The 72,089-nt window shown below is 43.4% G+C and overlaps 1 long non-coding RNA gene across 1 annotated transcript; it reads left to right on the top strand.

The window, feature by feature from the left end:
• Positions 1–43,300: 43,300 nt before the first annotated feature.
• LOC135322437 (uncharacterized) lies at positions 43,301–51,303 on the top strand. Its single transcript, XR_010383015.1, has 3 exons — positions 43,301–43,452; positions 46,010–46,124; positions 51,064–51,303. It is a non-coding gene; the product is annotated as an uncharacterized LOC135322437 (long non-coding RNA).
• Positions 51,304–72,089: the final 20,786 nt, after the last annotated feature.

Genomic DNA, 72,089 nt, shown 5'->3' with positions numbered 1-72,089 from the left:
TTGGGCTTTATTAGTCAACAAAATAGACACGACTCCCCATCACTGGGGGCTCAGAGATTTAGCAGAGGAAACAGGCAACATGATGGGGGTAGCAAGAGCTTGGGGAAAAATAAGAGTGATATGAGCAAACTCAGATGATGGTGGTGGGGTGGGAGGCAGGCAGGAGGGAATAAGGCAATCCTGGCAGATCTCACGGTGTAATGAACTTGAAGCAGAATAGATCCGGAGGAAGAAGGAAGAGCCGGAGCCAGAGGCTCCCAGAGTGATGGGGAGAGTGTGGGCGGAGAGGCAGAGCAGGCCGTGTCCTGGAAGACTTTGGGACGACTTTGGCTCCTAATGGAATGGTGACCCTTTTAGTGAGTTTTGATGGGATGGGTGATGTCCAATTTATGCTTTTGTTTTGGGTTTTCTTGGGAGGAGGTTAATTTATTTATTTTAGTGAAGGTGCTGTGGTTTGAACCCAGGATCTCATGCATGCTAAGCATGCACTGTATCACTGAGCTACACCCACCCCCTCAATGTATGCTTTTATAGGCTCCCTCTGACTCTGTGTGGATGAGATTGTAGAAAAGCAAAGATGGAAGAAGGAGGCTATTTGGTGTCCAAGAAGGGGTTGAAGGTGGCTCCTAGGAGGGTGGGGAACAGGGAGTAGTTGGTTAATGAATTCAGAGTAGCCAGGATTTTCTAACAAGCTGTATTTACTCTGTGTGTGTGTGTGTGTGTGTGTGTGTGTGTGTGTGTGTGTGTGTGTCTAAGTGAAAGAGAGAGAAAGAACATGGTTCCAATATCTGGACCTGGAAAATGGGATGGATGTCCTCTCCATCCACAGGGGATGGGACAAGATGGGGCTGAGCAGGTGGAAAGGGGTAGGAATAAGCTCAGTTCTTCAATGTCATGGTTAAGGAGTCTACTAGATATTGCCACAGAAATGCCTAATAAGTAGAGGAGTTTTGGTTTCTTTTTCTTTCTTATTAACATTAAAAAATATAATTTAAATGTATTGATTTTATTATGTGAATGATTTTGGAATTTTATTTCATGCCAATGTATATGTTATAATAGCCAAATGGAAAATATATCAGAAAAGAGGAGAAATGAGGGCTTTCACATAAACTGACTGTCCATAACTTAGGTAAAATTTCAATAAAACCAGTCTTCATGCAAAAACCTCATCTTGGTGTTACATAAAATTAAATGAAAAAGGACTATGTTGATGTATCATTATTTCATGTTACATAATAGCCCCAAACAAACACACTGTTTAACTATGAGGCTTGTAGAAATTCTATTCACTTTATTGACATAAATACAGAAATGCAGAACGGTTCTAAGGTAGAATAAGCATCTTAGTGGAAATAATAGAGATCTGAGCATTTTACATGATATGTATGGACTGATTCAAAATTTGGAAAAGTAATTTACACAGTAGAACATATGTATGAATGTGAAAGCAAGATGAATGAAAGAAAAAGAATATGAGTATCAGGGAGAGAGTTCCAAATGGAAAGGGCAAATCAGGGAGTTTGGACAAATCGAGAAATTGATGGCATGTCAATTTCCAAGTCTGGTTGCTTCCACCAAAGTTATAGCAGAGAGATTGAGGAGAGACCCAGGACCCAACTCCGGGGCACATTCGCAGTAAATGTTGGGAAAAAGAGGAGACGTTGGCAAAAGACCAGCCAGAAGATCGAAAGCAGAGCGATAGGCTGGAGGTCAAGTAAAGCAGGAACACGGGGGAGGAGGGATGGAAGAGCTGGGTCAAATGCTGCCAAAGGGCCAAGCATGATGAAGACTAAAAACTGACCACTATATTTAGCAACATGGGGTCACTGATGGCCTTGACAGAGAAGTTTCCATAGAGCGAGGGATCAGGGGAAAAGCCAGAGTGGGTGCAAAAGGGGATGGCTCAAGAAAATATGTAGACAGTGAGTTTTAACTACTCATTAAATATTTGCTGCAAAGACATGGGGTGGCAATTGGTGGGGGCGAATTAGGGTCAAGGAGTGCTGTTTGTTTCTTTTAAGAGGATGGACTTTTATATACTGATGGGAGCCAACTAGCAGGAGAACAAAATAGATGAGGTAGTGACAGAGAGGATGGATGTGGGAGAGACAGCCCGGAGAAGATTGGATGGATGGGCACCCTGGCGACTTTTGAATGATATGGCTTTTGATGTCACCTGTAATAAGAGGTGGGGAAGCGAGAGTGAGGTCACAGACATCAGAAGGTGAGCGGATGTGCTAGGAGTTGCTGGTGAATGTTCTCTTCTGTTGGCTTCAGTTTGCTTGGTTAAAGTAGAAAAGTAAACTTACCAGCTGAGGAAAGAGGAGGAAAAGTTACTGGAGTCATGAGCAGAAGATACGAAAGAGCCTTCAGGGACAATGGGACAGTGAAAAGAACAGAGGGAGACGGGGGGAGTGTGCTCTCAGAAAGTTACATTTTATCTTTGAGGTCCCCAATTGTTGAATGTGTGATTGTCCTTCCTGCTGTCTACGAAATAATAATTGAGTATGGTTCAGGGAAAATGCTTTTTCATTCTAAGAGGCTGCCTGTTTCTCAGGAACGGTCATCTTAAACTGCAAACATTACAAAAATGTTGAAAAGAAGAACTTGTGTACCCAATGACCCACTATTTTCTATAAAATTGGTTGCTATTTAGTTCCCCTATCAATACCACAGAACCGATACTGCCTAGGATGGAGATACATCGATGCTTAAATGGAAATGAAATCTGTATCTTTTTCCTAAACTCCATGGCTTCCTTAACATCCCATTCCCCTTGGAATTTAGGGGTGTCTGGTATAAGAAATGAGAAACAGTTTGAGAAAATCCTGGCTCAGAATTACACAGCACAACCACAGTTAAGTATACAGCCGTAAAAATGTTTAGAAGCAAAACTCCATAACTACTCTTAAAGAATTTTGCAAACCTGGGCCTGCCCAGATGTTTCCAAACTGGAAAGGTACTCCTATCACTTGACCGGTACGGGAACCAGAGGCTGGTCAGCCTTTTCTGTAAAAGCCAGAGAGTAAATATTTTCAGTTTTGCAGATCATTTTGTTGTAACCATGCAGGTCTGCAATAAGAAAGCGAAGAGCACTGGGAGACACGAAACAAATGGGCATGCCCACACCCTCCCTTCCACTCAGGGCAGCTTCTCTGTGGTGGGGAGCTTTGCCACAATGACTTGTTTCTTTGTTTCCATTGGTTTCTTTGGTTCCACCTTACTGCTCAATCTCAGAACTTCAAGTGAGCCTGGTCCTTCATCATCCATGCAGAGAGAAGGCTGAGTGGGGGTGGGGACCCCACCTGACAGAGGAGAGATGGCTTGTCACCATGACATGGGACAATCACACCTTCCGGGATGAAAGGGAACAAAGATAAAGGAGGGGAACAGCAGTGGGACCCCTGGGTCACCTGCCAGGCTTGCTCTCCCTCCACGGCCACCCTGGGGGCCTGGGTGGTGTTGGAACTGAGCTACAGTGATTAGGCTGAAGGGACTCAGGATAAACGACCCTCCGTCTCCACACCGGGTTCCAAACGCAGCCTCTCTAAATCTACCCTCTGAGTTTCTGGAACTCAGCTGGAAGAATACATGATCAGGCCAGATCCAGAGCCCAAGCCAAACACGACAGGGGTCATGTGGGGTTGTAACCCCGTGCTCAGTGGTCGGGGTCTCCTTGCAAATCTGCAGAAATCCCTGTTCTGCCTCATTCCTGGGAGAAACCCCATATGTCCTCCTGCTCTGTTCTTCTCTTGAGGCTATTGTCCTGGAGGGATGCAGAGTCCTTGAACCTGGCCCTTCAAACGTACATAAGCAGCCTGTTCAATAAAACAAATTATGCACTTCTTCACATTTGCCAGTTTTTTGATTCCAGAAAGGCTGCGGGACTCTTTCTCACTGTCTCCTGTGCCCCCACCACTTGGTGGCCCTCTCCTCATGGAAACACGATTTCCCACAACTGCACCCTGCCTCCCAGCTTGTCAGAGGGGAGTGACCCACAAAGACACACGTGTTTGTGAGGATCCTGTCGCCCAACAGAAAGCCTACTCCTGGAGCCACGGACAGAGATCTGGCCTCCTGAGCAGCTCAGCTCTAGTTGAAAACGTAAACTGGGGACCCCAAACATTGCTGAATGAATTTCTGAGTCACCTGGACTGGAGGGGCCTGATTTTTCTTTCCAGGAATGGATGTAGCGCAGCCTCCATTTTCAGGGCTGACATTCATGATGGATCTATTTCCCCCAACTGCACCCAAGGAAGGAAAGGCCCTTCCATCCCACTGGTTAGAAACCCAGCCCAGGGGAGTTCCGAAGCACCACATCGCTGTCAGGTCCAGCATCCCTGCAGAGTGGCCCCTGCCCCTGAATGAGCCCCTTGCCTGGGCCTTCCCTGCCCCGACATTACCACACCCCAGATGGTGCTGGGGAAGGCAGGGAGTGCAGTGAGGGGTGGGGGGAGCAGAGCCCCTTGCTCTGGAGTGAGGGTTCTTGGGGAGAACACAGAGCAAGGCACACACCACCCCCACCCTATGCCCCAAACTCTTAGCCCCGCCTACACAGGGGCCGCTCTGCGTCCTCTCACCATGGCTCTCCTGTCAGACTGCACCGAACCCGGCATCTGGCACCCCAGCCCTACCTCCCCTCTTATGACAGATCCCGTCTTCTTGGAAACTGCCTAGCAGCGAGTATTCAAGGCCGGCAGCGGGCCTGGCAGATCTGCACTTCAGGTGCCCTACCTGGCCAGCCGTGCGTGCCTGGGCTCAGTCCTCTATCTTGCCCACTGGTAGACTGGGTCCACGTCCGGTGCAAGCGGAGGCCACGGAGCCCAGGCTGATCCCCACACAGGGACAGGTGAGGGTGTCCCCGTCTCGCTGCCCCGCTGCCCCACTGCCCCGCCCTCTGGTGGCAGCACCGCCCCAGCCTCCGCCCGGCGCCACCTGCAGGTCAGGACTTCCGAGCGGCTAAGCGCGGCTGCCCCATAAGCCTCCACCACCTCCGTCCTGGCCGCGCCCTGGCTCCCATTGGCTCCGCAAGTTCTGCCCTAGCACATCTAGACTTGGGAAGACACACGACGCAAGCGCTAGAGGATGGCCCTGCGGCGTTGCCATGGTTACAGGCGCCGCGCTCCGCGCGGGCCGGCCTGAGCTTCTGGGGCGGGCAGCGGGCTCCGGAAGTGTGCAGCTGCCCGGGAACATGGCGGTGTTTGCTGCTGCGGATGGCGGCTTGCTCGGCCAGGCGACTAGTTCTGGCCTGGTCAGTAGGCGGCCGACATCTTGTCTGGGGCGGCGTCTCACAGATGGTAAACGTACATCCGCGCCGTCGGCGGGGCCGGTGGACATGAACCAGGGTGGGATCGGTGTTGGGGTGGTGGCCGGGGAGGGCTGTGTTGCCGGGGAGCGTGTTGGGGCGGGGCGGGGCAGGGCTTGGGCACAGCCTCAAGCTTTCCTCCCCCTCAGGCCCTGGGGCTGGGGCCGTGAGTCTGGGTAGCCCTTGGTGGCCGCGGCCTCCCAGAACCCACCGGGACGGGCAGGCGGAGGACCCCTCTTAGATGAAGCGGGTCCTTACCCGGGTTTTGAAGAGCCCCAGAGTCAGATGTTGGAATGAGGTGGTTTATCAGCCTTGTTTATCTGCAGGGAAATTTCAGTTCCATCCAGATGTTGGTTCCTTCAGTCAACCTCAGGAATAAGACACAAGGGTCTGTGCCGATAAGTAGTTATCTAGGGCTTGACTCAAAATAAACTATGCGGGGTGTAGGGATGGTAGATGGGACCCTCTCTCTTGAAGTTAGCAGCCTTCTGGGATTAGAGGCCCCAGCTGAGGATTACATCCTCATCTGCAGTAATGGAGGTTGTGAGAAACACACAGAAAAGGGAGGGGTGTGGTGGCGGTAACTCATTACAGAATCCAGGACCCTTGCCTGGCTCTTGTGTAGAAGAGTCTCGCCTTGGATAGGGCAGCAGTTATATAAGTGTATCCAAGGCCCCTGAGGTGCAAAACCATTTTCATAGAAACGCCGGGATGTCACCTGCCTTTTGCACACTCTTGCTCTCCCGAGTTCCTGTGGGGTTTTCCAGGGAAAACCTGGCCTGTGATATCACAAAACAGGGAACGCAGAGGCAGATAGGAGAATTCAGCTCTCACCAGTCCAAAAGAGATTTGCAGAAATTAAAATCACTGCTATTCTTCTCACTAATGATTTTTCTTTTGAAAAATAGAATTATATTTTGTTTAAGAGTATTAATGGTAACATACACTAGATTGTTAATATTTTTAAGTGAATTCATACACTTTTTCTAACTTCTTATTTAACTTCTAACACAGGAAATATTGATAGATTTAACTCACATAAATAGCAGCCTTTTGGAGTTCTCAGTAATTGTTAAGAGTGTATAGGGTTCTGTAGAACAAGAAGTTTGAGAGCCCCTGGAGAACGGGTGCTCAGGTGCTAGTCAGGTGCTTGGTGTTAGACGGATGCCAAGATGTCTTCCACAACTGCTCCCGGACTTGAAGTAATTGGCCACATGGAGATGGGTGGGCAGTGCCTCCACTTTACAAACCAGAAGCTGCTGAATGTGTCTGGATTGTAGGCCATGGGCTGTGCAGGGATTCCCGTTGTATCTGTTCTATCTAAGCCGGGATTCCTGTGCAGAGGCCTGGCCCTGATGACCCTCTCTCCTTTGCTCCCTGCCAGGTACCTTCTGTGTGACGTCAACCCTCCAGAGGGATTCAGCCTCCGTAGGAACGTCTGCATCCACATTGCCTTCCTCCTGAAGACCCTGCTGAAGATGGAGGAGCCGGTACTGGTGCTATTCCCTTGGGGCCACCTCTACCACTGGCAGAGCCCCGATCCCTGGTCCGACTCCTTTGACCGCCCAAGTCTCAACAGAAACATCCCTGACATTGAGTACGAGCAGTTCATTGCAGGTGAGGTAGTAATTTAACTGGGGCCAGGTGGTCGTTGTTGTGGTTCCGATTTGAACAACGGGCCATCTTACTTTGGGTTTATCGGTCTGCTTAGGGGCCCTGATCATGTTTCCCACACTGCAGGTGAATTTGGTTTTTCCATAGTTTTTTCGGGAAATCAATTTGAAGTGTATGAGCTCTATGTCCGCTCACCTCTGAAAACCCTGGCCTCCTGGTGAGATGGAGCGGTGACAAGGAGGCCACTGCCACAGAGGCCTTGTCCCAGAAGGACTCACTCCCTGTGCTGTTTTGTTAGTTTCAGGTATACAGCATAGTGATTAAGTTGTAAATATACATAGTCTATTCTTTTTCAGGTTCTTTTCCATTATAGGTTGCAAGATACTGAATACTGTTCCCTGTGTTCTACAGTGAATCCTTGTCGTTTGTCTGTTTTACATATAGTAATTTGTATCTGTTAATCCCAAACTCCTAAGTTTGTTTTACAAGTCTGTGAGTCTGTTTTTGTTTTATAAATAAGTTCATTTGTATCATTTTTTTTAAAATTGCACATATAAATGATATCATATGATATTTGACTTTGACTTATTTCACTTAGTGAGATAATCTCCAGTTCCATCCAAGTTGCTGTAAATGGCTTTATTTCCTTCTTTGTTATGACTGAGTAATATTCTGTTATATCTAAATACCACATCTTTATCCAGTCATCTGTCAGTGGACGTTTAGTTTGCTTCTATGTCTTGGCCATTGTAAAGAGTGCTCCTGTGAACATTGGGGTGAAGGTATCTTTTGGAATGAAGGTTCCCTCTGGATATATGCCCAGGAGCAGGATTGCTGGACTAGGTGATAAGTCTTTTTTTTTTTTTTTTTTTTTTTTTTGTCTTTTGAGGAATCTCCATACTGTTTTCCACAGTGGCTGCACCAAACTACATTCCCACCAACAATGTAGGAGGGTTTCCTTTTCTCCACAGCCTCTCCGGCATTTATGGTTTGTGGACTTTTGAATGATGGCCATTCTGACTGGTGTGAGATGATAACATTGTAGTTTTGAGCTGCAATTCTCTGATAATTGAGCGATACTGAGCATTTTTTTATATGCCTATTGGCCATTTGTGTGTCTTCATTGGAGAATTGCTTGTTTAGCTGTTCTGCCCATTTTTGGATTTGGTTGTTTATTTTTTTCTTATTAAGTTGTATGAACAATTTATATAGTCTAGAAATTAAGCCAATGTCAGTCTCATCTTTTGCAAATATTTTCTCCCATTCCATAAGTTGTCTTTTTGTTTTACTTATGGTTTCTATTGCTGTGCAAAAGTTTATAAGTTTAATTAGGTCTCATTTATTTATTTTGGCTTTTATTTCTGTTGCTTGGGTTGCTTAGATTGCCCTAGGAAACCATTGCTGAGATGTATGTCAAATAATGTTTTGCCTATGTTTTCTTGAGAGAAGTTTGTAGTGTCTTGTCTAATATTTAAGTCTTTAAGCCATTTTGAGTTTGTTTCTTTTTGGTTTTTTTGTGACTGTATTGTATGCTTTTGATTTGTGGTTACCTTATTCTTCAAATATATCAACCCATTACTATATCTATTTTCTTTAGACTGATAATCGCTTAGGCTCCAACACATCCTAAGAATAATGAAGAAAAAAAAGAAAGAAAAAAATCTATATTTTCTTGTTCCCCTCTCCCATTCCCACCTTTTTTTATTTTGATGTCCTTTTTCATTTTTACATCTTTATGTTTATTCTCTTGTAACTCGTTATTGCATTTCCAACTATGGTTTTCCTGTTTCTACAGAACCCTGCTTCCTTTCTGTTTAGAATAGAACATTGTAATGCCTCTGTTAGGTTCAATATTGCTGAGTTATCTCCCCTCCCCCCTCCCCTTCCCACCCCAGGCCTCTGAATACTCAGTCCAGGAAAGCTAAGTCCATTCTAGCCTTCATCGGTTCTGGGAAAGCAATCTTCAGAGTGGGAAAAAACATTGAAAAATAATATTCTGTGAGTTGCTTTCTACCCTAGTCCAGAGACGAGAAACATCTGAAGGTGGAGGAAAAAAGTTGGAGGTGGGGAACAAAGTCTTTTCTCCTTTTGCTACTGAAGAAATGATTGCTTTTGTAATTAGTGATGGTGCCCTTTAAATTGGTGAGATCGAGATTCCACAGCTTCAGTGCCTGTGAATAACCAGCCGGGAGAAAGCTCTCTAGGGTCCCTGCAGTGGGAAAGGCAGCCCCTCTGAGCACCTGTTGTTCTGTATTCTTCCTGCCTCCACACGGGTTCGCTAGGCACTGTGCAGGACAATGCAGTTACCCAAGGTGGAGGACTGGGAGACCCCTGCTGTGTCGCGAGCCACAGGAGCCCACACTTGTAGGACAAAATGAAGAGTAGTGGGGCGGTCATATGAACAGAGGATGGTTGAGACCCAGGATAGTGTCCTGGATTCCAGCAGGCGAGGCTGGCGGGGCAGATGGGGCCCTGGGGCATGGGCAGTCCTTGAGGGATCTGAAACAAAGATAGGAACAAAGAGACTGGATTCGTGTGGGGGTACGGCGCCCCCGGAGGCTGAGGGGCAGCTCAGCGAGCCCAGGGGGAGCGGGCACTTCCCCAAAGCTGGGTTGACAGGTCACAACCAACTCACTGGGGACCGAGAGGCACTGAGACATTTTAACCTTTTGTCCCTCTTCCTGGAAAAGAAACTGCTGCCTGTTAAATAGCCTGTGTCATTAGTGAGAATTAAAGACATGAAGCAAGAGTGCCTCAAAAGTCATCCATTGTGTAGTTGTTAATAAGTGTCAAATGCAAACTTGAATAGATGAAATGAAGCATTCATCAGAGGATGTTAAAATCCTTTAAAATAAAAATTCTTGCTGCCTTTGTTCTTCATTTCAGGGTTCAATTGGTGATAATAATAGTAACCAAAGCAATAGCAAACCCTTACAGAACTCTGTCCTGCTGTTCCATGAACGCTGTGTTCCTGACAACCCAATGAGTTCGCACCACTATGAGTTCCACTTTAAAGGTAAGGACATTAATTAATCACACGGCTAATAAATGGCAGAGCTGGGAATTGAACCCAAGATGTCTGGCCCCAGAGCCCCCTCTCAGCCCCTTCACTGCAGCACATCACTTGGCATGCCCGACACAGGCCAGCATTTAAGAGCAGCGTGACCTTGGCCAAGGCTGCTTCACCGCTTGGTCTCTGATTCCTCATCTGTAGAATGGGGGTGTGGGCAGTGAACTCTGTGGGCTCAGTGATCACTTCCTCTGGCTCTGCTATTCTACTGCTTTGAGTTAGTTTGGTAAGTATCCGAGGCCCTACATGGCCCACACATGGGCTGGCGCTTTGCTAGGCTCTGGGTTACGGAGAAAAGTAAGATCAGCCTGCTTCTCCGAGGAGCCTGTGTCCCTCCACGGGAAGCAGCTTCGAGGCCCAGGCTCCCTCGCTGGCAGTCGGGGGCTGGGCAGGAAAGTCTGATAAGAAAAGATGGAGGCAGAGCCCCTCCGGGAACAGTGGTGGCCACACAGACCTCAGGAGCGGGAGCGTCTGTCCAGGCTGCTGAGAGGGGATCCTCATGAGGCCAGTAGTCCCCCCAACCTAAGCCCTCAGGACAAAGATCCAGCCATCCCTTCAGTGTCACCATAGAGCCAGTCCATCCTCATCACTGTGCCCCTGTGCTCCTTTGTCCTGGGGCCTCTCTTCCCCCTACACCCAGAAGACTCTTCTCCCTCTCTTCTCTGAGTGTCCCCTCACTTCACCCGTGGTCCCTGCTTCCTGGGTAACCATCTCTGGAGTTGAAACTTTGCCCCCTCACAACCCCAGTTTGACCAGGAGCCTGGGTTGGCCTCCTTGTGCTCACTTTCCACCTTCAGATGATTGCTCCTCCCCTCGTGGGAGCACCTGGAAAACACGGATCCTTTCCTAGCAGTGCCTGCCACCCTGGCCTCCCTGCTCATCTGCCTCAGTCAGGAGCACCTGGACCACCAGCTTTGTATTGCCTCGCCTCCTACCATCAAGACGTCAAAGTTCATTCTCCCTCCTCCACCCAGTGTGGTCATTTTAGGGTCTTCTTCTCCGTCAGCCTGAGCCAGCCACCCCCCATTCACCCTACCCCCGGGCTCATACCCGGGCGTGTCTCCACCCAAGTTCCATGCTCTCTCCTTTAAGTGCCCACCTCTAGCCGTCAAGCTGCTTCTCCACCAGCCTCCCTGGCACTCCTTCACCCTCACTGGGGCATCATGCACTGACTCTGCTTTCCTGCCTGTCCACGTTCCTCTAACTTACACTTCCCCACTTTCCAGCTCTGCATCCACAGTCAGCACTCTCTTTATGAGAGACAAAACCCCCTTGAGCCTTGACTTTTTCAGTTCCTCACCAGGCCGACTTCCATCTCGGTTCACCCAGCTCTACTTGTTCTGAGCCTGCAGGCAGCAGGTTCTCCCAGCACAGGTTTCTAAGACTACAAATCAATGCCCACCATGTTGCCGCTGCCAGGCAATCCTCCAGGATTTCTCTAGTGAGCACATTTCCCCACTTATCACTCAGTGGTGTTAACGTTCTCTGCTCTCTGCACACCTTGAAGCTTCCCTCTGTCTCTTCCCTGACTCCCAGCAGATGGCCTTGCCTCCTGCTTCAGAGAGAATGACATGTTACTGGAAAGGATCTCGCTCACCTGCAGCAAACCTGCTCACCTCAAATTTTATCTGTCTCTCTCCCACCTGGACTCTAGCTGTAGTTGTTCTTAATTTAGTGAGTTTAGTTGTCATATATATACACAGTTAAAAGCATAGCACACTATAGGCCACCATCTAGGGCTTACTTTTTCAATTTAACATAGAGTGTATGATTCATCCATTTCATTGCATGTACCTGCAGTTCATTTGTTTTAACTGATCTTAAATATTGTGTGTGTGAAAATAACACAAGAGAAGGGTAAGCCAGGAGTCAGGATGATGGTTATTTCCTATGAGAAGAGGCCAAGAGCAGGATAGGGAAAGAGGACACAGTATGTCTCTGTCAATATTCCTGTTATGATGCTGGGTGATATGTTCATAACTGTGTCTTTTAATATTAATTTTAATACATAAATACCTCTGACAGGCATCTATGATGAGAATGTGTCATGAACCAAGACATATAATGGGTAATATTACATCATTATTGTTATGTAATCTTGTTATATTATATATTAATGATAATCTTACATTATTTGTTATGGGTTATATATTACATAGATGCATGAATTATATTTTATGTATATAAACACCTACATATATATTATATACTATCTGCTAATAAATAAACAGAACATAATATGCTAGTATATCTTCTATTATGTATTATTTAATAAATAATAACATACTATATCTTGTTATATGACATGGCACATAATCTTTAATAAAATAAGAAATCTGTCAATATATATTGTTAATTAATAAAATTTTAAAAAAAAGCCCTCAGCTTTTAACACCAACACCGCTCCAGCTGTCACTGTCTTTTCTCTTCCCTTTCATGGTCGAGGTACTCACGGTGCTATCCATTCCCCCTTTCATCTCCTTATCCTGAACCTTCATCCTCCTCCCTTCCCATGCTGGCTTCTGCCGCGTGGTCCCTCTAGTCACCAGCGGCCTCTGGGGCACTGATTTGTGGGCACTGTCTCAGGCCCCATCTCACCTGCCTGTCCGCCGCCTCTGCCACCGCTGGTGGGGGCGGGGTTGGGGGCAGAGTGCACCTCTTGTCCTGGAAGAGAACACAGCACAGACTCAGTGACCAGCAGCAGGTGTGGCCGGGAACTGCAGGACTGGGTGGAGAGCCAGACTGTCTGCATCCAGACCGGGGGCACTTGGAGTGTGAAGAAGCCCCGTCTTCACTGCCCCTGAAGTGAGGAAAACACCCTCAGGTGAGTTAAAGTGCTTATGACCTAGGTCTGTTGGCTGGAAAGGACATACGGGCCCCTAAGGGGAGGGTAGTTGATGTTCCAGGCCCCACAAAATCCCTAAGGGCTGGCGGGGAACCAGGCTGGACGCTCCACTGGACCCAGTGCCCCCTCGGGGGTGGGGCTTTCGGGAACAAGCAGAAAGCCCTCGGTCTCTGGGGGGAATGGGGCAGTTTGGGAGCATCCCTGCAGTGAGTCAAGTGAAGTCAGGGCCTGTGGGATCCGTTTCTATGGCCACATCGAGCCTCAGTAGAAGCCACAGCAGGAGTGGATTCCTATCTCTCCAGCTGTCATCCTCGTGTCTGAGTGCCAGGCTTCAGACCCGATCCCCTGGGGCGCTAGGACAGTTACAGAGAGAGGCGGTTCTGGGAGACCTCAAGAGGGCGGTACTGGCCTTCCTGCCGACACGATTACACAAAGATCAAACAATCCATCGATGGGAAGAAAAGAAGAACCATGGTCACATCTGGACGCGAAGCTTAGACGTGGTGCATGGGGGACATTTATCGACAATTCAGCGAGGTTCTGGCCAGAGCTAGAGGCCAGGGCAGCAAGCCGGGAGTGACACTGAGGAGCATCATTGTGCAGAGGCTGGACTGGTGGTCTGCAGGCTCCTCCCAGGAGAAGCCTCAGTGTTTGGGAGGTGGCTAACATGTCTCCTTCGTGTCACCAGCAAGTGATGCCACCTGCAGAAAATCAGCTGTGATCGTGAGATGGATCAGCCCTGGGTGATGTGATAAAGCCTCCTACAAGAGGGGGCACCAGATGGACAGTGAACCAACCAACAGGCTGATGAGATTCCCACCTGTGTTTATCGTGCTTTCGTAGCCAAGAATGAGGAGAGAGTTGCATGGCTCACCATGAATATTTTAACAACTTGAGACGGTTCCATGTCTCACTGCATTTAAGTGTCACCTGGAGGAATACAGGCAGTGTTTAGACCCAGTGGAGAATAACGGCCTCTCGGTTCCTCGTCAACCTGGCAAGCCCACCAGCCCTCTATGGCCAGACCTTGGCAAGTGCCTTCCCTTGTTAGAACAAAACCCTTCCCACGCACGCCTGTGGTAAGCTTTTGTTTTTTTTTAATTAATGGGAATGATGATACATTACAGCCTCCTCAGAACTTTCCTTAGGGCTTCTCGCCTTAGACCCCTGCAAGGGGACACGCTGCCCTCGGTCCTGCACTGTAGACTGTCCCCCTGGCCTTGACACTTCCTCTGGCCACCCCCTCCATCGGGTGGCGTCAGCAGGACCAAGGGGACATGGTCATTGGCTCCACCCCGTGCTCTAGAAACCCAGGACCCCGAATGCCCTGCCTCAGCAGCCCCTGACCCATTTCTAGTGCCTGCACTGGCTCTCCCCGGATTTCAGATACCCAGGACTCACAGAGAGACTAAAGGGGAGCTGTTTGCATGGAGGTTATAGGCAGAGCCCGGACGTGAAATCTGAGTGTCCCCCTGTGCACATCCAAGGCCACTTATGGCAAGCGATGGACCCAGCATTGGGAAGAAAAGGGTCAGGCTAGTGATCAGAGTCTGGGAATCAGCTCTCCCAACACGCTCACTTTCTTTGCAGGACTCCCCTGTGTCTGGGAATTCTAATTTTGAACCTGGCCTTCCTGCTTATAATAAATATATATTTGTAAAGGCAGGACTTTAGAACCTACTGCACTTAAAATGTTTAGATATATAGGATGTGAGCTCCCAGGTATGCTCTGGAACTGCACTTCCAAAGGTCCAGAGCATTTATGTTGGCTCTACTGAGACTGTAAGTGGCAAAGACCATCTCCAGCGACGAAGGGCTCCTGCTTCACGCTCCGAAGTCAGGATCTTCTGAGAGAATAAAACAATGGACACTGAGACCCTCAATTGTAAATTGATTTAGAATAATGCCAGAGGTGGTTATGACGTGTGTGTGCGCACGAACGCACCTGGGGAATTTTGTGGTACATGACTGTGAGTGTGTGTGTGGCTGTGCACAGGCGCCCCTGGGGATATATGTGGTTGTGTGCATGCTATGTGTGTGTGTGGTACATGAGTCCATGTACGTGTGTGTGTAGGGATGTATGTGGATCAGAGTCAGTGTGTCTGCACGTGTGTTTGTGTGTACGTTCATGCATTAGTTTTAACAGTAGAAGCTGTCCTTTAGAATTCTGAAGTAGTAAAATTTGTATGATGTCTTTTGCTGTATAATTCAAAATTTAAAAAATCTTCAGTCATCAGAAATTTATTCCGCCCCGATTCTGATTTTTTTTTTTTTTACCATATTGATATGTCTTCATTTTACTGATGAGGAAACTTAGCTTAGAGATGTTAACTGACTCAACCAAGGGCATGGAACTCGTGCGCCAAGGGCCAGGACGCAGTCCAAGCCACGCTGCTCCAGAGGCCTGGAGCCCTGCTCACGATCACGCGTGGCCTCATGGCGGGGGAACAGATTTTGATGGGCTGTGGCCAGCGTGCAGGCTGCCCAATCCGGGGACTCGGGAAGCCGGGCAGAGAGTACCAGACAGCAGACAAGAGTGAAGCCTTGCTCAGAAATCAGATAGGTTCCTAGGTCTTGGATGAGTAAGGAGGCTTACTGCTCATCCTTGATCCCTTTGCTGGTGGCCAAAAGGGACCAAGACCCAAGAGAGCACTTCTGGGAGCTGTCTGCCAAAATCTGGAAAAGGACTGCTCAGGACTGGCTCTGCAGTAGGAGCAGAGGAAGGAAATGCCGCTTCTTGGTGGACATTATTGGTGATGGCAGTAGGAGGCCTAGCAGCCTTGTTATGGGGGTGGCAGGACAGGGTCCTAGTGGATGATCGTTTCACCTCTCTTAAAAATCATTGCTTCATATATTGTATCCATTTTGTGGTTTATTTTAGGGTGGTAAATATGGTCTCTGTTACTCCATATTAGCTGGATTGATTAATTTTTTTATTGTTAATTTTCTCTTCAATGATTTGGAAGCTATATTGCCTTTTAATGAAAATTCTCTCTAAATTTTTATAAATATCTCTAAGTTCATAACTTTCTATGTAATTGGACCAGTATTCCTATAACACTATCAAAAATGAAATAATTATTAGATCCTGTTCCACAATAATGAAAAATTTAGCATATTTTACCTCTCTGCTGTTCCAGATTGTGTGTGTGTGCGTTTGTGTGTGTGTGTGTGTGTGTAAGTGTCCTCCAGTTACTACTTTTTGACAGTTGCTTTCAGTTTGTTATATTAACAATGAAAATATAGGTATAAACTTCTTGGATTTCATTGCTCACTATCACTATTTAATACCATGTCTTTCCCACTTTTGAGTTATTTACTTATCGGGATTTTCAAATCAACTGGACACATGATTGGCTAAGTTTTTCCGAGCGGTGGACTTGGAAACCATTCATGTGTATATGCAGCTTTATGTTCTCCTCCTCAACAACTCTCAGCGTGTTGTTGATGGCCCAAGCCTTGTTTTAAATTATGGCATTGTTTTTCATCACCAAAAAAAAAAACACTTTTCTTGATTTAAAGTGCTGTCTTTTTATGACTGGCTAGTCTTGTCTGCTGGATAGAGATTTCCTTAACCTTCCTCCTTCTTTTCGCCATAACTCGGATTCATTGAGATGCATGTTTTTAACATTTCTCAGATGGGCTTCCACTTTGACTTCCGCTTTAAACCATCACCCCACTCTTTTTCTCCATGCTTATTCCTGAAAAAGTGAGCTCTCTATTGGATTAAAGATGGTTCCCATCCGAGATGTGTGGCTCCCTGTCCAAAGGTCCAAATGAAGACAAAAGGAAAGATTCCTGTTTCCATTGGTTACATTTTGTCAGCTTAGAGATCTAGTTATCCGTGTGGATGCGGTGGAATCTGCAATATCTTGGCTCAGAGTTTCCTTTTTCTGGCTTACTAGGGGAGCTGCATTACCTGGGGTCACGGCGCTGTGGCCGTTGTCAGGATCCCGGGGCTGAGGCAGCCCCTCTCCCCCCTTGTTATTTTAATCTTGCAAACTGGGTCCCAGCTATGTGAACCCTGCACATGGTGGCCAGGATCGCCCCCCATGTGACGTGCCTCCAGTTCCTCGGCGTCCCTCACTGCTATCAGCTAGCTCCAGTAAGGGTGCGAGCTGGCTTCCACTGCGGTCTTTCCTCCTTCCTCTCCAGGCAGGCCGTCCTTTCCGACTAGTTGTCCCTATACATTCTCTCCTGTGCTACATAAGCTGAAGGAATTCCTCAGGGTTTCCAGCAGGTAGATGGTGCTCTTCTATGTTTGGACCCCTTAAGTGCTTGCAGTGGAAATTTAGGGGGTGGAAAGGAAGAGCTTGGGGGTTCTCCATATCTAGGGGCTCCCTATCCAGCAGATTCAATTAACAGTTATTTGAAAATATTCGTGGAAAAACAGAAAGTTTCAAAAAGCATCACTTGAATTTGCCATACACTGACAACTACTTACATAGCTTTCATGTTGTATTAGATCCCGTGAGTAATCTAGAGATGATTTAAAGTGCACAGGAGGACACAGCAAAAGAGAATGTGACAACGAATGTACGTGTATATTCATGTATAACTGAAAAATTGTACTCTAAGCTGGAATTTGATGCAACATTGTTAAATGATTATAACTCAATAAAAAATGTTTGTGTATATATATATATATATATATATATATAAAGTACATGGGAGGGTGCACATAAGTTCCATGCAAGTCCTATGCCATTTTATACAAGAGGCGTCAGCATCCATGGATGTTGACATCGGGGGAGTCCTGGAAACAGTGCCCCATGATTACCAAGAGATGACTGGAAGTCCAGGCTCCTTATCCCAGCCTGTCATGTCCCCACGTGGTCTGAATCCTACCTGTACCACACTTCCCTTGTCACTCTCCTCCAGACCTGGCAGACTGCCCTCTTATTCTTGAACAGGCCACACTCACTGCGCTTCATGTCTGGCCCCTAGAAATACCAGTTACTTTCTGAGCATGGTCTGATTTCAAAAAATGGGCTGCATTTTCACTAGAGAAGACAGTGTGGAATTTCCTTTAAAAGCTGAAAATAGACTTAACTCATGATCCAGCCTTCCCACTCCCGGGCATATGTCAGAAGAAAACTCTAATTCAAAAAGTCACATGCACCTCAATGCTTACTGCAGCACTATTTATAATAGCCAGGACATGGCAACAACCCAAATGTCCATCGACAGCTGACTGGATAAAGATATAGTAGTATATTTATACAATGGTATACTGCTCAGCCATTAAAAAGAACAAAATAATGCCATTTGCAGCAACATGGATGGACGTAGAGATAGTCATTCTAAGTGAAGTAAGCCAGAAAAAGAGAAAAATGCCATATGATTTCAATTATATGTGGAATCAAAAAAGACACAAATGAACTTAACTACAAAAGAGAAACAGACCCACAGACATAGAGAAACAAACTTACGGTTACCAGGGAGAGAAGTGGATGGGAAGGGATAATTATGGGAATTGGAAAAATGTCCCTCTTGGGGAGTTACGGAAATGTTAGCTATCTTGATTGTGGTGATGGTTTTCTGGGTGTAGACATCTACCAAATTCATCAAATAGTACATGTGAAATATGTGTAATTTACTTTACAAGAATCATACCACAATAAAGGTGCCTGTAAAAAAAAAAATAAATAAATAAATAAATAAAAGATTGGCGGCATTGTGTCCTACTTTTTTATGTGTCTTTAGTGAGTGGGTCTTCAAGTTTCCGGTCTGCCATATTTTCTGAACCAGAAGTGCCCTCCTTCCCTTTTCTTTGATAAAATGTCAGTGGGTGGCATTTATTCCCGTGGCTTCAACTGCTCTCTGTCCACTGATTAACTGTCAAATCTTTTCCAGCAAGGACATCTCAGTTCAGTCCCAGAAATATACTTATAATTGACAAGTAGACATTCCCAATTGATTAGCCCATAAAAATCTCAAGCTCTGTGTGTTTGAATTTACACTCGCTCAGTAGTAGGTTTACTTCTTCAAACAATGGCATCACTATCCCATCTGTTTTCCGTGCCATACATCTGGGAGTTTTCCTTTACTTTTCCACTCCCTCACCCCCGTCAGTACTACAATTCTATTCCTTAATATCCCCCAACTAAGTCCACGCCCCTCACTCCCCAGTGCATTAATTCCCACCCCTTGCTAGTCTCCCCAGTGCTGTTCTTTAGAGTGAACAATCCACTTTGCTCACTTTTAATGGCTAATCTGTGTCACTCTCCACCTTAAAACCCCAAAGAATTCCCCGCTGCATAAGTGAGGAAGTCCAAGCTCCCTGATTTAACGTCACACCTTCTCATAACCTAGTTGCTGCTTTTTTTCAGCCTCAGCTTCCGTTAGTTCCTCACAGCCTCTAGCCTCACTGACCTTCCTTCCCTAATTGCAAAGTGCTGTTAGACACGACCAGACCTCTGCACGAGACACGCAAGCTGCTGAGAATCCCGTCCCCACCACGCACTCTCCTGGTCTACAGATTTGCTGGAATCCTTCAGATGTCAGTGCAGAAAGCATTTCCTCTCTGACACCTTCCCTACCTTCTAGAACCCTGCCCCAGGCAGTGCAAGAGCCCCTCTGAACATACAGTATACATGATGCCAAGTGAATCTTAACACATTGTTTTGAAAACCTATTTAAATTTGTCTCTTCCATGACACACTGTGATCTCCTTGAGGGATGGGGGCTGTGTGGTATTTGTCTAGACAGCTAATGTCTGGCACAGACCCCGGGCCATCGGAAACAGTCTGCTGACTCATCAAGAAGAATTGTTGCCTTTGCGACGTAAGAAAGACTACATGATCTCTGATCTTACACCATTCGGCAAGGGTCAAAATAATTTCACATAGAGCTACACAGGAAAAATATGTGTATTCTTTTTCTCTCTGTGAGCCCAAGATCATAGGCAGCCTGGAACGGAGGTGTCACTCTAAGTTGTCTGTCCCCTAGGCTGTCACGTCCAACTTCAACATATTTTTTAGAAGTTGTAGGGATACGTGTACATCACCCCGTCATAGATTAAATGGCGCTTCATCCTGACCCAGTTTAATGTCCATATGAAAATCAGAAATCTTCCAAACTGAAGCCTGAGGAAATAGTTCCCGTCTCTCCTTCCAGTCTGTCTGCCATCTTCATCCCACATCCCCACTGCTCACCTGCGTCAGACCACCTTCCATCTATAAACATTTTCAGTGGGACAATTGGATGAGAACTAATTACAGCAGTAATGAAAATGGTCCCATGAACGTAGGCTCTGCACAACAAGGATGCTTTGACCGGAGGCCTCAGCTGTGGCCTGCAGGGTCTGTTCAAGTTTTCTGCCTGGCTTCCCTGCAGAAGTTGTGCAGAAAATCAAGCCTGCAGTCAAAGTCATAGAATGCCCAAGAAATCCAGAAAAATAGAGTGAGAGTCATCTCCTTGGGAATATTTTTGAAAACCATCCACTAATAGGAAGAAGAGCTTTAAGAGGGTCATTTCAGATCAGATGATGTCCAACTGCAGGTGGGTCAGTTTTGTCATTGTTGCTCGCTAGTTGGCTTTCTGCTGCTTCTAACACGTCTCTGTTTAGAGAAGTGGCCTGAGTCTACCCTCAGAGCAGAAAGGTGAGCTGGGCCTGGCGACAGCCTAGCTTCTGTGCTGTGTAGTACCCCACTGAGAATGAAGGGATGGCCCAGGGCTTCCTCTGACTCTCTCCCTCAGTTATAAACTCTCTGAAGGGAAAATGGAGTAAAAAATTCTTAATTCAGTATGGTATTGTCAAAGTATAAAAATAATTGTCTTTGGAGGGGAGGGTATAGTTCAAGGGGTAGAGTACGTGCTGGGTTCAATTCCCAGTACCTCAATGTAAAAAAATAATAAGGAAAATTCTGTTTTAACAAAAGAAAAAGAACAAAGAAGAAAAGAGATTTCAAACAATCCAACTTTAAAAGAAAAAAACATTTTTTACATAGTAATCAGCTCAGTCTTTTGCTAGATTAGGAGTTTGGGATTAACAGATACACACTACAATGAATAAAATAAATAACCAACTCCCACGTCCTTAATAACCTAGTTCAACCTGAATTCTTTCTCTTTTTTCCCCTAAGCAACCCGTGGAAACCTCTGAAATTCTCACCTTATAAAGAATTCATTTAAAGGTGGCATGAAAGTTACTGGTTAAAACAGTTATTTGTGGTTCCATGAATATAAGTCTAGTAAGAAAGATAGACAATAAGCCAGTAAGCAAATAAATATATTATGAACTGCCAGGTGCTTATAATTGCCACAAAGAAACATAAAACTTATTAGGAGAGAAAATGATTGAATAAGAAATATGTGTGTGCTATTTTAAATAATGTGGTCAGATAAGTTCTTTCTGTGGGTAAAATAATTTGAACAAAGTCCTGAATGAAGCAAAAGAATAAGCCACGTATGTAACAGACAAGGAAAGCCTCCCAGGCCGGGAGAAGTGTAGGTACGAGACTTGGAGTTACAAACACAGCTGTCCCAGTGGGGACCATCTGGGCGGTGAAGATGGGCTGGAGCAGAACGGTGAGACCTGAGGCTGCAGAGACTGGTGAGGGACCGGATCACACAGGGCCTTGGTAGGGACTCCGGATATCCTTCTGAATACAACAGAAAATCACGAGAGTATTTTGCAAAGCAGAACAACTTGATCTGATTCATACTTTAATAAGACCGCTGTGGGTAACATATGGGGAATAAGCAATGGAAGCAGGGCAAGGTAAGCTGATGGGAAGGCACTGGGAAGAGTGCTGCTGACCTGGAGAGAGACACCGAGGTTGGGCTGGGATGATGGTGGGAGAAGGGCTGAAATGGGGACACGATTTGACAGTAACGGTCACAGGCCTTAATGCTCGAGTTGGACACAGACACAGAGTGGTTCAGGGTGATGGGTATGTGATATTTGGGGCTGAGCCACAGTTTTTGTACAGAGACCTGACAGGAGAATAAAGTGGGGACGTTGACGTTGGTAAGAAGGGTTGGTGGGTGTTTAATTCCCCCTAGAGCCGCGTCTCTGTTTCTCTGTAGATGAAGTCAGCAGAGCAGGGATGGGTGTTCCTACTTCTGCAGAGAATTGCGTGTCTCCCTCATCGACAAATTCGAGAGGCCGACCTGCCCATCCAATTGCAACATGTTGAATCTGCTTCTTTCTATCCAGGAGGAGATTTCCAACTAAGATGCCTATCAAAAATTCCCGTGTCCACAGTTAGAGCTGTGTGCCTTTGGAATGATCTCAGAGATGCCTACACAGAGGCTCGGTGTGCCCTCTCTCACTCAGAGCACACAGTTCCCTTCAGTCCATGGGGTCTCAGCAGAGAAGATTTCACAAATAGCCCCTCTCAGGCCCTGGGGACCAACCTCCCGCTTGGCCGAGCTCTGAAAATGAGCACGAGTTCCGGGCAAAGGGCCTTCTCCAGGGCGCCATCTGGCAGATTACATGAGGACAGTGTACAAAAGAGTGGGAGGGTTGATGGTATAAATGGATTTTAATTTTTGCTCTGAATCTGATTCTGTCCTTCCGTTTTATTAAGGAAGTGTTCTTAGGCCAGACATGATTCTCCTTTTTTCTTTCTATTTGATCATCCAAGAGGTTTAGATAGGGTATTTGTTTTAGGGTAAGAATCTTTAAAAAAAAAAAAAAACCTTGCATATAGCATCTTGTTAGGCATTTGGACAAGACAACCAGTAAATTCTCCCAGCAGTATTGAACCCCATTGTTCCTCCAGGGGGTCTCCAAAGGTATACATGTTCCAAATCTGGCCCAAAAGCAATGAGCTTTTCTTTTTTTTTTAATCACTTCACCATGGACAAAAGATATCACTAAAGAAGGTTAGAAAAGAGCAGGTCCCCAACATCCAGGGTCCCTCCCAAAGAGCCCACAGAAGTAAAGAGGAGATGAACGAGAGAAACGGTTTATTTATACACATGTAGGAGCCAACCAGAAAAGTAACTACCATGTTAAATGGTGAAATTTGAAGGCTTTTTTTATCAACCTAACTTAATAGGGCAAAGGGAGAGGAGAAAATTGGTTTCCATGACAGGTTTTCTTCTACATCTATTGAATCTCAGGTATCTTCAGCTAAAGTGCTTTTGTATTAACCGTGGGTTCCATCTGACTTTCCATTCCTCGAACTTTGTTCTTCTTTTTTAAGATTCACTCATGTATTCTGAGCCCCTGGCTTTTCCACGTGAATTTTATATTGATTGTCAATTCCTGGAAAACACCACCTGGGATTTGGGTAGGCATACTTTGAATCCTTACATCTATTCATGGACTACTGTCATCTTAGTAGAATGAAGCCTTCTGCTCCATGAATATGGGATTATTCTCTGTGAATGTAGGTCTTAATTTCTCTTGACAGAATCTCTCATCTTTTGTAATCTTCAGTGTCCATGTCTGGTACTTCTTCCTCACCTCTATTGGATGCTGATTCAGAAGAGACACGACCTCCTGGAGAACCTCTACTGCCACGGAGCTGACATGGAACTGAGTCCTGAGAAGGCTTTATATTCTTTTAAAAATAGGATTAATGTACTTTAATTACTCCATAGATGAGCAATGAATGGGTCACATTAACATAGGATTTTAATCCTTTTAGGATTAGTAGAGTAATAAAGACACAGTATGAAAAATTGAAATACTGCCTAAAAGAGAAGAGATTTGTAATTCCCACCCACAAAGGTGACTGTCATGAATGATTTGGTGCTTATGTCTCAGTCTCTGTGTCTCTCAGTATGTCTTTCTCCATCTCTGTCTCTCGCACACTCACAATCAGATCAGTTTACATCTATACTGATTTCACACATATGTGGTCATGCAGATGGGACCCTGGATGCAGACAGTGGGTCTGCATACTTCCACCCTGAGGCCTCCCTTGACATTGGGTTGAGACCAGACACCCACTTTTCCAACTGCACAGCATTCACTCATCCACATGAACCAGAACGAGTGGACCCAATCCCCTCTCCATCAACATTAGTGTTGCTTTATTTCCGACTGTTGCAACCAGTGCTGTGATGAACACCCTTGAAAAGGCATCTTTGAATAGGTGTGTAAGGATTTTAGTGGGATGAACTGTAAGGATCAGAACTTCTGGGGAAGAGATGCGTCTGTGGCCCTTTGATGCATCCTGCACCCTGTTCTCCTGAAGAGGAGCGTCCCTTCACTCTTCCCTCCAGGGGATCTGCTGGAGCCTCTGCCTGCTTACATTGTCACCAGGGCTGGTTGTCACCTGACTAAAGACCCGCCAGCGTTATGGTGACCGGTGTTGTCTCTGCAGTGTTTCCGTCTGCCTGTGTTCTCACCTGAGAGGTCAAGCATCTCTAACACACACTGGCCACCTGCATTGCCTCTCATTGGAACTGACCATGTCTGTTCTGTTTCTGTTTAGAACACTGCGTTTTGAAAGATTTTTGGACTACAGGGATGGGAAACCTTTCTCCAAACTTGAGTTATGAGCAATGCTTTTTCCAGGTTGTGGTTTGTCTTTCAAGCAGTTTTTCTGGGCTTTTGCTAATTTTTTGATTTGTTTCGTTTTGTTTTTGCCACAGGAAGAGCTAAGCATCTCCCTTATGTCTTCTGGCTGTGGTGTCACAGGGGGAACAGCAGTGTCTACCCTGAGATTATGCACAGAGTTACTAAAAGGGCTTCATTTTGTACATCACATCTTTAATCCCCCTGTATATCCCCTTAAAATAATAAAAATGCTGTTTCAAGTGAAAACTGAAAAACCAGCAGCCCCTGCTGAAAACATGTGGGAAGGCACAAAAAGCCAACTATCATAAAGTTTCATTGAAAGGGAACACCCAGCAGAGGTAAAGACACGCAGAAGGAAAGAGGACTTGGGGTTGTCAGGGGCTGGGCGAGGAGGGAGGGTAGTGCGCTCTCTGGATCCATGGTTTCACTTTGAGGAAAGAAATAGTGTGGAACTAGATGTTAGTGATGGTCTCACAACATTGTCAATGCCCATAATGCTCATGAATTGCACAATTTAAAAGGGGAAAAGTCTATATTTTATTACATGAAACTCTAAAAAGAAAAATAAAGGATGCCATAAATGATGTGAAACAAAGAAAGGAAACTAAAGAAAACCAAACAAAAACATCTCCAGTGGAAGGGACGGCAAGTTTGGGGGGGGGAACTGACGGTGGGATTTTGGAGTACATTTTGGAGAAGAAGGTGTGGGTGGGTGCAGAGGGGGCTCTGCCCCAGGGGGTGGTGATGTCTGAACTGGTTCTCCGTTGCCCAGCAGTCCAGGTGCAGATGCAAGTTCAGGATGAGCTGCAGGAGTGGCAGGAGGGAGCTCGGGGTCTCCTGCTGGATCCAGATTGTCCTTTTTTTGGTCTCTGACATCTTCCCCTGCCCCTGCCTCCTCTGTAACTATTGGATGTGGAGAGTGTTTTAAGTCTTGTGGAAGAGCTTATGCTGTGAGAGGAAAAATTTATCCACCTGCCTCATTTTCCATATGCCTCTTTAAAGACAGAAACCTTCCCAGAGCTTTCCAGACAGCTCCCACCCAGAAAGTGCCCACACGATGTGTTCTGTGACTGAATTCTTCCAGACAGGTGGTCTGAGGCCATTTTTTGCTCTGGTCCCAACGGTAGCCTCTGGGGACACCTCCCTGTGTGGCCCAGCCCTCTCCCCTCCCCCACCTGCACACATGCACCAGCCCTGCCTTTCTGACCTTCGGGCTCTGCTTCGGGGGCTCCTGGTCCTCCACCTTACTTGCAGCGAGGTGGGCACGGTGCTCCAGGTCAGAGCCGGGTGTGCTGAGTAACCCGTCTGCCCCGGACAGGTCCCTGGGGGGAGCCCTGGGTGTTGTCTGGGTCGGAGGCCTGCCCCACTGATTACTGGGCCATGGTGGTGGGGACCCCTCATTATTCACACCCACCTGGATCATGCGCTGGCCCTCAGAAGAGTGGCACATCAGCCCTTCATTTGGGGAGGGGGCGTTGGTATTCTTATTCATCAGCTGCTGTTCAATATATGGTATCTAGTTCTGCAATGACAGTGACCAGCAGCTGACCCGGCCTGGAAGTCTCAGAGCCCTGCCCGGCCAGGAACACTCCTGCTTCTGTCCACTCGATCCTCTGCTGCCAGATCAGACCGAGACTTTGTTCAGCTCAGACACCCGGGAGGGAAAAGACATACCCAGAATGCATGGGCTCCACCTTGGGCAGCAGGACCCTTCCCTGGCTCTCCACATCCCAGCCAGCCAGCTTTGCCCTGGGCTGTGGATGTGACCGGCCCACCAGGCCTCTGAACTGCTCTTGCTTGAGGCAGAAACCCATCCCCAGCATGACTGCTCCACCTCCACCAGCCAGGACGGGGCCGTGGGGATACCTGGGTGGGATCTGAGTGGTGGCCCGGCCTGGGCGGGCCTGCTCTGGGCCTCCCTGTGTTACCTTTGGGTCTCTCTGGCCAAAAGTCCAGAGGAATCTTGGGTGAGACATGACCCAGCGCCGGCAGCGTTGGTACAGCCCCTCGCTGCGGGCTTTCCGGGAGCTGCGGCCTCGGGATAATGGGATGCAGCAGAACATGCCTCTGTCTCCAATCAAGTGAGCTGAGTAGGGACTTCTCTACAGAGTGGGTGCCTGGTGACTTTTGTTCCAAGTTCTGTTGGGCTCTATTGCCAGGGAAGTGAGGTCACTTCCTGGGGTCCACTTACCCAAGCTTCCTCCTGACACATAGCTCCCCAAGGGCCTTTCTGGGCTGCCAATCTCTCATTTCTCACTCCATGCCATGTCCACACACAGTGACACCAACTCAGCCCCCCTCATAGCCCTGGGGAGGCCTGGATGCAACCAAGGCTGCAGCTCTGAAGACACAGCTGGGTTCAGACATGGCTCCCCCCACTCAGCAGTGCTATCAACATGGAAAAGCCGTGTACCTCTCAGGGTCTCCCCAATCTCCCATCAGCACACTGGGGATCATTCTGGCCCCTGTTTCCTAGAGAAGCCATCCTGTCTCTAGACCTAGAAACACCTACTGCATCTGTCACCCACACGGGCTGGCATCACAGGGAGCTCATGAACAGACTCAGCAAATGAAGGACCCCACAGAGGGCTGGCGGAGCGCAGAGCAAATGCCACACAGGCCTGGGTCTGCCCTGAGGTCTGGAGAAAGTCTCTTTCCTTATTGCTTGCTTCCCAGCTCTCAGTCGTGCGACTAAATTTAAATACAACTCTGACATCGTCCGCTCTGGCATACAACCTCCTAGGTCATTCTGTCATGTTGACATACAGGCCCAGTGTCCCATCTCGGCCTCTGTGGTGGGCTGCCCCACAATGGCTTCATATTTTTTGCCTTCTGTTCCCACGCCCTTGTGTGATCCCCACACCCTCTTCTGGAGGGTGGATGCACTTTGAGTCCAGGTTCTGACATGCAGACTGACTTGTGAAAATGTGCGTGAGTTCCACTCCTTCACAGCTCCAGTGTTCCTTCTCTCTGTCTCTGTTTCTCAGTGCCTCTCTCTCTGTTTTGTCTCTCTCTCTGTTTCTCTGTCCCCCTGCTTCTCTGTGTTTCAGTCTGTCTGTCTCTTTTCCTGTATGTATGTGTGTATATATTTATGTGTATATGTGTGTATTTATGTTTGTGTATTTTTCGGGCCCAGGGCAGGTCACTTCTGAAAATCCCTTGATGACATATTGATTATTTTGAATTCATGTTACTAAAGAAAAATTATCTTTGAAAATTGTGCAAACACTTTGGTGGGATCTTATCTAAGGACCAGCACTGCTAGGGAAGGGATGTTCCTGTGGCACTTTGATGTATCCTGTACCTTGTTCTGCTGGAGAGGAGCGTCCATTTGCTCTTCCCTCCAGGGGACCTCCTGGGGCCTCTGCCTGCTCACGTTGTCACCAGGGCTGGTTGTCACCGGGCTAAAGACCTGCCAGTGTGATGGTGGCCAATGCTATCTCTGCAGTCTGTCCATCTGCCTATGTCCTCACCTTACAGGTCGAGCATCTCTAGCACACACTGGCCACCTGCACTGCCTCTCGTTGGAACTGCCTTTGTGTGTTTTGTTTCTTTTCAGAACACTGGGCTTCAAGAGGTTTTTGCACCACAGCGATGTGAAGCTTTACTCCGACCTTAGGTCTTGAGGAAAGCTTTTTCCAGGTTGTGTTTTTTCTTTCCAGCTGTCTTTCTTGGCCTTTGTTTTCTGCTTTAGTTTGGTTTTATTTTGCCACAAGAAGAGCTAAGCATCTCCCTTCTGGCTCTGGTTTCACACTTAGAACAGCAGTGCCTACCACGAGATTATGCACAGAGTTACCAAAAGGGCGTCATTTGGTACGTCTCATCTTTAATCCATCTGGATTTTCCTCTCAAAATACAAAAATGCTAATTAACATGAAAACAAATAAACAAAATATTCACCCGTCCCTACTTAAGATATATGGGCAGCGAGAAAAAAAAAGCCACATTTTATATGATTTCATTGATAGGGAACCTCCAGGATAGGTAAAGAAATAGAGAGAGAAAGGGGATTAGTGCTTCTCATGGGCTGGGGGAGGTAGGATGTGGGGTGCGCTTTGTATACAAGCTTTTAGTTTGAGAAGGCAATTGTCTAAACCAGTGGTATTGGTCTCACAGCATTGTGAATGCACTTAATGCTCCTTAAAATTGCACAATTTAAAATGGGAAAGGCTAAACTTTATTCTTATAAACTTAAAACAAAAATAGAATATAGTATAATAAAAAAGAAAAAAATCTGACTCCATAGAAGATCGGTCATTTTGGCTTTAACCCTGTGCCCTCTTTTCTAGGCTTAATCTTACTAGCTCTGCACCTTTTGTAAAACAATGTTGCCTTTAGCCTGAAATATACAGGAGAGCCTGTTTTCAAGGCTCTGATCTTTAAGGATATTAACACTTTTGCACTTATATAAAGATGACAAGTTGCAGAATAGGAAATAACTTTTGTTTTGTTAGAGGTTTTACAGAGGCACTATGACCTGGTCTACGTAGACAGCTTCAGACCAAGATAATGGCAGACTAATATCTTGGAGAACCATCTTCCCCAAGTCAGACTTTAGGCTCCTTTTCAAGTAAATAGGGGAGAGGCTGTGATTGGTTGTTGCAAACTTGTTGGTGTAGGATTACTTTGTTCTTTGGAATCCTTTGCAGCTGTCCACGTGGGTCAGATCATGGTGTTCCTGTAAAACCTGCAACAAAACAAACTTTTTCTATTCTGCAACTTGTTATCTTTATAGGAGTGCAAAAGTGTTAATATCCTTAAAGGTCAGAGTTTTGAGAATAGGATCTTCTGTTTATTTCAGGCTAAAGGCAACATTGTTTTACAAAAGGTGCAGAGCTAGCAAGAGTAAGCCTAGAAAACACGGCAGAGGGTTAAAGGAAAAGGCACAGATCCAATATGGAGTCAGATTTGTTCTTCTTTATTACAGTGCCTTTGGGTGAGAGCTAAGAGTATGATTCCTGGGTGGGTCCTCTACTGTCCCAGGATGGAGTTCAGGCAGGAACCCTGCCAGATTCACCATGACTTTGGACCTGATCTCCCGCAGAGAAAGTGACAATTATTGGATTAAAATTACCTGTCAAAATCCCTTCAATTGCCTGTAAACTATACCACAGCAGGGGATGTCCCATTGGCCAGTCAACTGCCAGTCTTCCCTGATGCAAGGGACCAGCGTCGCCGGCGGGCTCCATGGTGGCCAGGCCAGTGCACCTTCCTACTTTTCTCTCCAGCCTTAGCTTCCTAACTTTGACGCTTTAAAATCTCCCGTCCCTCTTCCCTCTGGCCTGGTGTGAATGAACAATATCCCTGCACCCACCTGGGCTGAGGCCAGGCCACACACACAGCCCCATGCACACAGCCCACCATCTGCTGTCTACCCCTGGGCTCAAGTGCACCCTCTGAACTCCCCCACCCCAAAGGTCCGCCTGCCCAGTGCCTCCGCCCTAGGGGTCCAGACCACCATCAGGACCATCAACCACCCAAGGCCCACAGGCCATTGGCTGGCAGCCTGGGATCACCCTGACCCATCGGGTCAGATGAGACACAGAGTGCGGGGATCAGGGTGCCAGGGCAGGAATTGGAACCGCCTTCAGCCCAGCCTGCCTCGCCCTGTAGCCTCAGACATTAAATATGAAGGTGCACACTAGGCTGGATCCCCCGCTGGTGGCAGTAGTCATCATTACTGGAGCTCAGATTTCCCCACCCCAACCACAGGGTGAGGGGTGAGGGAATGAGCTCAGGTTAGGGGTGCGCTCAGAGTGAAGGGGATCCCATGGTGAGGGGGTACAGGTTGTGGGGTGTGGGGCCCACTTAGAATGGAACTGACCTGGCTGAGAGGTGAGGGTGACAATTTCAGGATGTTGGGCCTCCTGTGGTGAGGCATGAGGGGTAAGCTTGTGGGTGTAGGGGCCATAGTTTAGGACCTAGCAGGTTGGAGTGTCAGGGCAGGGACCTCGGTGTGAGGAGAAGGAGCCCTGTCTTCAAGTTCTGGTGGGAGACTGGGCCTGGCCAGGGGTGGGAGGGTAGTAACAGGGAGGGGAAGGTGAGCAGGGGAAGTGGGGCTGGCGGGGTGTGGCCTGGCTCAGGGCAGTCATGGTTCTATTTCAGTGCCAGGACCCAGTCGGTGGCGGGGTGAAGGCTCTGGGGATGGAGACCCGGCGGGACGAGCAGGAGGGGCCCCACCTGGCTCCTCCCGGCCCCAGTGGCCTGGTCCGGTAAAGCAGGAGACCCACCCGAGCAGTTTGCGCTGCAGGCGGGAGGAGGAGGCGCGCGCACGTGCAGACGCACAGATGCGCGGACGCCGGAACCCGCCCAGAACGCGTGGAAGCTGGCGGGAGCCTGTTTTTCCTGGACCAGCTCCTGGAAGAGGAACACCGCCTGGGGTCTGGGCCGCCGCTTGCCCTCGGTTCGGCTGCCGCTGCTGGGCAGTTAAGGGGGCGCTGGTGGGGGCGCGCTGCTCGGGGAGCCGGTGGGTGACACCTGGGCTGTGCGGCTGGGGAGGCGTACAGGGAGGGGTGCGGAGGTGAAGTCCAGGCCGCGCGTCCCGTTAGGACCCTGAGGCGGGTCCCAGCCGCCGCTGTAGTTCGTGGTAATCCCGCTATTAGTAGTTCCTGAACCCCGCGTTTTTGCCGCCGCTTATGTCCGGGTTTAGGAGAGCAGGCACAGCCCCGGGAGGTGGGAGGGCACCGGACGGCTCTGGAGCATCTCCGACTGGCCCTCAGACCATGACCTGCTCCCGGGAGGCCGGTGCGGTGCGGTCGCGGGGCCTTGGATGGAATGGGGTCTGCCCCATGTGAGCCCCTGGATTTGCTCCCATCTTCCCCGCGGCCTGACCTTGGGGGCGGCCTCTAAATCCCCAGGATCTTGTGACTCAGGTTACAGGTCAGGCTGCTCCTGGGAGGTGGGCTCGGTGCGATCAGTGTGCTGGAATGGCTGCAGCAGCAGCGGGAAGTGGTTGCAACCCCTGCGCTCTCACAAGGCAGCCCCAATCCCGCCATCGCAGCCGTCGCCTTTCCCTGACAGCACAGCACCCGCCTTCCAGCAGCAGGCTGACCTGTAACCTGAGTTCCACTAACCTGGGGCAGCAGAGGCCAAGCTCAGGCCATGTGCTGGGGAGTTTGAAGCAAATCCACTGGCACACATGGGCGGACCCCATAACCAGCCACTGCCTTTGACCACACCGCGCCCTCCTCCTGGGAGCAGGCTGACCTGGGGACCGTGCCTGGAGCAGCAGAGGCCGAGCACTGGACAGGCCGTGGGGGAGATGGGGGCAAATCGACCAGCTTGCCAGGTCGCTGCCCATCTCCCTGCCGCTACCCCAGGTTCGTGGACCACTTGTTTTCAAGTCAGTGGGTTCCTGAGAGACAGGAGCGGTGCAGTCAGGAGGCAGGGTCTGCGGGGAGGGGTGCTGCCCGAGGGGGAGCAGGTGGACTTGCTCCCATCTCCCCCAGGGCCAGACCTGGATACGGCCTCTGCTGCCTCAGGTTTGCAGGACATATGTCATGTCAGCCTGTCCCTGGGAGGAGGGTTCAGGTTACTCGGGGCAGCCTCAGTGGCTGAGAAGGATTTTAGAAGTGGGCTCTAGCCCAGCATAACTAACTCCTTTCTTCTCTTGCTTCCTCAGTTGGTGGCTGTATCGGCTTTTTCATTATAGGTTATTGCTGGATAATGAACATAGTTTTCTGTGCTATACAGAAGAAACTTTATTTAAAATCTATTTTTATATATAGTGGCTAACATTTGTAAATCTCCCAGATTTATCCCTTCCCATCCCCTTTCCCTGGTAACCTTAAGATTGTTTACTAAGTCTGCAAGTCTGTTTCTGTTTTGTAAATGTGTTCACAGTGTCTTTTTCTCTCTTTTTTTAGATTGCACATCTGAGTGGTATCATTTGGTATTTTTCTGTTTCTGGTTGCTTTCACTTAGAATGACGATCTCTAGATACATCCATGTTGCTGCAAATGGTTTTATTTTGTCCTTTTCATGGTAGAGTAGTATTCCAGTATATAAATATACCACTTCTTTATCCAGTCATCTGTTGCTACATTTAGCTTGCCTCCATGTCTCAGCTATTGTATACAGTGGTGCTATGAATACTGGGGTGCAGGTATCTTTTCACATTGGAGTTCCTTCCAGTTATATACCCAGAAGTGGGATTGCTGGGTCATAGGGTAAGTCTACTTTTAGTTTTTTGAGGGATTTCCATGCTTTCCATAATGAGTACACCAAACTGGATTCCCACCAGCAGTGTAAGAGGGTACCCTACACTCTTCTGCCTCTCTAGCATTTATCATTCATGAAATTCTGAGTGATGGCCATTCTGACTGGTGTGGGCTGATACCTCATTGTAGTTTTGATTTGCATTTCTCAGTTTATTAGTGATACTGAGCATTTTTTCATGTATCTATTGGACATTTGTGTCTTCATTGGAGAAATGCTGGTTTAGGTCTTCTGCCTATTTTTGGATTGAGTTTTTTTTGTTGTTGTTGTTGTTAAGTTGTATGAGCTGTTTATATATTCTGAAAATTAAGCCTTTGTTAGTCGTATCATTTGCAAATATTTTCTCCCATTCATAGGTTTATGTTTTCTTTTACTTATGGTTGCCTTTGCTGTGAAGGAAATTATAAGTTTAATTACGTCCCATTTGTTTGTTTTTTTCTCTTATTTCCATTGCCTGGGTAGATTGCCCTAGGAGAACGTTGCTAAGATTTATGTCAGATAATATTTTGCCTATGTTTTCTTTTAGGAGATTTATCAAGTCTTGTCCATCTGCAGCTTAAGCCTGTACTCTAGATCTGTGCTTCAGTTTTGAATTTTGAGCTTCTTAGAGAACACCTACTCTTAGCTCATATGTCAGATTCAACATGTCTAAAGCTGATTTCATAATCTTTTTTCTTGCAGCGTCTCCACTTATTCAGTGGGATAATCATTCTTCTGGTCTTGAATAGCCAAAGGCTTGGAATGGACTTTGATTCATCTTTCTCTCACCACCCTCCACATTTTGTCAGCTTCTGGAACTGTATGTTTTTGGTTTCAAGTGTCTATTCTGATTGCTGATACTCTGATGAAGAGCTTTCATCCCTGATACATGAATTTTTCCTTCTGTAGAATTCTTGGATATTCTCTCACCTCCCCTTTTCAGTCAACCTACCATTTTGACCTTCCAACATCTAGAGTCAAGTCAAAGACTTACCACAACCAGTTCTCAGACAGGTAGGCTTGAACCTTCATCACTTTGGCCTTACCTTATGTGTTCCAATCATTATGTGACTTAGCCTCCGAGGGTAACCTGTGCCTTATTAAAAACCAGGAGTCACCAGTATTTTCCTCTCCAGTCCTCAGTTAAAACAGCTTAGAATTGCCCTGAGAACTAGTTGAATCCCTATCCCCTTCATAGAATCTTCCCTATTTACTCCAAATACTTCTAGCTCCTCTTTGTATTCCTGCACTGTTTATGATCGGTAGCCTGTTATCTTGGCTTTGAGTACTGACTTGGTACCATTCCTGGGTGGTTTCCAATGTGTCTCCTCACTGAGCTGGTAACTGGAGAAGACTCCATTGTTCAGCCTCCTTTATACCCTCACCCTGCTTAGCATCGGGCAATAGCAGGCATCCAGGCAGTGCTAAACTACTTTAGTTATTCGCAGGGGTGGTGGTGTGGAGTATAGCTAATAACTATTAATTCAGTGTTGCAATTAAAAAAGAAAGCCAAGAAAATCCATGGAGAAAAACTTTATCTCCATGTTCAGTTTAGCGCTTTACCTCAACAGTTTTCTTAACTCTGTGTTTACATTCACATAGTGTTCAGTGCTTGTACAGTTCCCTGAGGCAAGCAGGTGAGATGTCATTATGTTTGACTTTAACGTTACATTTCATATTGGATATATTTGTGCAATGACAAAACCTTCTTTTATAAGTAAACAGCCGGAAGCCCAGAGAGACTAACAGCCTAACCCAGGGTCACCTGTTTAGTGTTTGGCACAGGCCAGGACCGCGGTTCACATCTTCCAGCTGCTCCTCTTCCAGTGCCTTTTCATTCCAGTGCTGGGAAATGTAGCCCCATCAGCCAAACGGCCAAGTCTCATTGCTGCCCCTTTACCTGCCAGTGATGGCAGTGCTACAAAACGTGGCAAAGGAAAGGTCAGAAATAAGAGTGATAAAAGACATGGAAGTGCTGGAAATGGATCCTCAGCCTCTTCCTCCTTATTTGAGCGCCTCACAAGTGTCCCACTCTGACACTGCTGTTCATTGATTATAACACAGTCTTTAAAATCAGACTGATCTTTTGTAGGACATGCTTTTATCCTGGTCCCTTTCCTGCTAGTAGTCACCGTCATGGGCAGAAAGTGCCTGACTGTGCTCTGTTTGTCACGTAGGTGGGAGGGGAAGTGGGAGAGGAAGCGGGTTGAACTGAAGCCGAGCTTTTTACAGCTCTGTTGTTCTAGGACCAGAGCAGTTCCACTCCTGCTTTCATCACCTCTCCACCTCTGAGTCCCAGCCACCCACTTCTGCCTGCTTCCCCACATGCCACGTCCTGGGGAAGGACAGTGTGGTTGGCAATGCCCCCTCCACCCTCCGCCTTCCGCCCTGGGAGGTGCAGGAGTCTGCTTCAACTTTTGAGCTGTTTTGGTAGTTGGGCTTTTCCAGCCTTTCTAGGCATCTGCTTTCCAGCTCTGGGAAATTGGAGATGTAACTTAACCATACAAGTTCTATACTAATGTATTCAGTGTCATTAATGTGATGTTGTCTTTAAGGTGTTCTGGGACTGGATAGGAGGTTTTTAACACAGGATGCTTCACATCCAATTCTAAAGGCCTACAGGATGCAGGTGTAATTCAAGTTCTTACATGGCTGTAAGGCAGACATGGACATTATTTTATAATATGACCATATGTTCATAGATTACGGTTAGTCCGCCGGCTCTGTATCTAATAAAAGTTTAAATTCCAAACGCTTGAAGAAAATTTGCGGACCATGTCTTTTTGCCTGTAACTAGTTGCAAAAACTGAAATCAAGACTCTACCACAAGCCAGTGTTTCCCAGTAGAGAAACCCTCTACTTTTACAACATCTAAGTAATGCGGTGGTTCTTTGGGTGAGATGAGGGATGCCAGAGTATTTTGTTGGGACACTAGAGTGGCATGACAAGTATTCTGGGACTGGTTACAGTTGAATCTCTGCTTCCTATATCCTGGACTGATTACAGAGTCAATGTTAGTGCGTTAACCAGCTTCTGAATGCAAGGGTAGCTAGGAAGACAACAGAGAAAATAGAAGGATATAAAGTAATGGAGAGACTTCAGAGCAGTACAAATGTTGACTTTGACACCATCAGCTGCTGACGTGAACTTGGCAGGAATTTGTGAGAAATGGTGGGTGTCACTGCAAGAAGGAGAGTCCTGCAGCTTTTGGGGTGAACAGGCAAAGGGGAGAACAGTTATTGTGACCATTCGGGGGCTGATTATTTGTGTCCTGAATGTGAAAATGTCTGGTCTCCTGTTCAATTTTGCAGCCACAACTTCACGTGACTCAGGGCATTATTTCCACCAGAAAACCATAAAAACATAAACAACCTCTGTTTCCCAAAGTGTTTGTTTTCGATCTGAGATGATTGTCCTGTGGTGGGAGGTAAGTGGGCGGTGGGTCCTATTACATCACTCCCTTTCACTAAAAGTCTACCTCGCTGTTTTTCACCCTACTGAAGAGGTGCTGCCATTCTGTTACACCTAGACCTGTAAGACGGGCTTGCCTGAATCCTCAGGTGAATAGGGATAGTTATGTGAAATTTTAAATAATTGCTTGGGTCATGTGGTCCTTTGTTCCCTCCATTGGAAATCACTATTCCAGAGCAAATAGTATGAATCTATATAAACTATATTGTTTGTAAGATGTCTTCAGAAGTTTTGCAGCAGGTTTAAATATTTGCTTGGTGATGGCATCTTGATTATTTGAAGGAGGCAACACTCACTAGGGGCTTTGTTGGCTCCCTTAGATTTCCCTTACTGGCAGTAGAGTGTTTGTAGGCAGAGTTAGAAAGTTAACTGTGCTGAGAAGCCAAATTTGCCCTCAGCTGGGAATTGGCAGAAGAGTCAGTTATGGAAGGAAGGCTTTAGGATTATCTGGTAGCAGAGTTGTGGGATCTAAGCCCTGGGAAACCTCAGCTTTTGTATAGTATGTTCTGTAACAATAGGCTATTGGATAATTTTAACACTTGTTATGGGATGTAGAGTTGGGGAAAGACTTAAAAGTGAAAGAACCTTAAAAAAGAATCTCCAAATATTTTAAAGAAAACAGTACTCAGATTGAGAGCTTTCCTGGAAAAGACTAGTTCTTCACTTCACAGGGGAAGCAGGGAGAAGATGTAACTGCACTTACGGTAACTTAAAAGGTAAACCTTACCCTCCCACTTAGCTGTTTCCTGGTGTAAGTTCATATTCCACATCTGTAGTTTTAGACATGATGTGTCATTTTCTGGTACTCCATTCTGCTTCTGAGTGAGAGACTGACGCAAAGTCACATAGCAATTGAAAAATTGCACAAAAGTCTTTATTGTTAAAAATGTAGATATGTGGCAGGGTGCTGCATTTGCAAATGACTTTCAGTACAGGGAACACTTAAAAGAATGCAGTGTTATTTCTTTTTTTATTCCTTTAAGCCTTTGAATAGAAGGTTTTCTTTGCAGAGTTTCTGGAGTACATCAGAACAAGCAGGAACTAAAAATAGCTTTAAGAAAGCACCAGTATAGATGTTGCTTATAGTATGGTATCTGTCTTAAAGTTAACTTTTTAAAGCAGGAAGTTGTAACTCTCAATTTCTTAAGCAAATATAAACATTCTTGACTCATAATGACATTCTTTGTGGGGTGAAGCCGCTTTTGCTTCCATTCTGAGCATTGAAAGGCCTTCAAGGATAATTCTACCAGTCCTCAATATTTTATTTTCCCTCTGTTGTGAACTTGTTCTTAAACTTCAAGCAGATATAAATATCATTAACTTGCTACATATGTAGATATTTAATATTCCCCAGTTTCCAACTGTGTTCCTGATGAAAGGATGGTGGGAAATGGCATTATGGGGATATGTCTTACAGTACAGTGTTTCCCCTGTTCCCTCTACCAGATCTGGATGTTCTTTCATCATTCGGCTTCTAAAATTTCTAGCTCTTTTTCTTAAGACAGGTGTAACTCATCCCCCTTCTCACACAAACATGCATACACACACACACACACACAATCTGCCGTAGGGAGTAGCGTGCACCATCCCATTCTCCGACTCCAGCTCTGATCCCACCCACTGGAGGCAGTGTCTTGCACGAATTCATTTGTAAGTTCCTTTTTAAAACTCGAGTGGTCGGGAAATAGGACTGATATCCTCACCTAGTAGGCAGGCCCTCAAGGATAACTCCTATGGTTAATGCAAGGTTATCTTAATGTTTGAGTACCTGGGTTTCATGGCTTCCTGTACCACCTGTGTGACCCATGATTCGCACAGTTCTGTCTCCCGTTAGACTTTTTATCTCCAACTCTGGACTCTTATAATATTCTGCTGATTTGACATCTTCACTTGGAACTCTGATATCTTAAAACCAACGTGTGTAAAAACTGAGCTTTTGGTCCTCCTACCCCCCAAACTGGTTCTTTATGCAGCCTCCCCCATTCAGTTAGTGGAAACTTAATCCTTCCAGCTGCTTGGGTCAAAAAACTTGGAGTTATTCTGACTTTCACTGACATACCACATGAAATCTGTCAATAGATTTGGTTTAACACTGCCTTTAAAACATATCCAGAACCAAGCCACTTCTCACCATGGCTCCTGCCTCCACTGCTGCTTCCCTTCCCTGAGCCACTGTCCTCTCCTCCTCCATAGCCCTTCTCAGTAGCTTCCCACCTTTCATCTCTGACCCGTTTGCACTATTCTCACCCGGCAGTCAAGTGAGCCTTGAAAACCTAATTAGATTGTGTCGTCCTTCTGCAGTGCCTCCCCATTTCACTCCGGGTAAAAGCCACAGTCCTTACAATGTCCTCCAAGGCCATACAGGATCTGCATTGACCCTTCTCCGCAGCTCCAGCTGTGCCCCCATTCTGGAACATGCGAGGTCACGCTGGCTTTGGTGATGGTTATTCCGTCCACCTGGGACTTTTCACCTCCTAGTCTTAATTCTAACCTCAGTTCACAGTGTGCCCTGCTCTGGTATTTAATACAACATCACCCTCATCCTATACCCTCAACTCTCTTTACTTTGCCCTTTTTACTTTTTTCCATGGTTCCTCTTTCCTAGCATGCCACCTCCTCTGCTGCTCTGTTGTGTGAATTGTCATCTCCACCCCCCACCCCAGCTAGACTCCAACCAAGCTCCGTGAGGACAGGACTTTTGTTTTGTTTATTGATCTTTTCCAAGTGCCTAGAGTAGTCCTAGGTACATTGCAGGCCGTCAAAAATTATTTGCTGAATAAATTAAAAGGCTATTTTAAAAATGAATCATCCTTTCAGGAACAGGTGAGGAAAGGAAGCTGCATGAAGGAAAATGTTGCAGTAAATAATGATATTTGCCTGTTGTACTATGTGTGATATATATATATGTGTTTTAGTCTTAATTTGGTATCTCACTTTCTTAATTTAACAGCTGTATTAAGGTGTAATTTACAGGCCATACAATTCACATATTATAATTGTACAAGTCAGCCATTTTAGCTATTTCTAGAGTTGTGCAACTGTGTCCTCAAAAAGTCCCCTTGTGTGCATCCATATGCAGTTCACCCTCCCCTCAGTGGCACCCTGATTTTATTTGTTTTTGTTTTTTTGGCAATCACATCTGAAAAGGATAATTTACACAGCAGTACTAATATAGCTTTGCACTTTTAGAAATGACACACTTAAATATGAAATCAGGAGTCATTGCTGAATGTAGGCAGCAGTATCAGACATCGGTGAGAAGAATGGACTTGAGTGTCAGACTGGCTGCGATATTACCCAGCTCAACCATTTACCAAGTTACCCAAATTATTTTCTGCCTCAAGCTCTTTATCTGTTATATGGGGGTAATAATAGCAGCTTACAGAATTGTTGTGAGGATTAAGCAAACAGGGAAACAAAATTTAGTATAGTGGCCAGCTTATGTTATTACCTAAGAAATAGCCTTGCAGGTAGAGAGCAAAATTCAAATCAGTTTCTAAAGTATGTGTAAAATATGATCCAGTTCCTGCCTGGTTTGTAAACACATATGCCTACTGCAGAATATAAAAGCAGGCTAATTTCCAACAGAAAAGATCATTTCTCAGCATTTCTTTCAAAGGTAGTTGCAAAATAATTTTTACTAAATTTTCTGTGCCCATCTCTGACAGAGCTTTGACACCAGGGAAGTAATTATCTACATTTTTGTTAAAATGATGCTGACCATCAGGAAGTGTTCCGAATTATATTTTAGCCTTTATGTTGGGAAATATTGTGAAACTTCTTCTAAATTAATGGGGGAGGGGCATTCATTGTAGCTCTTGTAGCCTGATAAGGCTTCTCTAAATTATCTTTTTTTAAATTTTAATTAAAATAATTAATTAATTTTTTGCAGGGGGTGGTAATTAGGTTTTTATTTATTTTATTTTTATAAGAAGTTCTGGGGATTGAACCCAGGCCCTTGTGCATGCTAAGAATATGATCTTTCACTTGAGCTATACCCCCCTAAATTATCTTTAATAAGGTCTTTTTCTCTGTTTTGTTATTTTCTTTTATGTACAGATGCACAAAGCAGGGTCATCAGAAGCCTCTCAATTCCAAAGATGATTATAGTGAAAAATATTGCACAGTGACAGTGAATCCTTGGAATATGAAGAAAGATTGTAAAGTCCTGAATGAATTAAGAAGGAATTGTTACATTAACTTACATGTAACCATGGCTCTCTTACCTTTATTTTTCACTTTATAATGAAGATATTCCTCACCCGTAAAGGTTGCTTTGTTAGATATAGGGAATATCTAAAGCCTTTTCTGGAAGTTTTTTAAATAAATAAGAGCAGGTAATTTATCAGAAGTGTGAATGGTGTAATCTGCTCTGTCTAGTATGGTAGCCACCAGCCACATGTGGCTATTGTGAATTGAGATATTCTATAAGTGGAAAATACATAATAGATTTTCAAGACTTTGTACAACAAAAATAATGTAAAATATTTATTAATAAGTTTTAAAATTGTTAATCACACTTTTGAAATGATAGTATATTGGATATTTTGGGATAAATATAATTATTCCTGGAATTAAGTACACTTGTTCCTTTTTATTGTCTAAATGGGATTACTGGAAAATTGTGACTTGCACTATGTTTCTATTGACAGTGCTAGCTTCTAACTTATTGCAAATAATATGAAAAAAACTTTGATTAAGTATTTTATAATTGAGTAGTTGATTTCCATCATATTATTTTCAGGTGTACAACAGAGAGGCTCAACATCTTTATATATTATATTCCATTTAATGTCACCATAAAATAATGGCTATATTTCCCTGTGCTGTATGATACAGCCCTATAACCTATCCATTTTATACATAGTACTTTTTACCTCTCAATCCCTTACCCCCTTCCTGCCTCCCTCTCCTCCTTCTCCCCATTGGTAACCACCAGTCTGTTCTGTGTACCTGTGAGTCTATTTCTGTTTTATTATAGTAATTAATTTGTTTTATTTTTTAGATATACATATAAGTTAATAAATAGAATATTTGTTTTTCTTTCTCTGACATATTTCACTTAGCATAAGTCCCTGTAGGTCCATCCATGTTATTGCAAAAGACATTATTTAATTTTTTAATGGCTGAGCAGTATTCCATTGTGTGTGTGTGTTCATGTGTATATATGTGTGTGTATATGCATGTATATATGTAAATATACATATATATATAATATACCACAACTTCTTTATCCAGTCATCTGCCAGTGAACATTTGGGTTGTTTCAGTGTGTTGGCTATTGTAAATAGTGCTGCTGTGAACACTGGGGTGCATGTGTCTTTTTGAATTATATTTTTCTCCAGACATATACCCATGAATGGGATTGCTGGATCACACGGAAGTATATTTTCAGTTTTTTAAGGAAACTCTATACTGTCCTCCATGGTGGCTGCAACATTTACATTCCCACCTACCAAGTAGGAGGGTTCCTTTTTCTCTTAAAAGGTCAAAAATTCTCTACATTTATATACTTTCCTTACAGTTTAGGACACAATTTGGCAAAAGCCAGATAGAGTTTAATAGGAGTAAATACAGTATTTTTTCAAATGTCCATGCATTATGGATAGATATGTTATTGATGAGTTGGTTCCCTATTTTTGTAGATGCAGAAGTTTTTATAGCTTCACAGACATTTCAGTCTTGCAGAAAGAAAAATGTCTTTGCATTTTGCTGAACTTGTCCGGGTGGCTTTATCGAATTTGGTCCAGGCCTGCAGAGGTGAATACACATCCAAACCTGAACCATTTGAATGTCTGCAAGATTTTAAGAGTCTAGAATGTCAGATCTGGACTATAACTCTGGTGAATGACATCAGTGAGTGGACTCAAGAAAACTCCATTTGAGTGCAAAGCCTTTCATAAGCCAAAAAAGGCTTTGAAATTGTGGCAAAGCCAGAGACTTTTGTGCACCACATATGGCCACAAACCCATGGGGACAACCACAGGCCTTCTGGAGTGCCAAGGGAATTCCATGTGAGGAGTCCAGCACTCACAGGAATCCAACAAGTCCCTGCCAGCCAGAGCACCTTCATTGCTACTGTGGCATTTTGAGCAAATGTCTTTTCTTCAGGTTCAAATTGGTTTGTTGTTTTTTTTTTAATAAAAGGAAATCAAACAACTTCTTGTTCCCTTGGTGAAAGTAAAAGCCTAACATTTTCTGATTTCTTTTGACAGAGAAAACTTGAGCCCATGAAACTAAACTCATCTGTGATGGTCTGCAGCTGGGAGCAAGCAGATCAGTGTCAGTCCCTTTGCAGCCGTTGGCTGGGAGCCTGCATGTTCCCTGGAATGATATTTGAAACATGTCACCCTAGCCGTGCCTTCGCTCTGGACTGGGAGGCGAGTCAGTCAGAATCTGCATTATGGAATGTAAGTTTCAGATCCAAAGCTAGGAGATCTTTTTTAATAGCCAGAGAATGTAGTCATAAATATATCTATTAATGTATTTATGCAAGAACAATTTTAAAGTTTTTTTATTATAAAAATTTCCCCCAAAATTGAAAATGAAAGAACATTGGAATTAAAATCCAATGGAATTAAAAACAGTGGAATTAAAAATCATCTGTACCTTAGTTATACATAAAGAATCTTAAAATCCTTCTAAATATTTTTTTTGTTCAAATGTAGATATTTTCCCTTCCAAAAATGAAAATTATTATTTCACATTTTTTTCTTTTTCCTTTTATTATATATTCCATATCAATAAATATAATTCTTTTAAATCCCTTTTAATGGCTGTTTAACGTTATATTGAACAGATATGTAAATAGTCCTAGGTATAAGAAATTTTAAAAATTGTCATTACAATGCCCCTGCAAAGAATTTTTTCGTGTTTCTATTTTTAGTTACTAATTTGGACTAAAAGTTAACAAGTTTTCTTCATCTAAAACATTGGTTATTTTATGAATGAAATGTAAGGATTTTAAATAACTTTTCAGTAATTTCAACAAAGAAATTAACTTTAAGGCAAAAATGTATGATGGTTTGCAAATCTATTTTCATTATATCTTCACTTTTACCAGTGTCATATCTGTGTGTGTTTGCACAAGTGCTTTAACTACCAGCAATGTAAGAAAAATCTGTGTACTAAAAATGTGAAAATAGTTTCCTGGTTTGTGTTTTCATTCTCCCAATATAGGTTTTGGATGACAAGCTTGTATTTGCAAATGTACACACCCTGTGGGAGTTGCTCTGTACCTACGCTGAGATACTGTACATAAAATTGCCTCTGAATCCCAATCATCTGAAAACCGTGTCCTCAGACTTTGATACCTTCAGCTGTTTTATGAAAGTCCTCCAAGTGGATGAAAGTATCAACAACCGGAACAAGAGTTTTTCATTGCCCTATTTGAGAAGAGCTGCGTGAACGACTTTTATATTCAGGATAGAGATACATTCATCAATCCAACCACCAGGAGCCGCACTGTAAGTCTAAACCGAGTTTAGCTGCTGTCTTGGGGGTGATTTAGAACCTGCTGTTGAATTATAAGTGATTTGGTTTTGTTGGTTTGGTTTGGTTTTTAAAAGCTGCCCATAAAAATGAAAAAAGAGAAAGAAAAGAAATATGCCTACAGATTCCTGTTAGGATAGTAAACAGTGGCTGGTTATTTACCCTGTATAAACCACACGCTTTCTTAGAATCTATTTAGGTTTACTTCATCCTTTCTCAGATCAAGTATCAAGTAAGGGACAGTTTTAAAAAAAAATTCAGGATTAACTGGCTTGTGAGCTCCGGGATCTGCAAGGCAGCTTTCCCTTCCCATGGTGTAAGTCAAATGGCAGAAATGAAATAAAGCACTTCATGTATCCTCCGGTGTTAACAGGAAAAGGTGAGTCTTCTTGACCTTGTTACTTCCTGGGTAAAATGAAGATAATATGTCAGGAGTCGACAAGCCCATTTAGGGCAGGAACCATGTTGTCTTGTTCACTGCTGAATCCCAGGCACCAGGAAGGCTGAGTTTAACAATTGGGTGAATGAATGAACTGTAGTTCCCCCAGATTTACCATGTGGGGCAGTGTGGATTAGCAGCTAAGAGCATAGACTCGAGAGTTGAGGGTACAGCTCAAGTGATGGGGCGCATGCTTAGCACGCATAAAGTCCTGGGTTCAGCCCCCAACACCTCCTCTAAAATAGACAAATAACCCTAATTACCTCCCCACCCCCCACCAGAATTACCTTATTATCTCCCTGCCACCAAAAAAAAAAAAAAAAAAATGTAGAAGTGGCCAAGAGCATAGACTCAGGCTGGAACACTTGTGCTGGTTTCTCGCTGTCTACCTTGTAAAAGTCATTTAGCCTCTGTGTTTATCAAGTTCCTCATCAATAAAATGGGGATAATAATAGTACCCACCTCGTAGAGATGCTATGGGGATTAATGAATCTGCTTGAATTTTAGAACAGCCCTGGCTAATAGTAAGTACTATGCATTTGCCAGCTCTTTTCATAATTACTGACAGATGTTATTATCAACCAAAGAAGTATTAGTTCTTTGTAAGGGAAATGCATGTTAGACCATTTCATTTATCATTTACTGTAATTCAGGCTTTTTCCCTCTGAAATACCATTTTCTGTCTGTGCACTAGTAAATCACAGGGCTTTCCAAATTTCATCTGTCTGAGTTCTTGTCATGATGACAATACTGCAGAGTTTTGACATTTTTTAGGGACTCCATCTGAGATGACAGCAACCCCTCAAATTCAGAAGCACTTCTCTAACTGACAACATCTCGCATGAAATGCAGTTTGTAAAATGTAAGAGCTTCAGACGCTAAATGATGCCATAAATGCAAAGATGTTATATCTAAGCTCTTTAAATAAATCCTGTCATTGAAATAAAGGAAATACTATATTATAGCGCTCTATGACTTTGTTACCTTGCTATCCGTTTATCTGACTCTCTAAGACAAAAGAAAGCAAAGACTGAGATTGATCATTACTACTGTGTGGTACACGTATTTGTGGATGAAGACCATACTGAAATGCACTGTCTAAGATACTAAAATGGACACTAAACAGCTGCTTGATGCACATGCATGAACAGAACAGGGAGCTGGTTGCAGGGAGCAGACACTGAGCTTCCTGGATCAGAGACTCAGCATAGCAGTCCAGCCCAGCAGTCCACATGTTTTATATTTATATCCCAGCAAAATTAGCAGTGAGAGTCTGAAATGAACTTTGGGGACACTTGCAAACAGCTGTCATGATTACTAATGTGGGACACCAGGATTCTACAGTGTTTAGTTGGCATCTGCACACAACCATTTCTTTTCCACTAAAGCCTGTTGTAATTGCTGGTTCCACATCCAGGCTGAGGAATCATCTCATGTGGTGTTTGGGAGGGAGGTAAGTGGAGTCAGGACCCATGCTAAGGCTGGGTGGGTAATAATCTGGTTCTAGTACAGGAGAAAGGAAAGTAGGTCAGGTGGGAAGGAGAATGACTGGATTTAAATTTTGTTTCTTGAGTAAGCTAAATATATAACATCATGTCAAGTTTCTTTATTGTTTATATTCCATGTGCTGTCACCGAATAACTACTGAATTGTGGGGACAAAAAAGCCTGGGTTTTAGAATTGACCCTGCCCCTAAACAGCCAGAGTCCAGGTTCCTCTGGGTGTCCAAGGAGGGGGCTGCTGCCTCCACTGAAGCAGTTTGGGCACTTGGGTGGCGTAGTTTTTTTTGCTGTGGAAGACTGGCCCGGTTGTAGGACATTAAGCATCTGCAAGGCCCTCACCAGGTACCCACGGTGGTCCCAGGACTGTAACATCCAAGTGTTCCTTTCCAGACACGTTTGCAAATGACCCTCAAGGGGTTAGTATTAATCCTCGGTGAGAATTATGAAAAATTATATGGTACCTCCATCCCTTCTGGCAAAGGAGGGCCCCTTATTTACAAATGACCACAAAGTGTTAGCACCACATTTTATTAGCAGAACATGTGAAAACGTGGTGACAGTGACGCTCACCTGTTTGCTTCTGCTTCCCAGTGCAACTTCAGCCTCCATCAGAGGACCTCAGCTGCCCCAGCGAACAGGGCCTTCTGTACAGGGAATGTGCTCCTCCTCGAAGCATAGACAAGAAGCAGCCCTTAGATCTCATCAGGTGAGCTGTTGTGGAGAGCACTCCAGTGGGAAGGGCTCAGGGTTGCCCTCATGGCTTCTGAGTGTGACAGTCCTCCAAGAGTGTTACCAACCAGGAAGCTCACAGGAGCTCTGAGCTTTGTTGCCCCAAGTTTTTACTGGAGACTTTATTACAAAGACATGATTTATTGGGTCACTACTGACATGGCTACCCCAAACACTAACTGTAAGTCAAAGCCCTAACATTTGAGCCCCTACCTCTCCTGATGGTCAGTCACTTGTCACAAAGCTCAAAGCCCCACTCCTCTAATCACATGGTTGGTGTCTCTGGCTGGCCAGTCCCCATCCTGAGTTATCTCATGAACACAAGCCATCCAAGGGTCCACCATGAATAGTAAAGACACTCCTATCTTGGGAAATTTCAAGGCTTTAGGGGTTGCCGTCCAGGAACTGGGAACAAAGACCTACCAAATTCTTCATTAAACAGGAGTAAATGTTAGGTTTCACTTAAATTATAAAATAAGAGAAGTATTCTCACTGCTTAGCTCTATCTGCTGTTCGACACCGTTTCACTACACCACGTGACTGTAATGTCGCGCTCAGCATGTGTATTCTCAGAGCATCAGTGCCGGCTGCTCCCCGGGAGCTTATGCTGTTTGTGCAAGGCTGCTGGGAGGAGGGAGGCCAAGGACAACTGAACAAACAAAATTAATCGGGCTAATAAGGAAACAATTTCAGATTGAAATGAAGGAAATAATACAGTGTTGAGATGGGAGACTTGGGGGAAATGGAGTCAAGAAAGCTATCTTTGAGAAGGTTACATGTGAGCTGAGATGGTGATAAGGAGGCTGGTCTTTGAGGATCTGGGATAAGTCACCCCAGGAATAGAGGCAGCTTGTCCATTGCCCCGAGGCACAAATGTGCTCAGCAGGTTTGAGGAGATACTGGAGCCAACGCTGGTGAGAGTGATGAGACGCGAGGTTTAGAAGGGCATCAGGAGCACGGAAAGTAGTGTAGACTCTAAGTGCAGTGAGAAGCAGTCATGATAGTTTAAGCACTAAGGTAATTTTCTCTCACAATTTGCAAAGATAATGTGGAGAATGAATTGCAGGGACCCAGGAAGCAGGGAGGCCTGGTCGGAGGCTCTTGGAGTGGGCCAGATGAGAGATGGTGGGAGCCAGGGAGAATGCGTTTGGGGAGTGGAGCTGACAGGATGCAGTTATGGGCTGGCTGTGGATGGTGAGGAGAAGGGTCAAGGTAGCCCCAGGTCGGCCTGGAGCCAGGTGCCTGATCTTCCTAATCTCAGTGCCCCATTCAGATGCCCACCTACTTGGGCAAACCTCTTAACCTTCCAAGTGAGGGTTTTAAATCACTGAAGTCTTTTTGTTTGTTTCACATTTTATGGAAAGATTCAAACACGTACAGAAGTAGAGAGAACAGCACAGCCAGCCTGTCTGTATCAGTCACCCATCTCCAGAATTATCAACTCAGAGTCACTGTTGTTGCAACTTTCATCTCCATCTCTTCCCCTCCCCCACTTCGGGATCATTTTGAAGGCAATCCTACGTAGCTTAACCTTTCATTAGTGAAATGACAAGGTCTCTTTCAAATACAATTGGAATATTCATTTTTTTTAGGGTTACAAAATAATTCCCTGATTGTCACAAAAATACACTTTTAAGCAGTTTTGGGGTTGAAATCAGGATCCAGACTAAGTTCACACATTGCAGCTAGCATATCTCTCAAGTGGGTTCTAATCTATAATTTTCCTGTTTCTCATTTTCCTTGAAATTGCTGAGGGATTTCTCTATTTCCTGTTTGGTTGATTTCATTCTCCCCTGTGGTTAGACTTATTTCTCCATCCTATGTATTGGCTTTAGCTAAGTGATTTGATCCTCCCCTAAAAGCTTGATCTGAACGAGGTTCAAATTTGTGCAAGAATATTTGTTATATGAAGTTTTGTACTCCTGTCATAAGGTACATAATGTCCAGTTGACTCTCTTTTTTGTGATGACAGCAGCCAATAATGATTGTCACCCGGGATCATTATTTCATAAGGGATTTTATTTCATGTGGTCATACTCTAATTTCCTCCCACAATTATCAGCAGGATCACAGTCATGAAGAGGCACTTTCTCATTAACCCGGATTATCCTGTAGAACAGTTTTAAAAGAGGAAGTTTATATATTTGTAAATATTTAAAGTTGATACATTTTTCTATTGTTTCTAATGTTTTTTTCTAATGGAGGTACTGAAGATTGAATCTAGGACCTTATGCTTGCTGAGCACACACTCTGCCACTGAGTGTACCCCATCCCCCTTGAGATTCATATTTATATGATATATTCCTTCTGTTATTTTTGTTTTATGTTATACAGAATTTGATGGCAGGGCAATGGGTTTGATGGCTATTTAATCATTCTTTATGGGATTTTGGGGTTGGTGTGTGTGTTTGTGTTTGTAAAGAAAACAATTTTCCCACTATTTTAAGTATGTTTTGTGAAGGAAATTATGTTGATCTGTTCCCTTCTCCTGGTCCATGTATTCCCTTGTTGCTTCCCACTAGTGGCCCCTTGAGCTCTGTGACAAGACTATCATGTCGTTAATCCAGGTTAAAGGAGATCTGAAGAGATTTATTCAAGGAGATGAAATTTGTAGACAATGAATTGGAAAGTATTGAGAAAGTTATTCATTAGGAGAAGGTATGGGGTTGAATTGTTAAGCGCAGAGAAATCTAAGCTATGAACCACCAAGACAATTATTAACTCCAGGAAAAACAAAGTAGGGAATAAAAAAGTAAGCCTAGCAGACAACTTGCTACAGCTCTGAACAGTCTGTACAGAGTCCTAATAATGTAAAGCAAGGATACTGAGCTGATCAAAATTATAATGTATTTGTATCAAAAGGTTGGAAGAATGAAGGTTTGGGTGTGTAGAGGAGATGTGGTTTGAAAGAGAGCTTAATATTCATTTTCCAAAATAGAAAGTTAAATAGGTGATACATAAAGCTGAAAAAGTCAGTAGGCTGTGTTACAAGGATATTAGTCAGAGATAGGGAGTTTTTATTCCAAGAGTCAGCAGTAGGAGCTGAACATTGTTGCTTCTGACCAGGAAATGGGGTGGTTGTTGGGAACTGCTCCTTTTTACAATCGGTGTTCGAGAACTGTTTGACTCTTTAATGAATGTATGGTATAAGTTGATAAAAAGAAATCAAAGCTGAATTTTGAAAAATTGATGTTACGAATTGGGGTGTTTTTGACAGAGAGAGATAACAATCAGACAAAACTACATTTGAAGGGATCCTCATTATTTCTAGCCTTTCAGCAATGACTAGGGGGCAGACATCTGTTTAAGGTTCAAAAATTCTTTCTGACATTCTTGCCGACATGTAACCTTTGGAAGTAATGAACTCTCCGTCATTGTAAATATGCAGGCAGAGGCTGCCTGACCAGCTCTCTAACTGTAGCAGGGTGTGTTTACCATTGGCCAGTTGGAGCAAGCAACTTCTAACATTCTTTCAGTTTTGAATGTGGCATTTTCAGGATGGATAGTTGATAAGAATGTATTACAAAAAGCTTAACAAGAAAGAGTCCAAGACATCTCAAACCCATTGCCAGGGTTTTCTCTGCCAGACACCATCCTGAGCCTGCCATCTGTGAGCCAGGCCACAAAGACCAGTCACATGAGAATGAACACACTTTGTCCCTCCTATCTGATTTGGCATCGGGCTCAGCCATTTTCCCCATGGAATGGTCCACGCCCAGGTCTCTGACGATGGAGCTGGTCTCACAGCAGCCCTGTGAGCGCTGGTCCAGCCCTAGGGGTTCCTGCGTGAAGTTTCTCAGGACTCCAGGCTGTTCTCAGAGCTGAGTCCCCCCTAGGCTAGGCCCTCGGAGCTCATCTCAGCTCCAGACTGAGCCAGAAGCTTCCGAGAGAACTCAGAGCTGAGGAAAGTCACAGGTTTTACCCAGCACTGCCGCGTCAGCAGTGCTCCAGCTGAGGGAAGTATCAGCAGCAGCAAACACACCTGAGCCGCCGCCTCATTGTTCCGCCTCATCCCTAAGCCCTCTGTGTCTGCCTGTCTGTGTCTGTCTCCCTTTCAGGACCAGCCTGGCACCGCTTCGTGCCCTGCCTCCTTTCTTCTAATCTTGCCTCCCTGGCCTGTTCCGTCTACTCCAGATTAACTGAGTAACATTGAAGGGTTTTTGAAACCTAGGAACAGCCGACGTGCTAGATACCAAGAATACAGGGCAGTTCCTTACTCAGCCACATCCCTCCTGCCCTCTCCCATTCCCACATGAGTTTTATAAATATTTTGTCAGAGAGACATTGCACTCCCAGTTGTTATCATTATCAGCCATTTCCTTATTATCTGTGGTTTACGTTGCATTTGCTCCAGGGAAGTTCCTGAGATAAGGCAGACGCAGATGACTGAGCCAGTAGTTGAAGTCCACTTGTGTCAAGCCTGTTAAGAATGATCTTTGGTGGGATTTGTTGAATGTGCCAGACTGTCCAGTGAGTGGTGATGATCCCCTGCATCTGCTCCGGAGTCGGCCTCGTCCCCTCCTTTGCTCTGTTCTCATTTATCTCTCTTCAGCAGGTGAACCAGTGATCTGTATTTCTATGATACGTAAAATACTTCTTATTTCACGGTAGAATTTGGGGGCTGCTGTGAAAACGCATATGTTTTAAGTGTGAATTGAGTCAGAGGTTTAAACTTAAAGCCCCCTTGATTTAGAATCAGAAATTAGTATGATGGAAGGAGGGTATAACTCAGTGGTAGAGTGAAAGCCTAGCATGCATGAGGTACTGGGTTCAATCCCCAATGCCTCCATTTAAAAAACAAATAAATAAACCTAATTATGCCCCACCAAAAAACAAAGAAAAAAGAAATTAACATGAGGATGAAGCTACAGGGTGAATATGTGTGTCTTCTGAAACTACCTTCTGTCTTTCTGCAGGAAATTCTACGGAGAGAAGGTCGGAATCTACTTTGCTTGGGCTGGGCTATTACATTCAGATGCTCCTCCTGGCAGCAGTCGTGGGGGTGACTTGATTTCTGTATGTATATTTTAATCAAAATAACTGTACTTAGAGGTAACTTCTCTTTATTCCTTGTTACGGTGCTTACTTAACTTAGAATGACATTCTCCAGGAGCATCCACGTTGCTGCAAATGGCCCTATATTGTCAGTTTTTATAGCCGAGTGGTTTTCCATTGTATAAATATACCACTTCTTTAGCCAGTCATCCGTTGATGGACATTTAGGCTATCTCCATGTCTTGGCTATTGTAAATAGTGCTGCTATGTATATTGGGGTGCAGCTGTCATCCTGAATTAGGGTTCCTTCAGGATATATGCACAGGAGTGGGATTCCTGTGTCATATGGCAATTCTATTCCTAGTCTTTTGAGGAAACTCAATACCTATTCCACAGTGGCTGCACCAAACTGCATTCCCACCAGAAGTGTCGGAGGTTTCCCTTTGTCCACAGCCTCTCTAGCATATGTCATTTGTGGATTTTTGAATGATGGCCATTCTGACTGGTTTGAGGTGATACCTCATTGTACTTTTGATTTGCATTTCTCTGATAATTAGTGATATTGAGCATTTTTCATGTGCCCATTGATCATTTGTATACCTTCCTTGGAGAATTGCTTGTTTTGGTCTTCTGCCCATGTTTGGATTGGGTTATTTGGTTGTTTCTTAGTAAGTCATATGAGCTGCTTATATATTCTGGAGATCAAGCTTTTGTTAGTTTCATTTGCAAAAATGTTCTCCCATTCTGTAGGTTGTCTTTTTGTTTTACTTAAGGTGTCCTTTGCTGTGCAGAAGCTTGTAAGTTTCATTAGGTCCCATTTGTTTATTCTTGCTTTTATTTCTATTGCTTGGGTAGACTCCCTAGGGGAAGATTTCTGAGATGTATGTCAGATATTTTGCCTGTATTTTCTCCTAGGAATTTTATTGTATCTTGTCTTATGTTTATCTTGCTGAAGAGACTGTCTTTATTCCATTGTATATTCTTGCCTCCTTTGTTGAAGATTAGTTGACCTTAATATTTGGGTTCATTTCTGGGCTCTCTATTCTGTTCCATTTGGCTCTATGTCTGTTTTTGTACTAATACCATGCTGTCTTGAAGACTATAACTCTATAGTATTGTCTCAAGTCTGGGAGAGTTACTCTTCCAGCCTCTTTCTTTTTTTCTTCAGTAATGCCCTGGAAATTCTATGTCTTTGATGGTTCCATATAAATTTTATTGTGATTTGTTCTAGTTCTATGGAATATGTCCAGGTTAATTTGGTAGGGATTGCATTAAATCTGTAGATTGCCTTGGGCAGTGTGACCATTTTAACAATATTGCTTCTTGCAATCCAAGAGCATGGGATACCTTTCCATTTTTTAAAGTCTTCTTTAATTTCCTTCACCAATGCTTTATAGTTTTCTGTGTATAATTCTGTCACGTCTGTGGTTAGATTTATTCCTAGATATTTTATTACTTTGGGTGCTATTTTAAAGGGGATTGTTTCTTTACTTTCTTTTTCTGTTGATTCATCATTTGTGTAAAGAAATGCAACTAATTTTTGAACATTAATCTTGTAACCTGCTACTTTGCTATATTCTTCGATCAGCTCTGGTAGTTTTTGTGTGGACCTTTTAGGGTTTTCTATATATATTGTCATGTCATCTGCATATAGTGACACTTTTACCTCTTCTTTTCCAATTTAGACCCCTTTTACTTCTGTTACTTGCCTGATTGCTGTGGCCAGGACTTCCAAGTCTATGTTGAATAGGAGTGGTGATAGTGGGCATCTTTGACTTGTCCCAGATTTTAGTGGGAATCTTTTGAGGTTTTCACCGTTGAGTGCTATGCTGGCTGTAGGTTTGTCATATATAGCTTTTATGATGTTGAGATATGTTCCCTCAATACCCACTTTGGTGAGAATTTTTATCATAAATGGGTGTTGAATTTTATCAAAAGTTTTCTGCATCTATTGGGATGATCATGTGGTTTTTGTCCTTTCTCTTGTTGATGTGAAGTATTACATTGATTGATTTTCATATGTTGAACCACCCTTGTGTCCCTGAGATGAACCCCACTTGAGCATGATGTATTATTTTTTTATGTGCTGTTGGATTTTATTTACTAGTATTTTGGTAAGGATTTTTTCATCTGTGTTCATCAGTGATATTGGTCTGTAATTCTCTTTTTTGGTGGTGTCTTTGCCTGGTTTTGGTATCAGGGTAATGGTGGCTTCATAGAATGAGTTTGGGAATATTCCTTCTTTTCAATCTTCTGGAAGAGTTTGAGAAGGACTGGTATGAGTTCTTCTTTGTATGTGTGGTAGAACTCCCTGGTGAAGCTGTCCAGTCCTGGACTTTTATTTGTAGGGAAGTTTTTTATTGTTAATTCAATTTCATTCCTAGTGATCCATTTGTTCAAGTGGATAGTTTCTTCTTGATTCAGTCTTAGTGGACTGTATGTTTCCAGAAACTTGTCCATCTCCTCTAGGTTATCCACTTTTCCATGTAGTTTTTCATGATATTCTCATATGATATTCTGTATTTCTATGTTATTTGTTGTAATTTCTCCATTTTCCTTTCTTATTTTGCAAATTTGTGCTCTCTCTTTCTTCTTCTTTGTGAGTTTGGCCAGAGGTTTGTCGATTTTATTTACTCTTTCAAAAAACTAGCTTTTGGTTTGATTGATTATTTTCTCTATTTTTTTAATCTTTATTTTATTTATTTCCTCCATGATCTTTATTATTTCCTTCCTTCTGCTGACTTTTGTGTGTTTTTGCTCTTCTGTTTCTAGTTCTTTCAGCTGGTGGGTTAGATTGTTTATTTGGTATTGTTCTTCTTTTTTGAGGAAGGCCTGCATTACCCTAAACTTTCCTCTTAGTACTGCTTTTGCTGTGTACCGTATGATTTGTGTGGTTGTGTTTTCATTTTCATTTGTCTCAAGGTATTCTTTAATTTCAACTTTGATTACATCATCGACCCATTTGTTTTCTAATAGCATGTTGTTTAATCTCAATGCTTTCCTTTCTTTCTCCTTTGTTTCTCTGAAGTTGATTTCTAGTTTCAATGGCATTGTGGTCAGTAAAGATGCTTGAGATAATTTCTATCTTCTTAAAATTGTTGAGGCTTCTTTTGTGACTAAGTACATGATCAATCCTAGAAAGTGTTCCACACACATTTGAAAAGAATGTGTATTCTATTATGGAGGATTGTAATGCTCTGAAAATATCCACTAAATCCAATTATTCTCTTGTATCATTTAATTTCTCTGTTGCCTTATTTATTTTCTGTCTGGAAGATCTGTCTAGTGATGTTAATGTGGTGTTAAAATTTCTGACAATGATTGTATTCCCATCAATTTCCCCCTTTATCTCTGTTAGTAGTTGTTTAATGTACTTAGGTGCTCATGTTGGGTGCTTATATATTAATGATTGTAATATCTTCATCTTGTATCACTCCTTTAATCATTATAAAATGTCTTTATTTATCTTTCTTTATGGCCCTTGTTTTAAAGTCTATTTTGTCTGAAATCAGTACTGCTACACCTGCTTTTTTGGCATTTCCATTTGCATGGAATATCCTTTTCCGTCCATTCACTCTCAATCTATGTGTCCTTCTCCCTAAAATGTGTCTCTTGTATGCAGTGTATTGAAGGTTCTTGCTTTATTATCCAGTCTGCTACTCTGTCTTTTGACTGGAGCATTTAGACCATTAACATTTACAGTAATTAATGATAGATGAGAGTTTATTGCTATTTTGAACTTATTTTTGCAGTTGATTTGGTATTTCTTCTTGGTTACTTTCTTCTTCCTTTTGTGGTATGGTAATTTTCCTTTGTATTGTATTTAGTTTTTGTGACTCACTTGTAAGTTTTTGGCTTGTGATTACACTTTTTTGTAAGTCTGTTAACCAATTACTGTAACTGTGTATACTAAAGAGATATTAATGTAATCTCAAACCCATCCTACTGAGAACAAAAGATTTAAAAACAAAAGAAGAAAGAAAAAATATTCTCACATTCATGAATTCTCATTTCTGTAGCATCCTGCTTCTTTTCTATTTAGAGTAGACCTTTCAATATTTCTTTTAGCATGGGTTTAGTGTTGCTAAATTCTTTTAGTTTTGCTTCTCTGTAAAATTCTTTATCTCTCCTTCTATTCTAAAGGATAGCCTTGCTGGAGACAGTATCCTAGGCTGCATCTTTTTTTTTCATTCAGGACTTTGAATATATCTTGCCACTCGCTTCTGGCCTGTAGTGTTTCTGTAGAGAAATCAGCTGAGAGCCTTCTCTTGTAACTCACTCTTTGTTTTTCTCTTGCTGCCTTTAGGATCATTTCCTTATCCTTCAGTCTAGCCATCTTGATTTATGATATATCTTGGCATGTTTCTCTTTGGGCTCTTCCTGTTTGGGACTCTCTGATCCTCCTGTGCTTGGGTGTCTGATTCCTTCTTTAAGTTTGGGAAGTTTTCAGTCATGATTTCTTTAATTACCTTTTCCATCCCCTTTGTTCTTTCTTCCCCTTCTGGAACCCCTATTATGCATAGATTGGCATGCTTTATATTATCCCATAGGTTCCTTATATTGTTTTCATTGTTTTATATTTGTTTTTCTCTCAGCTGTTCTGATTGGGTGCTTTCTGTTGTCCTGTCTTCTAGGTCACTTATTCGTTCTGCTGCATTATCTAGCCTGCTTTGTACAGCCTTTAGGTCAGATCTCATTTCAGCCAATGAATTTACCAATTCTACTTGGCTCTTCTTTATAGCTTCTATTTTGTTTTTGATATATTTTATGTCTCTAAAGACTATCTCTTTTAGTTCCTTCAGTAATTTGATCACTTCTTTTTTGAAATCTTGATCTAGTAGGCCATCAATGTCTATTTGATTGATCGTTCTTTGAGGGGATTACTCTTGCTCTTTTAATTGGCAGGACTTCCTCTGCTTCTTCATTCTGCTCATATCTCTCGGGCACTGTGGCTTAAGGAGTATCAGTTATCTATTGTGGTCCTTAAAGGAGTTTATTTATTTATCTATCTAAAGCCTATGTGGGAATAAAACTTAAAAGAGAGAGAGAGAATTTTAAAAGAATGGAGGAAAAGAAGGTTTGAAAACAGTGTATAATCAATAATAGAAGAGCAATTTGAAGCAGAATAGGAATCGAGTTGAGATATCTTTTAAGAATCTTAATAAAAAGAAGAGAAAATGCAAAATACAATATTTGAAACCTGTGACTAATAAATAACAGATCAAAACCAAGAGAATTAAAAATGAAATGAGAATTGTAAACATATAGAACTGTTTAAAAATAAAGATTAAAAATGTAATAGGCATAAAACAGATATAAAAAGATTTTAAAAACAAAGATGTGTTCTCCTAGAGACTGTGTGCTCTTAATGGTTTTATTGAGAGGCCTTTGTGTCTTCGCCCTTTTTCACGAACTCACCTTGCTCTGTTGGCCCTCTTGTCTGTGCTGCTCACAGTGTCTGTCGGCAAGAAGATTGCACCCCTCCAACACTGGGTCAGGTGATCCTTTCCTTTGTGGTGGGTGGGTGGGTCACTTCCCCTCCAGATGCTGCAGTCAGTGCTGGGCCAGTTGCTCCATATGTGGGCTCAGCTTCAAGAGTAACAGCTTTATGGAGATATAATTCACATACCATAAAATGCAGCCTTTGAAATTGTGCATTAGATTTTTAAGTACATTTCAGGGTTTTGTAGCCATCACTCCCAAAAGGAACCAGTACTCTTTAGTAAGTCACTCCCTAAACTTCCTTTCCCTTAGACCCCAGCAGCCACCACTCTACTTTCTGTCTCTACGGATTTGCCTGTTCTGGGCATTTCATATAAGAAGAACCATACAGTATGCTGCCTTTTTTGATTGCTGTCTTTCATTTAGTGTGACGTTGTCAAGACTCATCCATGGTGTAGCATATATCAGTACCCAAAGTCCTTTTTGTGTTCAAATAATGTGCCATTGTTATAAATACACCACTTTGCTTATCCATCCATCAGTTGATGATGAATAATTCTGCTGTAAATGCTCATGGACAAGTTTTTGTGTGAACACATATTTTCAGTTCTCCTCAGGATATATCAAAAAATGGAATTGCTGGGATTTATTCCACTTTTAACATTTTGAGGAATTGCTAAAGTAGTTTTTAAAGTGACTGCACCATTTTATATTTCCAGTAGTAATGTATGAGGAGTCCAGTTTCTCCACATCCTCATCAACACTTTTTATTACCGGGTTTATAGATACATATTTATATATCATATATCATATATATTTGTCATCCTAGTTGGTATGAAGTGGCATGTCATTGTGCTTTTGATTTCTGTTTCCCTAATGCCTACTGATGTTGAACATCATTTATGTGCTTATTTCCCATTCGTATGTCTTCTTTGGAGAAACATCTATTCAAATTCTTTGCCCATTTTAATTGTATTTGTCTTTGTATTTTCATGTTTTAAGTCTCCTTTGTCTATTCTGGATAAAAAGTCCCTTATCAGGGAAAATGTTGGAAATATTTTCACCCATTCTGTGGATTGTCTTTTTACTTTCTTGATGAAGCCCTTTGAAGCACAGAAGTGTTTAATTTTACTGAAGTCCAGTTTACTTGATATTTTTTCTTTTGTTGTTTGTGCTTTTGCTGTCATATCTTAGAAGTATTTGTACTTCAAAATCCTGAAGATTTTCTCATTGTTCATTATCTAAAAGATTTATAGTTTCAGGTCTGTGATTTATATTGAGTTAAATTTAATAAATGGTGTTAAGGTAAAAGTTCAGTTTTCTTTCTTTCCAGGTGTATGTTCAGGTGTCCCAGCATCATTTTTGTAAAGATTACTTTTTCCCCATTGGATTGTCATGGAACCTTTATGAAAAATTAACTGGCTACGTGTAAGAGTTTGTTTATGGACTCTCAGTTCTTTTCTCTCAATCTATTTGTCTGTCCTTTATGCAAGTACCACACTGTATGGATTACCATTTTGTTACTGAGTTTTGAATTTGGAAACTTCAAAACTTTGTTCTTTTTCAAGATTGTTTTGACTATTCTGGGTATCTTGCATTTCCATATTAGTTTTAGGATCAGCTTGTTCATTTCTCCCAAAAAGCCAGAGTTGCACTGAATCTATATGTCATTTTGAGGACAAATGCCTTCCTAACAATAATAAGGCTTCTGATCCATGAACACAGAAGAGCTTTCCATTTATTTTAGGTCATTTTTAAGTTCTATCAGTAGTATTTTAGTTTTCAATTTACAAGTTTCAGACATTTTTCTCAGTATTCCACATATTTTTCTTAATATTCCTAAGTATTTTATTCTTTTTGATGCTATTGTAAATGAAAATGTTTCCTTCATTTTATTTTTAGATTATTCACTGCTGTTGTATAGAAATATAATTACTTTTTTATATATTGATTTGTGTCTTACAATTTTGGTCAAACTATGTTGTTAATTCTAATAGTTTTTTTTTTTTCTCTCTCTCTCTTTTTTTTCTTTGTGGATTCCTTGTGAATTCAATGTATAATATCATGTCATCTGGAATTGAAATAGTTTTATTTCTTTCTTTCTAATCTAGAGGCTTTATTTTCTTTGTCTGTTTGCTTTGACTAGAATCTCTAGTACAATGTTGATTTTGGGAGGAAATAATTCAGTCTTTCACCATTATGTATGATCTTTGCTCCAGGTTTTCATAGATGTTCTCTGTCAAGTTGAGGAAGTTCTCTTCTATTCCTAGTTTTTATCCATTATTCTATTAATATGGCATATTACATGAATTGACTTTTGTATGTTGAAATGCCTTTGCATACCTGGATACATTCCACTGAATTGTGGTCTATTTTATATGTTACTGGATTGGATTTGCTTGTATTCTGTTGAGGACTTTTACATTTATATCCATAAGAGATAGTCTTTAGTTTTCTTGTGATGCCTTTGTCTGGTTTTGGTATCAGTGTGATACTCGTGTCATTGAATGAATTGGGAAGTGTGCCCACCTCTTTATTTTTAGACGAGTTTGTGAAACATTTTTTTGTTTTTGTTTTTTGTTTTTGTTTTTTCTTTAAGTAGTTGATGGAATTCACCAGCAAAGCCATACTGGCCTAGCATTTCCTTGTGGGAATGTTTTGGATTACTTTTTCAGTCACTACTTATTGTAGGATTATTTGAGTTTTCTATCTCTCCTTGAAATAGATTTAGTCACTTATATCCTTCAAGGAATTTATCCATTTCATCTAGATTATCTCATTTATTGGCTATACAAGTATTCATGGTATTCCCTTATATTCCTTGTTATTTTTGTAAGGGCAGTAGTGACATCCTTCCTTTCATTTCTCATCTTAGTAATTTGAATCTTCTCTCTTTTTTTCTTCAGTACTAGCTAAAAATTTGTCAGTTTTCTTGATCTTTTCAAAGAACCAACTTTTCTTTTTGTTGATTATTCTCTGTTTTTCATCTATTCTCTATTCCATTTATTTCTGCCTTTACTATTTTGATTAGAATATTTAATTCATTTACATTAATGTAATTTCTTATCAGGTTGAAGTTACATCTGCTATCTGCTTTCTATATGTCTTTTTATTTCCCCAATGCTCTATTACTACACTTTTTTGTACAAAGTAGGCATTTTCAAGTGTGGCATTTTAATTTGTTGTTTATTTTATCTTTTTCTTCTCCTCCTCCTCTTCCTCCTACTCATTCTCCTCCATTGCCCTGGAGATTACTATTAACATCTTGTTTTAAAGCAATCTAGTTCACATGAATGCCAACTTAATTTCAATAGTACACAAAAACTTTGCTTTGGTATCAATCTTTTCCCTCCCCCTCCTCATGCTGTCACTGTCATACAAATTACACCTTTATGCATTTATAAGTGCATCTACACAGTTTCATAAGTATTGTTTTATGCAGTTGTCCTTTACATCAATTAGAAGAAAACACTTACATGTAATACTGTATTTATACTGTTTTATTTTTTTACTCATGTAGTTACCTCTACCAGTGCTCTTTATTTTTCAGGTGAGTGTCCTTTCATTTACAGCTGCTGGACTATCCTTAATATTTCTTGTAAAACAGGCCTGCTAGCAATGGATTCTTTCAGATTTTGTTTTTATAGGAGTGTCTTAATTTCTCCTTTAATTTTTTTGAAGAATCATTTTGCTGGCTATAAAATACTTGGTGACAGTATTTTCCTTTTATCACTTTGACGATACCTTCCCACTGCCTTCTGGTCTCCATGGTTTTTGATGAGAAATCAACTGTCTTACTGAGGAGCCTTTGAATATGTTGAGCCTCTTTTCTCTTTCTGCTGTCAAGATTATTTGTTCTTCTCTTTTGACACACTGAGTCTGATGTGCCTATTTTCGATGTCCCTACATTTATACCACGTGGATTTGTTGAGCTGCTGGGATGTACAAATTAATGTTTTCATCAAATTTGGGAAGTTTTCAGCCATTATTTCTTTATATATTTTTTCTACCCCTTCTTTTCTCTCCTTTCTGTCTCTCAAATTATGTGTGTATTGGTATTGTTGATGGTGTCCAACCTATCTCTGTCACAGTGTTCATTTTTTTTCATTCCTTTTTCTTTCTGTTCCACAGACTGGATAATCTCAGTAGTTTTAAGTTAACTGACTTTTTCTTCAACAATTTCATATCTACAGAGAAATCTCTTATTGAATTTTTCATTGTAGTCATTATTTTTGTATCTCTAGAATGTCCAGTTGGTTTTTAATATAAATTTTATCTATTGTTATTCTCTGTACAATTAGATGTTCACATACTTAAATTCTTTAGGCATGGTTTCTTTTAGCTCTTTGATCATATGTGTAATTCCTTATTTCAGTCTTTGTCTAGTAAGTCCAGTGTCTGGGTTTCCTCAGGGAGTTTCTATTGACTACTTTTTCCCCTGTGTTATGGCCAAACTTTTCTGTTTCTTTGTACATCTTGTAATTTTCTGTTGAAACCTGGACATTTAAAATATTACAATATGGCAGAACTGAAAGCCAGATTTTCCTCATCTCCAGGGTTTATCGTTGCTTCCATTGTCATTGCTGCTGCAGCTATTTATGTAGTTACTTTCCTGAACAAATTCTGTTAAGTCTGTATTCTTTATCATGCATGGCCATGAGATCTGTATGTGTGCAGAAAGCCTAGTTGTCGTCAGTGTAATAATGATTGGACAGTGATTTCTTTCAATGCCTGGAGCCAATCGTTTGAGCTGTTGCCAGGTGGCTGTGTGCCTGCATGCTGACGGATGCCCTCAGCACCGGCAGGCAGTCTGCAGCTATTTTGTAGCCTTTAGTTCTTGCTTATGCAGAACCTCAAGTTCAGCCAGAGTTGAAGGCTTAAGATTTTCTCAGATCTTTCCTTGCCATATGCCACACATGTGTACGCACTTCTACAATTCTCAGAATTTTTTGGAGCTATTTAACCCTACCTCCAATTCCAGAAAGTCTCAATACTCAATTTTGCCTTCTAAGTTTCCTAGTCAGCATCTAGTTAGCCTGTACTGGTACCACTGCCTCAGGCAGTTGTAATGTTACTCACTGCTGATTGTTTTCCACAAACACTCTGGGGACAGGCTGTTTGCACAGCATGAGTTTGAGATAGGTGAAATAGTGACAGTTCTCTGGGGGCGGATTTTTTGGGTAACTTCAAATCACTTCTGCCCCTTCCTTGATTGTGAGACTGTTGCTTTTAAAGGCCACCATTTAGGTGAGGATTCTCGGATGTGGTAGATCAAGTTACAATATGACAAAACTGATTATCTTTATGGAGATTTAGCTGTTATTTTTTCTCAAATAAACACTCCCCGGATTGCTGGAAGCCTTGGTTAAATTTCCAGAGTTCTGCAGAGGTTAATTTTGACAAATTTTGCCATTGTCATTGCTTAACAGAGGAGTAAGTTTTCCAAGATTTTTACTCAGATATTGTAGAAGTGTATCCCATTTGCATTTGTTTTTAACTGAGTTACTTGCAAGAGTAACTAATTCTACAGCTCCAGCCCCATTCACATAAGAGTTAATCTGCATGGCTTCTCCTAAAGGGATCAGTGTGCAACCTGTTGTCCGTTTGTTGTTTTACTTATTAAATTGTAGGGGTTTTTAAGAATATGCTCATGAATAGCCCTTTGTCATTTTTACACGTTACAAATCTTCCAATAGTCTGTGGCTAATTTTTCCCTTTCTTTTAGTTGCTTTAATGAAGTTCTCAGTTTTAAGGATATTCAGTATAGCAATATGTGGATGCTGATTACAAGGTTGAGGCATTTAACTACTGTCTAAACCTCAGTCTTTGCTCTGATTCACTGTCTAGAATATCTGAACACATCTACTGAACCCCATATACCAATGGACACTGACAGTCCTAATTAAAAAAATGCTTTTTAAGTAAAGCAAAAAATATTATCTTTGACACTGGAAAAGACAAATTTCAAATTTACTAGCTGATCTTGTTTTCTGTGATCATTAGCTACATCATGTTTATAGAGCCAACAGGCATATTGAGCTACTGATTTTATTTCATCGGATTTTAGAATGCAGAACACATTTCAGGCCCACGTATAGCACCGTATGTGTATCTTTAAGGATATGTACATATGATGATGTCTTTATTATAAGTACCTTATTTTATTTTAAGTACCAACTGCTGTGAACCTCATTAAGGAAACCTTGGAACTGCAGAACTGAAATTTTTCACACCACCACCATCCCGTAGCATCTCTTTTGCACTTAGATGTTGTGTGGCAGAGTATTTTTCTGCTCCCTAGAAATGATCAACGTTGAAGGGGGAAAAAAAGCCCTCCTCTAATAAATATAGTCCAAATCACATATTTATCTGAACAATGGCCACCATTTTAGTCCACACCAATCCATCTACTCATACTGACTCAGAGTCCTTAACACAGACAATCCACCACTGTAGTCAGGGTCCTCAGCACACGTTGTATCCCCTCCTCATTCTTTGTTGATTCTGACCTACTTTTGTCCAACACGTCCTGCCAGTCTCTTCACTGCCTGACTGCAGTTTTTAATTTTTATCTTTGAGTCCCAGGCTGTGCCTAGTGATTTCCAGAGAAACGCCAGACACCTGGCTCATCAGGAGGGGTGGGGAGGATTTCAGGAAGCTATTACCCTAACTCACTTGCTGATCAGTAAGTGGCTGTTGTGAGCATTCCTTCTAGATCTCTGCCATGCCAGCTGCATCCATCCCAGCAAAATAACGTAGCTCCTCCAACCACCTCTGCCTCTACTCATCTGGGTTTCTGCTTTCAGTGACACTCAGATGCTGCTGATGGGCATTATATATATATATATATTAATTGAAGTATAGTCAGTTACAATGTGTCAATTTCTGATGTACAGCACAATGTTCCGGTCATTCATATACACATATATATGTATGAATTCCTTTCCATATTATTTTTCATTAAAAGATATTACAAGATATTAAATATAGTTCCCTGTGCTATACAGAAGAAATTATTTTTTTAGCTATTTTTATATATAGTAGTTAATATTTGCAAATTTCAATCTCTGATGGGCATTTTTAAAGCCACATCTGGAACCCTTGCTGCAGAAGAGTCTGAGAAATATATTTTCAACCTCATAGCATTTTGGTTAGGAAGTTGGAATAAAGGCTGAGCTGGCTCACCTAACTTGTCTGCCTTTGTGAGTAAAGAGGTCTGGAGTTTCAAGGCCCAATGAAATGTCCCAGCCCTTCAGTAGCAAACTCTTAAAGCAACCAAAATGCTCCCATCTGCCAGAGCATGACTTGTCCTTAGATACTGCGGGCCATAACCACCAACGCTGTCTAAGTCATTGTCTTCATCTGGTGCACACTTTCTTTAGATGTCAAATATCCTGATTAAGAGGACAAGCTGGTTTGGATTCCCAAGGTCACAGGCAGCCTTCTGCCTGACTTTGGTGTATATATGTTCATTGAAGAGTCCTCTCTCAGATCAGCTAGAGCTGCCTGGTGTGTGGTTTGCCAGAGAATGTGGGTATATTGCTCCCCACCAGAGTCCTACCAGTTGTTTTATTGCAGGAAGAGATAAAGCAATAAAGACAGAACAGAAAGTTCTTGTCCATCCTCAAACACAGTCACCCCTGCCCAGGGCTCTTGCTCTGGGACACAAAGAAGTACAGGTCAGCAGCGACGTGGCCCTGGTGTACTCCAAAACATGGTGTGGTTTTACTGGGCTATCTGTGTCTTTCATGGACCCTGCAAAGTTCTCCCCATTTGTGAAATGGGGAACCAAGGAACTCCCACCCATGCCTGTAGCTCCCAGGGTTTGCACCCTTATGGGTTTTGAGGATTTGCTGGCAACTCATTCTTTTTCACCAGGTCATTTCTCTGTTACACAGCAGTCCTGTGACTTCCTCATCAGAACTTCTCCTTAAGTTCGGGATTCAGTGAAAGATGCCATTCATGTTCAGGGAGGAGGAGGAAGACAGCACAGATTAGAATTGCTGTTTTGCTTTTTTTGTTGTTGTTGTTTTCATAAGCAGTCTCCAGTTGTTGAATAGACCCTGAGCAAATGAATGACTGTTACACTCCCATTTGAAGGATGAGGAAAATGACACTCAGGGAGAGGAGGCAAATATCCTGAGGTTCCAAAGACAAAAAGGGATGAGCACAGAATAAGATCCCTGCAAATTTCTTGGCTGTCATCAGCCTTTAGGTCAGTGACAGAGTGCCGTGTGTAGTAGTAAAGTTGTAGCGTGCATTTAGAAGGGTGCAGATGTTCTTGTTTTAGTTGATACAATCACACTGTTTTGTCTGGGACTCTGAAAAAGAGAAATGGGTTAGAAAATGTTGGTTTCTCATCCTTGGTCCTTCCTCACCCTCACAGATACGGACCCTTCCATCTGTAGCTGGAATAATACAGACCCAGCCTTCCCATCTCATGAGATCAGTACTCATTCATTTCATCCCTGCCCACCTGTAGGTGATAAAGCACAGCATGATTTTCATGTCCTGCTTCACTGATTCTTGTGAAATTAGGTGTTTGAAGATAGGAAGTCATGAAAGGAAGCTGCTTTTTTTAAATAAAGTGCAGTAATTTTCTTAGCAGTGTAGGAAATTGAGGATTTTCTTCATTGAAAATCAATAGAGATTTCAGGAATATCTGTATTTCTGATGTGTAGATTAAAATGACAAAATCTAGAGGGATTACAGAAACACAAGGAAGATACAAAAAGTATCTTTAGAGAGCTTTCCTAAGACTGGGCTTGTAAAGAGACTGTTAGTTGACAGAGAACCTCTTCTCACCCATAGTCCCTCTCCTTAGGTTGCAAAGGGCCAGCGTTTCCCCTGTGTGCAGTCCTGGTGCTTCAAGTGAGTTGTGGGGTAGGGCGGTGCACATGGTGCTGCCTTCAGTTTGTCCACCCTAAGTAACCTCTAACAGTCAAGGGGCGAGTGTGTTGTAACGGCATGAACCATGCACCATGCTCTCCGGGGTGTGTGCCCATCTCAGGTCATCCCAGCTCAGGTGATGGCAGAGCAGAGAGTGGTGGCAAGAGGTCAGCCATGAGTAGCAGGGAGCACCTGTAGTCAGCTGGGACCCAAGAGGCTAGGAGTTCCAGGTGGAAATCCCAGGACTTCCCACAGCTCATTCATTCAGCTAATACTTCTCCAGCACCTGTGATGTGCTGGTGCTTCCTTTGTGAACAGAACCAAATCCTTGTCCTCCTGAAGTTGATGTTCTAGTGGAAATAAGAAATGATACACACAGGAGCAGATCCTGGTCAGGACACATGAGTGCTGTCTATTTTGGAGTGCACAAGGTGAGATCCTTTGGGAAGGAGTGTATGATACAGGAAAATGTGGGGGAGAGGATGGCCATATCCCAGGTCGTATTTGGGTCCCTGGGATGCACCTCACCAAGTGTGGGTCCTTGGTTTGCCCAGCAACGAATTCGAGAGCCACAGTTCAGTAAAAGTAGATTTATTCAGAGAGATATATACACCATAGACAGAGTGGGCTGTTTCAGAAGGCAACAGAAAGGCCATGAGGCATGGGGGTTGGGGTTCTCCAGTTTAAAGTAAAAGTAGATACACACTCCACAGACAGTGTGTGGGCTGTCTATCTCAGCAGAGAGAGCAACCACGAGGTGTGGGATTGTTAGATTTTATGCACTCAGTATCTTCATATGCTAATAAGTGGGAGGAATATTCCAACTGCTTTGGGAAAGGTGTTGGGATTCCCAGAAATTGGGCCACCACTCACCCTTTGACATTTTATAGTCAGCCTTGAACCTGTCCTGGGACCTGTGGGAGTGCCATTTAACATCCTGCTGTATTTCGGTGAGTGTGTATTGAAGCTCAAGATCTACTGGGAGTTGACTTTTCCACCATCTTGGTGCTAAAGGCTGTGCCATTCCTTTATTGGATTTGCCCGGCCCCTTCCTTCCTTTCTCATGAGGGAGCTCTGGACTGATTGCACAATTGCAGAGCAGGGGACACAGTGGAAAGAACTTCATAAGTGGAAGGTGGAAGGCAGTGTTTTCAGTAGAATTCTCAAGTCAATTACAAAGTAACGGTCTTCTTTTTGCTGGGGGTACATGGTGTCACATGAGGGAACTGTGAGCCTTGGATACTGTAGTGAGTGGGTGGCTCACTGTGTATACTCTGTTGCTTCTTAGGTGGCCCGAGGACAGTTGGCTTATAGGTGACCCATTCCCTCAAGCAGGGGTCTCTTTGGGGATTTTCTGCATGTGAGGGTAACATGGGTCACTTGGGGGGCAGGACCAGCCAGTCACAGCTTGGTCCACAGTCACCTAGTGCCCTCAAGGCTTTCACCCCATGGATGCGTCACCTCCCCCTGGATGGGGACAAGGGCACAAGTGGTGGGGCAGCTTCTCAGTGGTGGAGGCATTGCTCTCCAGACCCAACACTCAACAGCGTGGACCCCTGGTGTTGGCCACAGTCTTGGCTAGATGAGGCTGTTCGGTAGCTGAGCTCATGAGACGTGGGTGCCATGCTTCCATTCTCACCAAGAGCTCTAGTTTCGAAGGTTCTCGTCAGACAGCCACAAATACTCCATAGCCCATAAACAAAGAACAGTCTCCTTCAATCGGGGATGGGCACACAGAAGGAGAACGGATGATCCCGAGAGCAGGAGAGGACAAATCCGTCCTGCCATCAGGGATCTGACAGACGAGCCAGCTCAGTTCCTCTTACTAGTTGTTTACTTGGAGGATCTGGGGTATTTGGGTGACTTGCAAGTGTCAGGAAATAGTACACGAGGGCTTTGTAGATTTTCTGGTCCGGTGTTTACTCACCCCATTGTAGCTGTCGTGTAAGGAAACAAAACTTGTTGGACAACAGGCCATGGCCTCTGCTCCCTGGTGGAGCCAGGAGATTACAATATTAAGTACGACTGCGGGGGCATCATTTCTATGTTGAGAGGCCAGATGGCCTTACATAACTCTCATGCTGGATGTCTAAGTTGCAGAGGGAAACTGGATTCCATCCAGCTCTCCAGCCAAGGAGGATACCAGAATTGGCCTCCGCCACCAACTGTGAGTTCTTTGCCTCCACTGACAGCAGCATCTATAGCAAAAAGCTGGGCTGCCACCTGCGTTTCCGTGTAAACATCCGAGTACCCACAGCAATGGCCTCGTGAGGGTTGGTGTGCCCAAGGAAGCGGTGTGTGAGATGGAGGGAGCAGTGCCGGGGTCAGACACCGGGCGGGCAGGCAGGCAGTGACGACATCTGTGCAGCACAGGGCCCATGGAACTGAGCCAAAGGGAGGCGGGTTTTGGAGCAGGGAACCTGGGCAGTGCCGTGTTATTCGTAAGAAGATCCTGGGCTCTGGATCCACGAAGTCATTGGCTTGATTCCAGACACTAACCTTCATCTTGGGCAAATGTTTGAAGCTTTCTGTGACTCTGTTTCTTGGTGTCCCAAATGGGGACAATAGTAGCAATTACCTCTGAGAGTCAGGAATGCCTTTATAGTTGTCTTTTCATAACGCTCACAGCAGCCCATGAGCACGGTTCTAGGTCCCCCAGTTTACACGTGGCAGACCGGTAACCTTTTAATCAGTAATCACGCAGCTAAGAATGGTCAGAACGAGCATTTGAATTTGATCCCTTTGTCCAGATTATTTCTATTCTCACCCAGTATTACTGGAAAAGTAGTAAACTCAGAAGAAACACTGCTGGGAAGTGGGTGCTTGAAACATGTTTGTCATTGGGGAGTGTTGAGTTCACGTTCCTCACAGCCCATCCGAGACTCCCTGCATCTCCGGCTGCCCTTGCTGGGGTCTGCAGGGCTCTGGGAAGCTTCTCCTTGATCTCTACCCCAAGGCTCTCTGCTCTCTACAGGTTGATTCTCAACCCTGACTGCTCAGTAGAGCTAATGTCTAAAAACAAAAAAATGGTGGGGAGGGTATGGCTCAGTGGCTGAGCACTTGCTTAGCATGCAAGAGGTCCTGGGTTCAATTCCAAGTACCTCCATTAAAATAAATAAATCTAACTACCCCCCCAAAAAAGGAAAGTATTTAAAAAACAATAAACAGTACAAAGGCCCCACACCAGGCTGGGGCGCACTATGTTTTAAAGGCTCCCAGATGCTTCCCATGTGCAGGACGGTGAGAGCTACCCCTCTACATCTCTTCTCGTGAGCTTGTCCACTCACAACCATTAGCCTCTTGAAGCAGGAAAACTACTTGGCTCAGCCTAGAACTTTCTCCCGATTTCTAGACTTTTATTTGCCTATTGGACATCTCTCCTGGAGCCCACAGGCACCCAGCCAGAACTGAATCAGTTGTCTCCTCTCACGACTTGCTCCTCTTCCTGCCCTTCTTGTTTTAGGAAATGGCACTATAATTTAGGACACTGCCAAAGCCAGAAAGCTGGCCGGCATCTTTGACCTCTTCCTGCCCTTCCATCACATCTGTGGCCAATCCGTCCACCTGCTGAAATGTTTTCTTCTCTCTCCTCCTAGCGGGGCCTCAGCAGGCCTTCACATGAACCTGCCAATAGGTCTCCCTGCCTCTATCTTTTTTCTTTCTAGATCACTTTGCATGTCTCCTTTACCTTGGAGGCACACAGAGACCTGTGTGATGTGCACCTGTGATCTCTCCACCTGGTTGCCTCACCTGCCTCCCACACCCTGTTCTCACTTCTAGACTATTTGCAGTTCCTGGAAGTGACCTGGCTCTCTTTGGCCTCCCTCCTTTGCATGTGCAGCTCCCCAGGGAGAAATGGCCTTAACATTATAACTTCACCTGATCACTTCTAGGGCATCTCAGAACTCACCACAGTGGTTCCCTCCTCTGGGAGAGCGTTGGCTACAGTTCCGGCTCTCTGCCCCGAGCACCCACTGCTGACTGTTATCCAAGCCGTCTTAACACGCCTCCTCAGCCATCATTTCATGATGAGTCCTGTGCACCTAGGAGCTCCCGGAAGCAGGGACTGTGTCTTTTTTCTCTTTATTCTCAGAGCATGGTAGAGACTCAGGTATAATGGTGGAGGGAACAGTGGTTATTCTGGAATTTCTCTAGAGTTAGGACCTAGGAGTAACAGTCTGGTTGGAAGAAGGACTTAGGGGATTTACCCTGAAGCCACATTTTTCAATAAACATTTCATGCTGTTTTTGTCTATTTGAATTGACGAGTCTTAAAACAGAATGACGATTTCTAAAAATTACTTTACCGAAGATTGAGGAAAATGGCAGTTTTCCATATTTAAGAATATTATTTTAATTTTGTGTGACTGGGGTGGTGGAAAATAGAAATGGAGGGGTTACTAAAGCATTCTAATCCCCTTCCCCACCCTCAGGTCCATTGGACCGAAGACACAGAGGTATGTGAGGAAAAGGACCTCCTCTTTGGTGGGTGGACCGTGCACTGCTTTTAAATTGTGACAGTTACTTTTACTTTTTTTAATTTTCTTTTTTAATGGAGGTACTGGGGCTTGAACCCAGGACCTTGTACATGCTTAGCACGTGCTCTACCACTGAGCTATACCCATCCCCCCGATATTTGTGTTTTTAGCGGGCATAATGTGCTGGTAGCAGATACTTTAGCATCAGACACAGTCACCTGTGTCTGACCATCACGTTAATACCTTTCCCATGAGCTAGAGAGCTAGTCTGTTTCCAAAAGTTCAATAAATAATCTACATTTTCTTTTTTCTTAAAAAAAGGCATTAACTCATGTTTCTCTTTAGTATCGCCTATAAATAAAATGTGATTTTATTAACCGTTTACGAAAGTGTTAAGGGTAATAAATATTAAGTACAGATTTCTGAAGCATCAGTCATCACTGAAGATCCACATTCTGCTGTTCTCTCTCTCTGTTAGTCACCTTACTTCTGGAGCTCTGGAAGCGGCACCAGGCATAACTTGAGTACAAATGGGACACGGTTGAGCAGTAAGAACAAGTCCGGTCAGAATAGGAGGAGCGGTGTCCCCACGTGGAGACAGATGAGATTACCCAGGAAAAGCGGTCGCTGTTTAGATTCACATTAGTCTGTTTGCTTCTGGACTTGTCAGCCTTGGCTGCATGTTGGAATCACCAGGGGACCTTAAAAAATGTTGGTGCCTGGATTCCATCACTGCTAACTCTGATGGTACTTAGTGGCCTGGGGTACATTCTGGCATAGGGAAGTTTTTAAAGTTCCTCTTGTTATTATAATGTGCAGCCAAGGTGAAGGAGCACTCCCTGGAATGGTGGACACAGAAGAGAACTGAGGTCCTTCATTCATATTAACAGTAAAAATGGGGAAAAGAAAAGGTCTGGTATAAGTGTATGAGAAAAGAGGCATTGACTTGTATCCTTTCATAACACCAATAAATAAATGCAAAATATAAATTAGCTGCTATGACATAGATGTAGGAGGAAAGACACATTGGTTTTTATAGTTGACTCCCATTTTTTCACATGTGCCTTCATTATTGCCGCCTCCTTTTCATCGTAGACTAGGTGCCCATTTGTCTTTAACTAAGTCGCGGTCACTGCTCCCCCTTCCGGTTGGGATGTGCACAAAGCAGCATGGCTCTCATCCTAAAGTCAGAGAAAGGGTAGAACAAGCAGGGAAACATTTGTTGAGGTGCCATCAGTGTTTGAGCAGTGTTTGAGCTAGGCATGTTACATAACTTAAAATGTAAATTTATTGCTGCCTCTCCTGCTGCAAAATTAAAAAAATAAAACTATATATCTTTGTATCAACATTCCAGAGCTATGAAAAGATGATTTTTTGAGTCATCTGTATTATTGCTTCTTTCCATCAGCTGAGATAATTTAGAGCTAATGGTACTTGCAGTCAGCAGCAGCAGCAGGACAGTAGGTTGTGAGCATGAATAACTCTTGGAAAGAAAATGCTTTTACTAGGAGCATCTGAAAATGTCTCCAACTATAGATTTAATAAATTGAATCACAGATCTACAGAATGTTGGCACTGAAAAGTTCTGGAGGGAGCAGGTCAAACTCTTCTTTTTATAAATGGAAAGAAATGAGGTTCAGCTACATATAGAAAGTGACATTTGTCTTTTACAATGTAATAAGCTTCTAATAATCCCCATTATGAATATTTCCCATTGTTTACAACTGAAGATGTGAGTCAAAGCATATGTTGGTAAAAGACTGTACATTCAGAGTTGAAAGCTGAAACTTAGACAAAATTAGATGTTCATAATGCTTTTGAGTCCTGAAAAACAAAAACGTATCATATTGGCAGTATACAAAAAAATACTGAATAAAAGTTTTTTGGTCATTTAAACTGCCAATTTTAAATTTAAAATTGCCAGCTAATAAGTTTAAATTTTCATTAGAACATGCTTGTTGAAAAATTGAAGATGAAAACTCATTTCACTTTATTGTTCTTCCTTATTTAAAAAATTGCCTAATATTTTGTTTAGTTTTTTAATTGAAGCATTTTACTTTACTTGCGAAAGTATGCTCCATTGTTTAGAGAGGCCAGCGTTGTGGTAGTGAGAGCTTGGAAATGAAGTTGCCTAAATTC

Source organism: Camelus dromedarius, chromosome 11 (genome assembly GCF_036321535.1).
Source record: "Camelus dromedarius isolate mCamDro1 chromosome 11, mCamDro1.pat, whole genome shotgun sequence".
NCBI lineage: Eukaryota > Metazoa > Chordata > Mammalia > Artiodactyla > Camelidae > Camelus > Camelus dromedarius.
This window is presented reverse-complemented; position numbering and strand designations above follow the sequence as displayed.